The sequence below is a fragment of the Chenopodium quinoa genome, unplaced genomic scaffold (genome assembly GCF_001683475.1).
Source record: "Chenopodium quinoa cultivar QQ74 unplaced genomic scaffold, ASM168347v1, whole genome shotgun sequence".
Lineage (NCBI taxonomy): Eukaryota > Viridiplantae > Streptophyta > Magnoliopsida > Caryophyllales > Amaranthaceae > Chenopodium > Chenopodium quinoa.
In genome coordinates, this window is record NW_018745684.1 from 313,513 (window position 1) to 368,189 (window position 54,677).

Here is a 54,677-nt window from a genome sequence, read left to right on the forward strand (position 1 = left end):
ATCGCAATTAGGTAACAGTTCAAACCAATTTTCTGCCCAGTGCACAAAGGCATGTTGCGCATACCCTTTGAGTTTTTGACGCAATTTGCATATGAAGACACAGTCAGTGTTAATGAGACTGAAATTATAGAAAAATTATTAGAATTAGCCATGTCTATTAGTTTGATCAAGAGAGACGACTCTGAAATCTGAGTCTGGTTGATAAAGGTCCAAATAAGAACTGAACAAAAGCATCGGGCAAGGTGGTCTACATTTTGGACGAAAGGAATTGGGCTGAGCAGGCCTGAAAATGCTTATTATGCCAGAGAACACACCTAAAAATGACCTAATGGAAGCTCAAATTAGGCTAGATCATACACAGGAGAACAAAATCTCAAAACTAAACCTATATTTAACACTGCAGTGTTACATAAATAAGGTGAACTAAACAAGCCCTAAGTGTGTGTTTGCCTTTTATTTTTATTTATTTTCCTCCTGAAAATTTATGTGGGAAATAAAGAGGGGGGTTGGGGGTGGGGGTGCATGTAGGAGTAATATGGACCCGAGTCCACCATATAAGAATTGGTTTGGGTAATGAGAAAATGTATTTTTTAGTTTAAAGTTCGAACTCGATGCGCACTGGCCCGCAAAGTCTGCACTTTTGTTACGGGTTCAAGCATAATATTTTATGTTTAGGCCCTGACCGCCCATTTGATCGTCTCTAGTTCAGTTCTAACTTATCTACACCCTGATCCGATCCGCACCGGTTAGCGAACCTACACTAACCATGTGGCCCATGACCAAACCCGACCCAACCACTCCAAAGTCTCTCTGGACTCTCTCGGCCTGTAAAGAAGCTACCTCGAACCATTACCTTCCTCATAAACCACGCCTACGGCGTTTTTCATTCCACTTTTCTTCTTTCTTCTTCTTCGCCGTTTTTCTTCGACAGAATTTTCTGAAATTCCGACAACTGGGTAATTTCTTCTTCTCTAACTCTACTTAGATATATCACTTCCTTATTCATCGCTTCATCTCATAATCATCTTACACAATTTCTCATTAATTTCTATATATTTTTGTTAAAATCTAAGCTTATTTCGATGAAATTTCATTTTTGTAATTTTTATCATAATTTTTGCATGTTTTGATGATTTAATTCGATTTTTGTATTCTCGAATTCACATAATTGGTACGAATTATATTGATTGAAGAATTTTTGTGTTGATTTTTAGTATGAAGGAAAAAATGCTAGGGATTGCACAGAGAAAAGTTGTTCATAGTGGTGCTTCGGTAACTTCGGAATTTTCTCTTTATTTCGCTTATTTTTTGTCGCATCTTGTATGAGTTTAAGTGAAATTGATGTTGATGATTCGTTGTTTTTGCGAATTAATTTTTTATGTTTTTAGGTGGTAGGGCGACAAATTCAGAGGAATACTGGACCTTGGCTATGCTACAGCTGCAAATAAGAAAACTTATACCATCTCCAACAGTGAGACTTGAAGGAGTTTTTTTTTAGGAGAGAGAGAGAGTATTTTTTGTAAATGATACCAATAAGTTGGTATCTAAACTTAGCAACTCCAAAAGAAAGTTGCTAAGTTTAGATACCCAACTTTGAGTCTCACTTGACAAAAAGTGTGGGCTCCTCATCAATATTATAAAATATTTTGTAATTTATTGAAGTTTTAATTTTTTTTTTTAAAAAAAACTTACAATATGGATATGGTGGACCATAAATGAAAATAACATTAGTATACTTTGGGGAGTTTCACCATTGAGAAATTAGACTTTACATGAGTTGCTAAATTGAGAAGTGGGTTGGGTATCACCATTGGAGGTAAAAAAAACAACTCATTTTGTATTTCAATACTCAAAGTTGAGTCTCAGCAATGGAGATGGTCTTATAATAGAAGTAGATTTTCCATGAAGAAAGCTCGGCTTATGATTTTCTTTTTCTATTTTTCAATAGATGGTCAAGTGAACCTATATAAATTCAATCAGAACATGTTAATATATACTTACAACATCATTTTATCAGCTTATTTTAAGTTGGTCAATCCAACTCCAAAAGCATATATGGTAAATTGGTAATACTGCTAACAACAATGCCCTATATTTTGGAAAAATTGCCGGAAATAATCCAATCTTTCCCTCATCCACCCAAAATAATCCCACTTTTTAATTATTTTTTAATAATTCAACTTTTAATATCAATCCACTTAAAATAATCCCAATTTACCGGTAACCTATTCAATAAGTAATTTTTTTTATTTATTTTAAAGTACACGTGTCACCACGTGATTTATCTAAAATTTATAATTAAAAAAATTGAATTGAAAAAAATAAAGAAATCGGCAGCCCTCAGCCCCAGCCACCGGTCCCCCAGCCCCACTTTTCCTCCAACCTCCTCATCGCTGCTACCCTCCTTCTTCCTTTCCCTGAGGGCGGCGAACCCTAAATCTCTCTTTTTCTCATCCACCACCTCTAATGGAGGCAACATTCACCTCCTCCGAGCCCAAATTCGTCGTCGTCGCTCTCATAGACAAGCTCGATAAGCGTCGCACCTCTTATCATCGCCGTCGAAGAACAAAACTCTTTCGCGGTCAGAATTGAGACGGGGCAGGGGAGGAGGGTCGGCGGTCCAGGGGGAGGTGTTCAGCGCGGCGCTCCGACGTTGGGGGGCAGGAAGGGGGACGGGAAAGGGGAAGGGGTTTTCAAGGGTAGTTCGTTGGGTCAGGGGGAGGGGAGGAGGGTCGGCGGTCCAGGGGAGGAGTTCGGCGCAGTGCTCCGGCGCTTGGGGGCAGGTAGGGGGTCGAGCTAGTGGGTATAGGGCGACCATGAAGGGTTGTCGGGCTGGTGGGGGTGGTTTTTGTATTAGTTAATTATTTTTTTACAAAAAAAAATTAATTTTTTTTATTTAATTTTTATTTTTTTGACCAATTAGATGTCGACACGTGTCATGTAACAAGTTAAATGACCGGTTGTGACCATTTTAAGCAGATTGATATTAAAGGTCGGATTATTAAAAAATAATCGAAAGGTGTGATTATTTTGGGCGGATGAGACAAAGGTCGAATTATTCCTTCCAATTTTTCCTTATATTTTTCAAGTTGATATGCAAATTTTAAATTTATTAGTAAACATATATTATATTTTAAATTTTATAACCAATTCAATTTAATGAATAAAATTTGAAATTTCAATATAGAGAAGACAATTATTTTATCTTGTATGCCGCCATTCGCAATGTCTCCATACTAATTATTTTACTATGATGATATCTCTTGTACTAGGGAGTTTTGTGAATTTTTTGATGTCTCTCATATTCATAGGTCGGAAAATACTGTTGCTCGTTGTTTTGCTAGATTGGGTACTAGAGGCTGTAATGAGTATGTTTGTATTGACTATTTTCCGCAAAGCCTCCTTGCTTTAGCGGATCTTGATTACAATTAATAAAATGTTCTCGACTTGTCATTCAAAAAAAAAAAAACTTGTATAACTGAAAAAAATAAAGTATTAAATTAAAATAGAATAATTTTAGGTGATTTCCCCCTCCCCCGTTCTTCCTTTCAAAAAAAAAAAAACAAAAGAATAATTTTAGGTGATACATTTTTTATGAGAGATTAACATTAAGCAACTATAATTTTTATTTTATCATGATTACTTTGCAGTGCGTTTGGTTTAAGGGTGCAAATGAGACAGAATGTTCGTGAACAACTTGTGAACAAGCTCGGTCAAAGTTCGTTCATAAAATAGATGAACAAACAAGAATTTGGAGCTATTTTACTAAATGAACCAAGCTCGAACAACTATGTGTTTGACTCGTTAAGGCTCGCACAACTCATTTATAACTCATTTTGAGCCCTCGTTTAGTACTCGAAAAAAGGATTATCTACATATACTTAAATATTTAAAACATGGTTTTGTGTTTGCCACCTGTCATCATTTGAAATACCTTCCTTTTTTTTTTTTTTTTTTTTTTTTTTGTCAATCTTTAATATAATCATACATGCTTACTCCTTTTGTCTTCCTTTATTCACTTACAATATTGTTAATCATATTCAATTTCATATATTTTTAAACTTCTTCGATCTTTCTCCACCTCCTTAATTTCTATACATTATTATTCTCCTCGAAAAACATTTATATTAACATACACCATTCTAAAATTGTACCTTTTGATTTTTAACAACATTTATATAAAAATAGCCCGTTTATCGAACGGGTCAAAAATTAGTTATATTTCAAAAGTACTTTATAAAAAATATTTTTTAACTTTTAAAAAAAAAAAATTAAAGTATTATTGTTACTAATCATTGTGTAGTGGTTTATAATAAATATTTGCAAGTTGCTTAATTAATAAGTGTATGTAAATACATGTATTTTTTAGAGAACACGTAATTATAGTTTTATAAAATTTATTTTCATCTTTTTTAATTCATTTTTTCGAAAATTAAAATATAATTAAAATTTAGAAAATAAAAAATTCATCATTGTTCTTCATTCATGATCTTAATTAACCACCCCGAAATCTTGTATTATCTATTTGGAATTCTGACCAAAATTCCGTCTAAAGATCGGATTGATTGCATTGGTTTTCGGATCTGTTTCCATGATTCGTATTCAAATTTCGAATTAGGGTTCAATTAATAATATTGATTTATGCAAAAATCAAGTTGTTTGATGGTTTTGAGGATGAAAATAGCCTTAGTAGCGTGTATTTTGATGATCTAATATACAGATCTTTCAATTTTTTTAACGGGTGAATGGATAAAGAGGGTGTGCTCTGCGATTTAGAGTTCAAATTTTTTTTTTTTTTTTCGCAAACCTGTTTGATCCATAATCAAGGTCTGTGATTATTGTAATCTGTTTGTGGTTGGGTAATTACTTGTATTTAGTTAGGTCATTACCTAAAAAATTTAATTTTAATTTGGAGTTGGAATCTGCTTGTGTATAAGGCATTCATTAGTATTAGTTTTGGTCATTACTTAAAAAATTAAGTTTTATGTTTTAATTGGAATCTGCTCGTGCTCAAGGCACATATGAATTACCTAAAAATTGGTTTTCATTTTTAGTGGAAATCACAAATTTTCACTAATCATATAACAAAAAAAAGATTAATGGAATTCTTATCATATCACTTTAGTAAAAAAGATTTATGGGATTATTATCTTATTATATTTTGAAAAAAAATATTTTTGAATCTTGGGCATATAAATTAATTAGTTCTTATAATTTTGGTATATTCCTAATTAGCTGTTTATATGATTTGTACACAAATATAGCTTTGTTATATATATATATATATATATATATATATATATATATATATATATATATATATATATATATATATATATATATATATACATACATATATATATATATATGATATCAAAATATCTAAGTACATTGTTACGATTAGTGAAGGTTTGACCGAAAAATTTAGTTTTGAAATATTATTATTGATCTTAATATAGTTTAATGGTTTCAATCCTTTTTTTGTAAATTGACATATCCATAATAACATTTGCCCCCCCTTTTTTTAGCAATTTTATAGAGAATATAAATATAAAAAAAAAATAATCAAATTTAAGCATGATTATAGGAACCATATATATATATATATTAGACAATGATAACTTTCTTAAATTACATGCCGTATACATCTACATCCATAATTTTAGGACCCATCTTTTTCATTATCGTTAAGGAACACGTTTTTTGCCATTTTTATATACATCATAAATTTATATTTTTGTTTACATAATTATGCCTACACATATATATGTATTAGATTTTTTGTACCATATATACATATACATATATAGCAAAGTTATTTTTGTATACAAATCAAATAAACAGTTACAAATTCAATGAGGGCTTCAATTCAAAAAAATTCAATTAAAATACCACTTTAAATTTCAAATTTGTAAAAGGGATTTCTTAAAAACAAAACAAAAATGAAGATATTTATTTTTAGAACAAATTTTAATGAGGGGGTTATTAAAAAAATAATAAAAAATTCAAAAACCGCATTAAAGTTTTCAATTTCATGTAATACTATATATTTAGGTTATGACCTATAATGGTAAAGGTTATTACCTTGATATGTAAAACTAAATTATGATTTGTTGAATTTAAAATAATACTTTATTGTCTTTATAGCTAATATATTGAAGTTCATTTTACTTAAAAAAAAAAATTAGGTAATGGTACGAAATGATGAATTGACAATTTGTTTGCAATTGGTGTAGCTTTACGGTTGTTTAACCGTAGGTTTTTACCATTACTATTAAAAGTTAATAATTTGAAATATCAAAATACCTTATTTTTAAAATATGTATATATGAAACTAATTTCAATCATCATCATTAAAAAAAAAATATCAAACTAGTATGTAACTAATTAAAAAAAACGTATGTTACATACAAATCTAATTCGAATATTAGTTTGCCATTGGAGTTGGATTGGAGTAGGGCTAATGTTGATTAATATATGTGATCTATAATATTATTTATTGAACAAGTACGAGTATAAATGAACAGAGCCGATCAATAATCTACTCAGGTTCAAGCTCGGTTGAAGCTTTGTTCATGTTCTCATATGAAATCTCGGATCGTGCATGGATTCGCCTAAGTTAAATGAACATGAACATAATACTCGACTTAGTTCATATACATCTCTATGAATTGAACAAGCATTAAAGTTTAGCCATTACTCCCATCGTTTCATAATACTCGCAAAACTTTCCGTTTCATCCGTTTAATAATAATTGTAATATTTCCTTATTTTGTAATGACCTACAATTACTTTCTATTTCTATCAACCTCACTTACACTACCTTTTATTACTACATTTCTTTCATCTACTAACAATTAAATATATCTCTAGTAACCATACTTTATATAAAATAATTCTCCTTTTGGTCATAACCCTATAATTTTCCAAAAACTTTTAGCTAACCCCACTGTTGCGAGTATTACGAAACATATGGAGTATTTATTTTCTAACAATATACAAGTATATTATAGTATAGTGTGAGAAAGTATATCATAATATAATATTTTGTCACGTCCATAATATTATAAGGATAGTACTAGAATATAAAAAACACTGTTTTTCTATGTAATGACCAAACATAGTTTAAGTCATTACCTAACCCACATACAAGTTCGAAAAAATTAATTACATTTATCGGATCAAACTAGGGGTTGCGGTAGGTAAAAAAATGCGACCACTCATCTTCTACATACAAACTTGATACTCCTTGTTCTTTGACAAATTTACACAATTTGAGTCCATAAAAATCATATTTTCGAAACATTCAAAGCGGAATTTGCACTTTGCAAATACTTATAATTGAGATTGTTGTTGAGGTTTTTTTATGAACAAAAACCTAAAATCAACAAGAGCCTTTCTTATGCTGGTATGGTACAGCTGATCAAATCAGTCCTGTTTGACTCCCCTACTCCGCATGGAGTGGGATATATTCTCTCTATGCGTGTGGGATCGAGCCATCTTTTAGCCAAGACTTATCTAGTTGTCTATGTCCTTGGAATTCTTCCATCTCACAAAACTGCAAAAAACACAATTTGTTTACGAATTTTTATCCCGATTTTAGTCCAGATTTGCCAATTCATCAACAACTAACATTGATTTTGGGAATTGAGGGCTAATCTATGACATGATTGATGAACAATGATGAACGATGTTTGAGCAATATGAACAATGTTGAACAATTATAACTTTGTGATTTTTAATTACAATTATAAATTTGAAAATTACTTAATATTACAAAAAATAGATTTTCATAATTTATAATTATGTATTTCTATAAAAAATTATACATGTATTAAAAAGAATACAAAAATACGATTTTAATACATTGTAGATATTAAAAATAATTTAAAATGAAAATAAAAATACTAAATATAGGCCAATTAAATTTTGCCACATTAGCAATTTGTGGTATTATTTTTAAAGAATGAAATTGTAGATTTTTATAGAACTTCTACCAGTACATTTTTTCAATGTCTTCTTCTTAGCTATGGTCAAACAGCGCTATTTTAGTAGGACCAAGGGAGTATAATCATCATTTGCTTTTGGAGTTACGCAAGCTCCTTTCAATTTAATAAATCATCAAATATGAAATTTATCATTATTGTAAATCTTTTGTTGATCTCTTTTGGCTTTCCTACCAACATCTTAAGGAATATCACACATGCAAAAACTAGGCGAAAAATGAGAGCAAGAGACAATTTTCAATAATGTGTTTCAACTTTCAACTATTATACTTTGTATTTCTCCATGTCCAAATCGGTGCATTAAATTTAATCTTATAATTCTCTAATGATGGACTATTCCAATCAAGAATCTTCACTATGTTTGCTAATGCAATTAATTAAGCACCGTCATTATAAAAGTCTGCGTGATACCACAATCTGATACGGAGTACTCCATAACATAAATTAATCAATAGAATCCCATTAGATTACATCCAATTGCATACTTCATTCTACATTATTGTAAACTTCTATTCCAAAACTCCCCTCCTTTTGCTCCGTTCATAGGTCCAGTTGTCCGATAATACAATAGATGAGTAATCTACTCACCGGATAGATTAAGATTATTCCATCAAAGTGTAACACAACAGTTTACACAACATTATTACAAAGCTTAGAACTATTATTTTTCCCCCTTCTTTTCAACCATACTTATAAAATAATAGTAATACAAGTATTAATACAACTTTTCAGCCAATCCTCAACCAGTAAAATGAGGACCCACACTTACAACAATAATCACACGAAAGAGACTTTACGACAAGAGATAAAAAGAAAAGGACACCGCCTTTCCAAATAAACCATAAGCATGAAACCCCTAATATTTAGTTAATTAAAATAAACACAAAATCATCATAATAATGAAGTACTTAATAATCTTAACCATGAATTAATTAACGGCGGCAGCGAGTAATGCAAGAGCAACCACGAGTGTAAGGATTAGCAGGGCCATGAGCAGCGAAGCAGTTGTGAGTGTAGTAAGACCTACCAGAGCGAGGCGGACAAGGGACACGATTCGCTGAGAGTGCACCGTACGATATATAGTACACCTTCCTTTTCCAGTAAAGAGATCTCCTACTTTCAACATCAAGATCAACTTCGAGATCGAGGTCTTCTCCTCCTGATGAATACATCATTGCCGACGACATTGCGGAAGATGATGATGAAGCCCAGTCGAATCCAATGTCGTGGATCTGAGCTTCTACGGTGGTAGAATGGAGTGTAATGTAGGAGATTATGAAGAGGAGAGAGAATATTGGGAGGAGTTTTGAGGAAGATGACGACATTTTTGGGGTTTTTTGGGGGTTTGGAGGAGAGAGAGAGAGTGAGTGAGTGAGGTTGGAAGAGATAAGTGAGAAGTTATGAAAGGATGAAATGTAAAGAGGGGAGGGAGAGTCACATGGGTAGAGACAGCTGGGAATAATGAATGCCGAGTTGCGGACCCTCTCTTGTTTAATTCTTGCTTCTCCTTAATTACCGCTCTGTTTTTGTTTTACGGACTAACTAGTTTGTGCCTGTGCTAATGTAAGAGTCCGACTGATTACGTTGATTATAGTGTATAGATTATGATGTGTATTTTCAATTCCCTCGTTTAATGTGTATGATATACAGTATTGGTCAAAATTAGTTGATGAATTACTAGGAATTAGGAGTAATAAGCACTTATTATGAGATATAATAATTGTTTGGGTCAACAAGGCAAGTAGAAAGAGGTTGGAGTGGTCTAAATGCGGGAAGAGGGTCGGCGAGGTGTTCAACTGGGTACGCACCAATTTGTGCTTAGGTTTCGAAATTGGCACCAAACTATGGACTTCTATAGTAGTTCTATGGTTGCTAGGTTTGGGGACTGACTTGTAAAATTGGCACCAAGCTAAGGTCTAGGCAATGCATGATCCATATTTGGCCTCAGCTCATGCAAGGTCATGTGCTTAACTTGTAACTTCATGCTTGTTTATGCTTAGAACTCGGATTTGCATTACATATAGCATTCTTTATAGCAATGTACTACTTTGGAGCGTCTACTAAGAACTTCATTCTTTACCGTGTCATACTACTAAGTTATATAGGGAATAGAAAAATAAAAATATTATTAGTTGTAAAATACTGGTAATTGATTATGGTACACTTTACCATCCTTTCCCCCCCTATAAATCAAATGATCTCATTAAGTCCGTGTAATTAGAAAGTTAAACACGAAGTGTCTGAACGTGGGACTCAATCCCACAATCCTTTGATTAGAAATCAAATACCTTATCCATTAAACCACAATTCTATGATTAGAAATCAAATACCTTATTCGTTAAACCACAAACCTTCTATGATAATTGACGTCATATTTATTTACATTACTCTGAAACTAAATAATGGGGGTCAACAACCAATACAAGTTTAATACGGAGTATTATTATTAGTGTTACTAAAATAGCCATTACTGGTAGAACTATTATCATCACTTTTTTTTTACCTACAATATTGTTTACAATATCATGAACAAAAAGGATATTTTATCCATCCCAAAATAATGTTCTTGACTTTTTTGGTCAAACTTTAAAAAAATTGAAAAAAAAAACATTAATACTCATATATACAATATACAAGTAATAAATTCTTCTGATTTAATATATATACTTACGAAGTAATTAAAAATATTGATAGCTAAAATTAAGTCTTCAAGATCGCACAAGTCTATACAAGAACCTCTTTTTGAGACAAAAGGAATACTCCATCGTTTATATCTATTTAACTACATTATGTTTTACAAATATAGATGTGAAATTCTTGTTGGGCAAATTCATTGTAATTTAGGAGGATGTACTTCCTCCGTTTTTTTTTTAGTTGTAACAGTTTGACTTTTATACTATTTATGTGTTTCACTTGAACTAGCTTTGATAATTTATACATAAGCAAAAATATAGTCATGTGGGATTTTGTTAGATTCGTCTCGATCTATAGTATTTAAATATCAAATGTTTATAATTTTTACATATTAGTAATTAAAGATATTAACAATTGAAATCATGCATCGACAAGCGTGAAAAGAGAAGTGTTGCAAGTATAAAAAAAACAGAGGAAGTATTTTTTACACTTTTTTTTTCCCTAACTTAACATAGTACTTCTATGTTTCTTTTCAATTGACACATGTTAATTATGGGCGTTATTCATATAAACTACTTTGACTTCTTTTGATGATGGTATAATCACGTAGTTCTTGTTAGATTTGTCAAATATGCTTAAAAAAAAAATGTGTCAACTGCCAACTAAAATAGTGAAACAAATGAACTACTCAGTATATTTTTGACCGCTTTAAATTGGGTGGGCTTGGATCATCAATATTATACAATGTCAAGATTATTGGGCTTAAGTGCTTAAACCCATAGGTAAAACGGACCATTTTATACGAAGTTTATAGAAAGTAGCACATGTGAAAAACAGCATTGGCATAGAATAATGAAGTAAACAAGTAAGCAAATATTCTAAACTAAGGACTATGCCCTAAGTAACATTTTTCTTAAAGCTCAGTCCTTTCTTTTTTCGTCATGTACGTAAGGTAGCTAAGCATATTATCATACTTGTCATTTTAGGGTTATACATATATGTTCTTTAAATCTCAAATAATATTAGTAGACAGAAGGAAAATATTTTATCCTCTCCCCTATATTCAATTTCTTAAGTAGTTTCCTCGTAAAATTTTTACATTTTATACTTCATTATAATTTTTCTAAGCAGATCATATCATGGAGGACGACAAAGAGAACAAATGCTTCCATATGTTGATGAGAGCTTTCTCTTTCCTGACTCAATTAATTCTTATAATCATCGCAGTTTTAATACAGATGTTTGGGTCAATGTTTGAAAAAATCTTCAATGGCAATATATTTCGAAGTATGCAATTATGTTCACCTTGTTTAGGGTTAATTTTCACAGTACTCTATTTTTTTTTAATCATCAAGGATCAATATGGCTTATCGTTACAAATAAAATGTTTGATATCTATTTTTCTCAATTGCATCAACTACTTGTCATGATGACAATATTTAAGTAACGGCATATTTGAAATATTAGCCACAAAATCCTTCTTTGAACATCCTAAAATTAATTTAGATGAAGGAGTACATGTAATCATATTGTGTGAATTTATATATGTTTTATACGGAGTATATAGAATTCTCATTTACTATATGATTCTTGAAACAGGAAAAAAAGAAAGGTTGATAAATGAAGAAAGCGAAGATTATCTCTCTGTCATTGGACATATTGACACTAGAATGGATCTCAACAAGGATATTAAGCATGGAGATGCGAGATATTATCCCGCACTTTCAATGATGGCAGCTAAAATAGCCTACGAAAATGAACTTTTTATTAAAAAAGTTGTTTCTCGTCATTGGAATGTGAGTATAACGTACGAGTATTAGCTAGATGAAATTATAATTTATTTATATTTATATTATGCTGAATTGTGGCATGATTCTTTTTTATAAATCATGTCCTTAATTTTTTCACGCTCATGCAGATGGAGTTTGTGAAATTCTACAAGTGTTACAATGGTAAGACGATCAATCAATGTTATATATGCAACTTATATTTTACGTAATGAACGCCTTTTTGTAAACTATCTAGAGAAATTGAATATGTAGTAGTTTATTTGTCGATTTACTTGAAAATTGTATGGTAGTCATCCTTAAAATTAAATTAAAACTTGATGCTGACAGAAAATCTAAAGAGAAAAACAACTGAAGCGTTCATAATGCGCGAGGGAACTGCAGAAGATGATAAATTCATTGTAGCATTCAGAGGAACCACAGATGCATATGATTGGAGCACCGACTTCGATTACTCATGGTGCAATATAGATGGAATGGGAAGAACTCATAGGGGTTTCATGATAGCCTTGGGTCTAAGGGAATTTAGTTTATTAGATGAAGATTATAAATGTGATTTTCCTAATAGCCAAATTGAGCAAGACCCTGAAAAACCTATAGCTTATTATGTCATTAGAGATAAATTAAAAGAAATTATGGCAGAAAATAAAAGGGCAAAATTTATTGTTACTGGTCACAGTTTAGGGGGTGCACTTGCAATATTATTTCCAGCAATATTGGCTTATCATGGAGAAGTTGAATTATTAGATAGAATGGAGGCTATTTATACTTTTGGTCAACCAAGAGTTGGAAATGCTGAATTTGGGAAATTTATGAAAAAGAAATTAAGAGAGTTTAATATTAAGTATTATAGGATTGTTTATGGCTATGATATTGTGCCTAAGCTTCCCTTTGATAATGCCTGGATGAAATTCAAGCACTTTGGGACATCCATCCACTTTAACAGCTTCTATTGTGGAAAGGTATGCGTAAGTTTTCTCTCTTAATCTTACTGAGTAGATTTAAAATAAATAAAAAGAAAAAAAAAAAGAAATTGTAGTTGTATGTATGTATGTCAAGGTATAATTGCGATCATTTTTAATTATCTGTATGAATTATAAGGAGTTGGTAAAGTCCATTCAAATAATAAGTTTTATTCCCAGAATTCATATATTATAAGAAGTTGATAAAACTCCAATTATTGGAATTTAAGGAAGCTAGGAAAATAATTTTATAAAAATCTCAAGTCATTGTGATTCATGAACTTTGAAGATCTTAGGACAAAGGTTTTTTGCACATGTAATTTTTTAGTGAATAGTTAATTCCAATTACTCTTGTATATATTAAAAGTTGTAGAAAGTGCCATATCATCCTAAACTCCCTTAATTAAAAATTTCTGAAAAATTAATCATAGACTATGTCCAGTATAAACAAAAGCCTCATTTTACCATCTTTCTAGTCATTCAAAAATAATACTCCAAACTTCCATATATATAACTATTAATTCCGTTGTAGTAGGTTCACATCATCACTCCTATGAATAATACATAATAATGTTGAATAGATAGTTTAATACACATGAAATTTTACATGTCTTGATGCAGATAGTTGAAGAAGAAGCAATCAAGAAAGATGAAAAGGAAGTAAATATTATGATCAAAATACTGAGAAAGCCGAGTGAAATAGTGAAGTCATTCATGGTTTTCATACTAAAAACATTAAATGCAAAGTGGGAGCTGATAAGAGGGTTTATAATTGGAATCACAGCAGGCCCATATTATAAAGAGGGCTGGTTTCTTATTGGGCTCAGGTACGTTGGCATCATATTTCCAGATTTCATCAACCATAATCCTCAAGATTATGTTAATTCTACTATGTTGGGCTCCCAAGATTTGTTCAAATACTACCCTCATTGACTAATTATCTTTTGTGTATTATGTTAATGGGTGTACTTATCTCGTGTATATTTAACATTTGAATGTCAATTAGTCCCAAAAGAGGACAATTCCATAATCTTATAATATGGTCCTAGTTCTGTGTTCTTTGACATACGATTCTTGAAGTAGCTTGAGTTGCGATACCAAAAATGTGGAGACGGGTTGAACTTGTTCACGAAAAGATAACTACTTCGTTCCTTTTTGTCGCCAATCTAGTTGGTCATATGTATTTAAGACTTTGCTTCAAGCCATTGCCTTAATTACATCGTTCTGCAGCAATTCTTTATCAATCAATCATAAAGCATTATAAAACCTTTCACCCGTAGAGTCTTAACAAATTGACCCAAATCGGCAAATCACAGAGGAGCTCAAATTGCAGCAAAGTTGCAGCTTTCAGAACATAGATGGTTTACAAATCAACCCATTCAATATATATGTATTCAGCTAAAGCATATGATAGGGTGACTTCAGAAACCTAATGAACATCTTAATAGAATTGCCATCTAACTACTTGAACCGAACAGAATGCTCTAGAAAAGTCTGTAAGTTCACAAACCAACTCTACTTGCTTGACAAACGGTCGAACCACCTCCCAGAAATCTATCAGCTATCAGGTTTAGGTTGTCTTTAGGACACCACTTTAATATGGTCGGTACCTCCAATCTGCTGCTCTGGAAGGCCTTGAACTGCTCTGGAAGCCATAACCTCCACCCCACTGTGCAGAAGAGAACACATTAGCATATGTACAATATTCTAGGAGCAGAAAAGCTCTCTAAAGTGGCAAGATCACACTTTTGAAGATAACATTCTGCAGTATATGCATTATTATGTAAAAAGACAGAATGCAACACAGCTAAACCACAAAATCCACATATAACTAATGAATTTCACCCACAGTTATAAGAATAAGAGGTTAGCTCCAGGATCATAGATTATATTGGTTGACAGTAAAGTCATACTCACATCATCAAAATCCAGGCTGGAATACATTCTTCCATAACTACTACGAACAGGACCATAACCTCCATATGGTTCAGGATTGTCTATCAGCAGACCTCCACTAGGACCAGCATCGTCAACGGGTGTAGCTGAATCTATGGCAACCTGCAATTTAGAAATCAAGGTTAATATATTATGCTCTAACAAAGTTCTCAGACATTTCTAAACATCAAAATGTCTGGTTACCTTGACACTTTCACTGCTTAAGTGCCAATAATAATCATTTAGGGTAGACAGGGAGAAATAAGACATACAAACAAGTGTAGTGATTTCAAAAGCTAATAAACGTTATAGATTTGATCAATACATACTGAGAGAAATTAATATGGAAATATGTAGCTCAAGAATAAATCTAAGCGTGAGAAGACTAGAGAAGCTATTATATCCAAGTACAAAAAGAATCCAATATTAGGATATTCGATGTCACTGAAACTGTCATCGAGCATTTTGAGGTAGCTAGCAAGGAATGTAATCAGCAGATTATATACAATATAATGCTTAAAATTCCAAGATCCATACTCTGGTATGTACTAAACCCCCCCCCCCCCTTGAACTGACAGTAATCGTCATCCAAACGTCAATGCAAAAGTAGTTAAAGAGTTTCCATTGCTTACCGGCTGCCCTAAAATTTCATGAGACCGTCTAGCCACCCTATCAGCAACACCATCTTCAGCAAAAGTTACAAAGCCGAAACCACGATGCCCAGATCTCTTGGGATCCTACACCAAGAAGTTATTCTTTAGCTCAGCAAAGTTTCCAGAAAACAATGACCACTTCAGTGATGGAAAATTGGAAATGAAGTTTACCTTTGGAATGTAGACATCCAAAATGCGACCAAATCTTCCAAAATATTGGCGAAGATCATCCACAGTTGCTTCCTGGGGAAGCCTTCCAACAAATATCTTTCTCCCAATTCCTCTAATGGGCTCCCCTGTTATTATCATAAAAGTATCATTGTATTAGAATTCACTTAGTAGTTCAAGAACATGCATAAGAATAGTGAAACAGGTAAAGTGGGCCTTACTTCCATAAAGAGAACCTGGATGATCATACAAGGTAGGAGTACCAAGTGCTGCATATCTTGTAGCAGCACTAATGTAATCATTGTATGCGCCATATCCTCCGGGCCCTCCATGACCACCATGGCCTCCACGACCACCGTGACCACCTTGAGGAGGAGCTCTGCTATATGGCCGGAAATCATCATCCTGAAACAATATTAAACAAATTCTAGTCAGTTGAAATGCAGAAGTAATAAAAGATTCCTCTGTTATTTTTTACTTGATCTAGTTTGAATTCTGCACTATTCATACTCTCTTTTGAACCTTTTTTGTGAATTATACATAAGGAAAAGCATAGTCATGTGAGATTTTGTTAGAATTGTCTCAATAAACACTACCATAATATCTATTTATTTATTATTATTATTTTTATACAATGTTTGCATATTGATACTTCAGAATACTGTCTTCCAAAAAAAAAAACTTAGAATACTAGTAGTTAAAAGTTACACATTGGCAAGGGTATTGAACAAAACAGGTCAAATAATTTTTTTATAAACAAAGGGGAGAAGGAATTGCTGTTCCAACATAGGACTCAACAGCCTTATGAGTTAAGAGCATGGTGATAGATAACCAGGCAGGATAGTAAAGAAAGAGAGAAAAGGGTGACAAATAGAGCAAGATCATTCAGTGACTCACAATCATCCTAAAACCATCCCCTTTCTCACTCTAATCCTCCCACCAGTCACCACCCATGGATTATTCATTGATAACCATAATCCAAAGACCAAAGGATCAGAATTAATTTGAAAACTAATAAACAAGTGTATATTACCTTGGGTGTTGCTCGATCAACTACTACTGTTGAACCTCCCAATTCATGAGTATCATTCATCAGGCTGTCAACCGATTCTGCATCAAGCAGAACAATTTAACACAATTTATTATTCGTCCAAAAAACAGCAAATTTTATTCCAAAATTAACAACTTATATTTCCCACACAAACTATAAGATTGATATTTCTTGATTACATCATTTACATGTTACCTTAACTTGCAACAAACAATTCAACACAGATACCTTAAAATTCTAGCAATTCTATAATTTGGTTTCAAAATGCATCATTACAGCAAGATGATATCATTATCATCACTGCTTTAAAGTGATACCAAAAAATATTGACCCTACAACTACATTTGACTCTTCAAGAAGATTCATGTTTCACCCCAAATCATAGCTTATTCCCTTCAAGTACATGTTATTGTCCTAAGTGTAAGTCAACAATTCGACAAATCCAGAAGAATTAACTTGCTAAAACCACTACAAGAAATTTGCTAAATCTAGAAGAATCCAAAAAAATATAAAAGAAATTTAATGTAAAACCACTTCAAAAAATTTGATATACCTTACTAGCACAAAGTTAACTTGAAAAATTAAAATACTACAGTGCCAAACCCACAAAATCTTAATCTAATATAGCATCCTACCAAGATGGTCAAGCCATAATTGCACCCAAAAAAAAAAAAAATTTGTAACAAACGTAATGAACAAATGTATGAGAAGGAACCGTTAAAATTGATATAATTACCTGAACTAGCAAAGGTAATAAACCCAATTCCACGATGGCCTTTTGTGGTGGGATCCTAAACATTTTTTTAAAAAAATTAATAAGTTTAGCATTTCAACATTAAGTGCCTTAGTACATAAGAAGTATTAAAGATTAACTCTACAAACTTACTTTAGGCATGTAAAGATCAGTGATCTCTCCATATTTCTCGAAATGGCTGAAAGGAAGAAAAATAGGGAAAAGAGGTAAAGTTAGAAAACCAATATATATGAGTGAATTGGTTTCATCAATATAAAAAATATAGAAAGCATGAAAATATTCATGAGAAGTGATTCTACTTTCAACTCAGGCTTAATAACATTCACCTCCGGAAAGTAGATTCAGTAACAGATGGTGCAATTCTTGCAACAAATATCCTGGTTATCTTTTTCGAAGATGATCTCATCATTTCTTCCTGCAATTAACTCCATGATCAGTAGAAGGACAACTTGACCAAAGAAAAGGAAGATAAAACAATAAATGCCAAGAAAAAAGCACCTTTGGTGTTGCCACTTTTACTTCCAGCACTCTGTTGCCAAGGTGATGCTCGCTTGATAGTGCTTTCTGAACCCAGAAAAGAGCAGGTCAAATCAGTTATTCTGTACAAAGAGGGGGAAAAAAGTGCTAAAGATGAACCAGATTAAGAATAAAACTCATAAGAATATAAAGGCAGTCTTTTTGCAGAAATCAAGGAATTCTAAGATTATAAAGCTACTCTACCTTAGCATCATCATCAGAAGTGAAAGTGACGTAGCCGAAACCACGTGATCTGCCAGAATTACGCTCCTAAAACAGAAGAGAATGCAAAAGAATCCATTCAGTAGCATGCAAACCAAAAACCAACAAAATTACAGATGTAATTACAATGCATAGGAAGGGTCAGATGCAACACATTCTCTCACCTCTAAATTTTCATACATTAAAAGATAAAAACAGGGGAAGAAATGAGGAATAGTTATAGATTACACAAAGACAGCCTTTAATGTGCCAAGCATTGAAAAGGCAATTGCAAAAATCTAATCAGTCAATTTCAAAAACAAGGATTCCTTAGAAGACAACCAAATTACCAAAATGAAGTCTTTAAAACCAAGGCATTAAAAATCTTCCAGTGGAAAATTAAGAATTCCAACAGTGATCAAGCTCAGTAGTTCACACAGGAAAATAATAATGATTTTGAAGATAGTTATACTCCGTACAGCACAGTGGCCATATTTAACAATTAACTGATGACTAATGGTCAGAATTTATTAGCTAGATATAATAAAATTAAGAAAAACAAGTTACAAAGTCTCTACTCTATAAGTTCATCATCAATTAGTAAATTGACTGCCTGGCATATGCGTTCAGGAAAACCAACAAGTTAATCTGCTTTAGAAGGTTGTAATAAGGCTGTATATGATTAAAAGATAATTACTTCCAGAAATCTGGTTTGTAAAAGGTGTGAAAGTAAATTATTATTGTGAGGAAGTTATGGTACATTTCCCCCCGTCCCTTGCTTACCCTTCTTCTTTTCCTGTCCGGAAACACAACTGAATATGTGCATAATATAAAGAACATTAAGTAGAAGCACAATGCACTTCATATTCTCAAGTTTATAATCTATCAAAGTCACGATCACATCACATATTCCAATCATCCACAACATGCATTTCGAATTATCACTACAGACTAGATGTGTGCATTTTTTTCAAATCAAAATCCCCAATACTTGCAACAACAACATAACAATTTCAGAAAGAGATAAATTTGATACCTTCATAACAATGCAGTCCTCCAATTCTCCAAATTTAATCATGTACTCCTTCAACCCATTGGTGTCAACGTCCCAAGGGATACCGAGAACCTGAGAAAATTGCCCAAATTCGATAAATCAGATAAATTTGATAACCAACACTCTTTGAGCAATATCCCAAGCATGATACATCAACATATAGTCCATTGATAAGCACTTACCACAAGCTTTCTCTCCATGATGACAACGGACCGAAACGCGGCGAATCAAAAACCCTAAACGGCTGGAATGAAGCAAAAAGGAGCGAAGAAACAATCTGGATAATGAAATTATCTTCCTCTCTCTCGAATTCACGCTCAGCTCACGAAGACTCACCTCTCTCTCTCCTCTTCCTCCCCTCTCACACTCGTAGCCTGCACATAATAAACGCACCTCTTTCTCACACACATACATCATCATCGTCGACGTCGTCATCATCAATAATTATCTCAACCCCAAAAAAATCACCCAATTTTTTTCCAGAAATATGTTTGAAGATATTTCAATTTATCACTCAGAATTTATCAAATTAATCAATCAATTGAGGATTAGATCCACAAAAATTAAAATTTTACAAGACGAAAAAATCAGAAACAAGAACATTAGAATAATGAAAAACGCCTAATTGTTACCTTTGGAATAATAGGGATTATTGAAAACCCTAGCGCAGAAATTCTCTCTCTTCCCCTCTCTTCTCCCTCTACTGCTGTCTCTAAACTTAATTCCCCCTTTCCTATCGTTCGTTCGTAAGCTCGCGGCGCTTAGACTGAATGACCCGATTAACACCGGCGAAGTGCGTATCGTAACCCTTTTACGGATAATTACTCGTATTATAGAGCTCTTCCATATAAATAACCATCCTATTTATATGCGTCATATATACGAAGTAATTATACCTAAGATCAACTAGTTTAGTAGGTTAAAGTCTTAGAGGTTGTACTCAAGACCGTACATTATAAATAGTCCAGACTATCTTTGGCTCGACAAATGCCCGATCTTGCCTACTTAAGTTCAATGTGATCAACATGAGCTCGGCCCGTGTAGTTAGGCTCATTTGTCTGATGCTTAAGTCCGGTCTAACTAGAATTGAGTGAATTTCACGTGTTTAAGCATGAATTAAAAATTTTAAGATGAGTTGCGTGGATCTAGCAAAAATCTATAATGAAATGTAAGGCCACAATATTTGGCAAAAATCGAGTCCAATTAAACCATTCATCACCTCTATTTATCTAGACCAAGTTTCATCATGTTTTCGGTCACATTATATATGTATTCATCTTTGTACTATGGGAAAACTTGAAGTTTATTCCACTACGTATTACAAAGTCTTAGGTGTTTTCGATTCCCAATTATTAAGTACAGAGTATATTAGAGTACATTTTCACTAATTTGCTGATATTGACGAACCTTAATGAGTAAAATTTTGATCTTGCAAGTCATGCTAAATACGAAGTCTATAATATATGTTTATGTGCAAATAAATATGCTTAATGTACAAGATCTAAAGCTCTAAGCTACTAGTAGACCACTACAAGCTAAAGCCCGTTTTCAAGTGTAAACATATAGTAGACATATTGAATGGGTAGCATTCAATTTACATAAACTCTAAAACGGGTAACAAGTAGCACAATTTTTAGTTGATGAATTCAATCGAATCATTCTACAGAACGAAGGGATTTTAGAAGTTGTTTTCGAAATAGCTCGACTTTCAGTGTAATCATCATCACTGGGTATTATGTTTCTCATCTTCTCTGCTTTGATTTCAGCTCTTTGTAATTTTCGCATGATTTTATCCATTGATGATGCTCTTTTCTTTTCCAATTTCTCCTGCATTACATATATATTACAATTTAGTTTTGTTCCAAGCTAAGGTTACAACCTACCATTTAAGCAACTAATTTCCCTCTATTGGCTCTCTAAAAATTAGGTCTTACATAAACAGACCCATTATTTTTCTCATTGTTTTTTTCATTTCCAAAAAACCATGTGCGAACAATGTATGTGGTAGCTAAATTGGAATAGAGAATATATAACATTAGAAGAGCAATACATTAAGTCATTTACAAGCAAGCACTCGCTTTAATTTGTTGCACATATTTGATCTATATGATTTTACAAGAACAACGTGTAAACTGGTTGTTAGTGTCCGATTGTTCCCTCGATGAATTTATTTAAATAGAATATTCAAGCAGAAATTACTAATGTACCTCGAGTTTTTGAATGGCTGCCTCAGCTTTGGCTTTTTGTAGGTTTTCCCATGCATTTATTCTAGCTTCCTTTCTCTCGAACCTATACACAATAACCATCAACATAAAAAAAATAATGTTAAAGTACTTACTACTCCCCTATAAATCCTCCGCATTTCTTACATATGATTTTTTCTAATGCTTTTAAAGACTAAAGAGAGTGATGATACAAACTCATTCTCTAAAATACACAGCTAAACGCGAATTTGAGCGATAGATTTTAATTTGATTTGCAAATTAGTATTAATCAACAATGATCAATTCAATTCAATAAGGTTCACAAAAATATAGCCTAAGATACTTGAACCAAAAATTGAGTTTTGAGTGGTATAATATGTATGGTAACACATTGAATTAAACGTGATAGATAGATAAAAGGGAAATTCATACTTGGAAATTTTGTTGTCAACCTCTATGCATGTACTTGAATTCAAGTAATTGTCTCTGTCATGGTAAGATCTTGAAGTACTCGTTTGCTTGTCAACTTGCACATCCCTGACTTCAAAGTCCGGAGTTTGGACATCCCTTTTAGACTCGTTAAGGAGTAATGGACGAGGAGACGTATTTGAAATTGAAGATTTCGGACTCGAAATTGCAGAAGAAGTACTATTGCTGTGACTTCCAGGGAACATTTGAGTTGCCATGTCTCTTCTTGAAATTGCTCGTTCAACTTCAGGTTCACCATTGTCATTTTCTTGTTCAAGTTTATTGTCTAGAGCCTCGTTGTGTTCACCAGTCAAGCCAACTTCGCCTATTTGATCTAATAAACAAATATGTTTTATTGGTTACTCACACATGCAACTTCAACAATGCATTAGCTGTCAATGTCTTTGAAAATAAAAATTGAAATGCATCAATTGAATTTTAAATCGATTGTGTGCTAATTGAAAAGATTGCCTTGAGCTTATAACAATCATTTTTCTAATTGCACATGTTAAAAAAAATAATTGGTATTTATGTGTTATTACAATACAAAAGAACAATTTAGAAGGCTAGGAGTGGTGCAAAAGCAAAAAAAAAAACACACAAATTGATTTGTTTAAGTTTTTGTTCTTGTATAAATATATATATATGATTTACACAAGAAAAAAACACATATCCAAGATATGGTTCTTATGATTGGGGAGGAAAAAAAAAACACTAAACATCATGATAAGTTTAGTCCTAATATTAAAATCCTCTCACAACTCACAAGCCTTATCTAAATAACAATGATTTATTTAAGCCCTAACATGGGTGTTTGGTCATAGGTACCTCTCAAAATCTAAATCAATAAGACTTGATTGCTAGCCTTAATTAACTCTACCCCAAGAGTGTGCCCTATTTCCAATAATATCTTTAGTCACTTTCGCTTTTACTCAGGACTCCCCTAAAACTTTGAAATTGGACAGTGTAGTACAGTAGTGTAGTCCTAACTACGAGTATGCACTGTTTTACATTTACTGATTGCTACAATGCTAGTTGCTAGTTTGCTACAATGCACCTTACTAAAAATTTGATCAATAAAATTGTATTCATACTCGTACATGAATAAGGGATTACCTTGGGTAGGACTAGGCGGCCCGCTCCACGAGTCCAACCAATGAGTACCATGCCCGGGGCAAGATCTCCGGGCTTCTTCACTCACACCCCCGCCTTCGATTGACAATCTTTCTTCAAATCGGGCCGAGGCCAAGCCCGAAGGCTCAATCGTAAGCGAATTCCTCCATCTACCACCATTAATAACTCCTACCCCCAACACAGGGGAGAAGCTATTATACCCACCACCATAGTATTCAGGCCCAATTGGGCCCAACGGGCCACTCTTAGATTTGGCCCGCCTTTGGTGATGTGTAAGATGGACACCCGTCCTAGACCCGGCTCCAGGCCCACCCCCATAATAGCAATAATTACTATTAGTTGAAACATTTCCTAAACTAACAGGACTACAAATCCACCTCTCGGCATCCTCCCATTTGGAAGGCAACGTCCTACCGTTACTAAAAGGCATTAATGCTGCGGCCGCTACGTACTGGCCGTTACGATAGCTGGAGCGCGGAACCCGTTCCGAGCTCCACCCTTTCGGGATCCCGATACTCGGGTCATCATCCTCACCACACGGGGGCGTTTCCGGACTAGGAAACGTCCCCGAATAAGTACGAGAAGACATAAGCTTGCTATTAGCCATTGCTAGTGTGTAGTGTAACAAACTTGCTTTTAGCCTCTCATTGTTGCTAGCTCAATTGCTGAATTTGTTCAATTTTTTTTGTTGGTTAAGGTAGTGTTTAAATTTTGATGTTGTCTTTCTTATATTGTAAGGTTGTATATGTAATTACGATTGGACAGACCGATGGGAGTCGGTCCATGTTTATTTTTGTCTAAATTCAAAGTTACAAGTTGGTGATAGTGAAATAATATTTGGAAATTTCTTAATATGTGAACGAATATATATTAGCAATATAGCTAGCTGTATGTATGTTTTTTGTTTTTATATGAATTATTATAGGGTGTGAACAAAGCAATAATTGAATTTTTCCACATGCTTGGTTGTTCTAAAAATATACACTAGGATTAAGCAGGAATTGCAATATATATTTGTTAGATCGAGTGTGTCTAAATTTCCCCCATATCATTATTATAGACGTTCTCGGATTCCTTTGAGGTACTGCTTATACTAAATGACTATATCCTTAATTTAGAATAATTGTGTTTTTGAAATTCGAAACACTATTGAGACAAATGAGAAGAGCACAATGATAAATTATTAGATGTACATGAAATTATAATTATTTTAATTATTAATTATCAATAATTTAAACTCCAATAATTTACATATCTATTTTGATCTCATAGCTAAATTATAATTAACGATATACACCTACCGAATAGGTTCTTTTTCTGTGTTTTTTCTTTTTGACATCAGTAAAAATTTGTATAAACAAAATTTTACAAAATACTACTTACATACAAAGTAAGCAAGTAAAACAACTATTGTCTTTAAAAGTAATCAGAACCTACTAACCAACAAAATACATAAAGCCTTAAATCATTAGGATATTATGCTCTTCTTGTGTTGGTCCTTGATTGTTGAGCTTGCCTTGTTTATACAAATTCTAGCTCCAACTAAGCTTAGTCAAGCCCAGGTTATTTCAGATGCTCATTTTAAATGGATATAAGGGATGTTTTGTTGGAAAGGGATCGAAATTGATGCTTGATAAAGTATATAAATCGATCATCAGTTTTAACCATATCGTCACAAGAATTGAATAATACAAGAAATTTTACATAAATGATTCAAGTTATATTATCATCCCACAATCTATGTACCGGTCATGTGTTAGTTGACATAGGTAATTAGTCCACTACGTAGTCCGTAATAATTGGAAGTGATACAAAAAATTTGGAGAGCTATAACCGAGGATGTGTGGTCTTAGTCTCTTGAACATAAAGTATTATTTATATTCTCAATAGATGAAGAATTAAGAGAAGGGAATGTATCAGGCAATCAGAGCCTAATGAGCAACATGTAGCATGGTGTTAATTATTAGCTGTGTAACTGTGTTGATAAACTTATACTGTACAGTGTACAGTATTATTTTATACGTGTACAGTTCTAAGAACTACAGTACGTAATAATAATAAATACTCCGTAATCCCAAGGTGTAGGAGAGAGAATCAGAGAATAAAATATGCGCATGATATGATACTGGAAAAATGTTGCAATGCAAACATGCATGTTTCACTTTCAGCTGTGTGAATGGGATTGAACACTATACTTAGGTCAGGTAGGCGAACAGCCCCTTAGATTCCTTTGATTTTAGGGTCTCGTGCTCTACTTTTATTCGAACTATTATGTCTTCAATCTTCTCTAGCAAGTGTAACATGTTAAGTTGTTTACCAAATCACTTGTTAATAAAGCACAATACTAACGATTAATACTTTGCAGGTGTAACATGTTAACTCAGTCACTTGTTAAAGCACAATACTATCGTCTCATAATCTGGAAACTAGTAAGTTAGTCCGTCGGAAACTTGCTTGCGTTGGTCCTTTTTGAAGTTTTGTCACTTAATGTAGTTGTTGTTGTCTTGTGTGTTCTATTGTAATATTGTTTTAGTTATATATGATTTTCTTGTTGTAAAATTAATATTTATAATTATCAATGAACAAATTTTATTTGTAACGTGTAGTAGCTTTATTGATATTTAAACCAGCTAAATTTGTTTTCATTATTGTTTATATTGTTTTTCACGTTTTTAGTACTCTCAATTGTATTGTTTAGGAGTATGAGATGATCTTTGATTACATGGCTTGAGATGGACTGATCAAGGAAAAAAAAAAAAAAAACCGTATCAAGAGAAATAGGTGAAAGGATCACTGGCTCACAAGGTCTTAGGAGTAAATAAATTATCACGAGTTGACATTTTCCCACTGCAACCCCTATTTATATGAGGTAACCTCCATATATCCATGTGTCTGTCTTATAACAAATGTGTGCGTTGTGGTGCAGGTTAGTGTTATTACTAGTTGTTTCCTCAATTTACTTTTTCAGTTTGTTGCGCATATGTAGAAGACTGGCTTGGATTGAGCCTCGAGGATTCAGGTGTCACACAAGCGATTTCCGCTCGTCTCCTTGTGCCAAAATGCTACCTTCTCTTCATCAATCAATTAATGTACTGTTTTGTCCACCTCATTTTCACTTAATTTAGGAAATAAATTTAGATAATATAAATTAGAAAAACTAAGGGTTAGCAAAAACAAATCCTAACTAAAATAAGTTCTAATAAGGTTTAAAAAGTTCAAATTAGATAGATATAAGTTAAAATTAGTGAACATCAAGTGAACAGATTACACCCTACATAAAATTTACTATATTATTATTTTCAAAAGGTCTTATTTAATGTAATCTAAATTTTCTTATCTAATATGATCAATTTTTATTTTATTCGCTTAATTTTCACTAATCTAAACTATTTGCTTCCACATTTATTTCTTATGAAGTGTTACATACAATTTTTTTGACTTCCATTATTATTAGTAATACTCCATATGTTATCCTTAAGTACCCACTTTGTATTTGCCTCAAAAAAAAAGTACCCACTTTGTATTATATTACGATTGATTTTCCTCGAAAAAAAAAGAAGAACATTTCTACACTTTTTCTATTTTTCGCAAACATGTAATACTACATACTTGCCTCTTTATTCACACATTTTTCACTTAGTCTCTTATCTATTTATTTTTTCACCTATCTAGCTACATTTTACTTAACCTCTCATAATTTACATATCCATTTTGTCATTATACACAATCACGTCTCCTAGAAACAAAAGTGTTTAAACTTACATATTGAGACAAACTCAACAATATATTTATCTTATATTTTTTGTATATGTTGATGATAATTATTTTTTGTCAAAGTTATTAAACTTTAATTAAGCATAAAAATTTAAAATAAATACTATATTATGAGACAAAGAGAATATAATTTACTTATATAATGCTTTAAAATTTCAACATAGTACATTTATTTTACTATAACCTGATCACAAAAACCTAATCACCCTTTGAATTTTATAGAGTACTCCCTTCACCCTTCATTTTTTTACGTGACATAATTCATAAATTTATATACGTAGTACTTGTTATAATATAGTCTTCAATGGTGAAGTTTGTGAGTGGACGGTACCAGTGTACCACTGCACAGGGAAAGAAGAAGATAAGTTTGTATAAATTATTATTATTATTATTATTATTATAATATCAATTAACAGTTATCTTAAGGGAACTGTTATTTATACTACCTCCATTTCTGAAAGTTCGACTCGCTTACTATTTATGTGGTCAAAATAAAATAACTTTGACCACATTTTATGAGCTATACAATATAAGTAAATTAGCATGTGAGATCATATTAGATTCCCCTTATTATAAATAATCCAAATATCAACTTTTTACAAATTTCACTTATACACAAACGGAGTTATTCATGGTCAAATATGTTCATTGGAGACTGCCAATTGCAAAATAAGTCGAACTTTCAGGAACGGAGGGAGTATATTAGTTCCAAAGAGGCATATTACGTTCAATTGATCAAAATTCTGTTTTCTTCTTCTTCCCTTGAAAAACTACCAGTAAACACAATTACATTCAATGAGATTAGGATGGATCCTCGGGGTATATTAGTTCCTTAATCCCAATTATAATGGGGGCTATTATTATTCTAAGGACGGAGATAAACTCGTCCTTTTCTAGTTTCAATTAATTTCAGTCATTTGTATTTGATTATTAGTAGAATCTGTTTCAACAATCTTAGAATAAAATTATGGAGTCTGTTCAAAACACTATGAAGATGTTTAGTCAATATATTGTGAAACTAGATCGCTTTGACGGAACCAACTTTTTGCGTTGGAAGGAAAAGATGTCGTTTTTACTCACTGCACTGAAGATATTCTACATCCTGGATCCTAAATTGGAGGCTATTCTAGAACCATCAGACAAAGACACTGAAGAAATGATTGCACAACGCAAGAAGTGCACTGAAGATGAAACATTATGCAGAGGCTACATACTAAATTCTTTATATGATCGTTTGTATGATCTTTACACCCCTATACAATCAGCAAAGGAGATGTGGAAATCTCTTGAGTACAAATACGATGCAGAACGTCAAGGGGCAGATAAATTTGTAACTTTTAAATTCTTTGAATTCACAATGATTGATGGCACTTCTATACTAGATCAAGTGCATGAATTTCTGATTATAATTTCTAAGTTCAAAGATTTGAAAATAGCAATTCCAGAAAAGTTAAATGTCGGAGGGATAATAGCCAAATTGCCAAATTATTGCATACTTCTGAGGAATTCACTTTTGAGCAGATTCAAAAACACTTATGTATTAAAGAGGAAACTAGAAATCTTGAAAAGGATTTGAATGTTGCTTCTAGTTCTAAAGTGAATTATGTTAGTCAGAAGAAACAAAAGGGCAAGAAAAGAAAGGCTAATGACTCTAACAATGATAATTCTGCCAAAAAGGGTAAGAAAGATTTTTCTGATGTTTTGTGCTACAAGTGTGGCATGAAGAGCCATATCAAGCGCTTTTGCAGGAACCCAAAAAAGGGACATAACAACCAGAACCAGAAGAAAAACCAGAAGAATGATGATGAAGTGAGCACTAATGTCATTGAAGAAAAGGAAAATGGAATTATTGCCATGAATTCTAATTTGCACAGTGGTATGATCCAAGAGATGCATATGGCTGCTGTCACATTGAGTGATGATTGGTGGTATGATTCGGGAGCAACCACTCATGTATGCAACAATCGCTCACTCTTCAAGGATTATAAGGAGGCTGAAGAAGGCCATGAAATTCTTCTGGGAGATCATCACACTAATAAGGTTCTTGGTACTGGAAGTATGGAACTCCAATTCTCTTTTGGAAAGAAAATTGTATTAACTAATGTACTTTATGTTCATCAAGTAAGGAAGAATTTAGTTTTTGGTGTTGTGTTATGATAAAGGGACTCAAAGCTGTAATTGAGTCTGACAAAGTTATATTATCTAAGGTTGGTTCCTTTGTAGGCAAAGGATATGTAGCTGATGGCATGTTCAAACTTAGTATTAATAAAATTGAAAATTCTGCTTACTATTGTTTGTCTTCTTTTGATTTCAGTTTCAATGAAGAATGCTCTTCTTTTAATCTTTGGCATAATCGCTTGGACATGTTAATTATCAAACCATGAAACTAATGAGTAAAAATGGCATTATTACTTACAATAATGAACATAAAGAGAAATGTGTGGTTTGCGTGCAAGCGAAAATGAAAAGAAAACCTTTTCTAAAGATTGATAGAGTTTCTGAAATTTTAGAACTTGTGTATTCTGATATTTGTGAGTTCAATGATGTTTTAACTAGAGGTGGAAATAGGTATAGGTACTTTTATAACATTCATTGATGATTGTTCTAAATTTACCTATGTTTACTTAATGAAATCTAAAGATCAGACATTCAATATTTTTAAAGTTTACGAAGCCTTAGTTGAAACACTAAAGGGCAAGTAAATAAAGATCTTGCGAAGTGATAGAGGTGGGGAGTACTTTCCTACTGAATTCGCATCATTTTGTGAGGATAATGGCATCGTACATCAAGTTAGTGCACCTTACAGACCCCAACAAAATGGGGTGGCAGAAAGAAAAATGGAGTCTTAGTTGATATGGTCAATGCCATGATAGTAAACTCTAATTTACCCATAAATTTATGGAGCGAGGCCTTGTTAACAACTTGTCATGTACATAATAGAGTTCCCTCAAAGAAGTTAAAAATATATCCATATGAAAGTTGGAGAGGAAGAAAACCTAACATTAGTTATATTAGAGTTTGGGGTTGTTTAGCCTTTTACAAGGTGTCAGACCTTAAGAAGACTAAGTTAGGAGTACGAGCTTTGAAAAGTGTTTCGTGGGATATGCAGAAAATTCAAAGGCTTATAGACTTTTGGATTTAGACTCAAATGTTATTGTGGAATCACAAGACGTAGAATTTTTTGAAAATAATTTTCAAAGTGATTCCAATATTATCAATGAGTCATTATTGCGAGAACCACGAATAATATTAGTTTCTAATCCTTCTTCTAGCAATGTAAGGACAAGTCCTTATGCAACTAGTGAACCAAGAAAAAGTGTAAGAGCTAGAAAGGAAAAGAATTTTGGTCCAGATTTTATTAATTCTCAAGCAATTTCCTTTCTTGTTGAAGGAAATAAAGAAAGTGTTACTAATAAAATTCCTATAATCTTCAATGTTGAAACTGAAGATGATCCAAAGACCTATCAAGAAGCTATGGCTTTTAGAAATTCTGCTTTTTAGAAAGAAGCAATAAATGACGAGATGGAGTCTTTAACGGCTAATAAGACTTGGGTCTTGTCGGATTTGCCTCCTGGTTCCAAGGCAATTGGATGTAAATGGACTTTTAGAGTAAAACGTAATGTAGATGATGGATCAGTACTGAATTTCAAAGCTAGACTTGTCAGACGAGGATATAGCCAAAGAGAGGGAATAGATTATTTTGATACATATGCTCCAATTGCAAGAATTACATCTATTAGAGTATTGTTGGCTTTAGCTTCCATCTATGATCTATATGTACATCAAATGGATGTAAAGACTGCTTTTCTAAATGGTGATTTAAATGAAGAAGTGTACATGAAGCAACCTGAGGGCTTTGTACTTCCTGGTCAAGAGCAGAAGGTGTGTAAGCTTCTTAAGTCATTATATGGTTTAAAGCAAGCTCCTAAACAATGGCATGAAAATTTTGACTCTGCTATTCTATCTAATGGATTTGTTCATAATTCATTAGATAGATGTATATATACTAAGTTTGCAAAGGATTATGGTGTCATTTTATGTCTTTATGTTGATGATATGTTAATCATTGGGACAAATATGAAAGGCATAAATGAAACCAAGGCTTATTTGAGTTCATGTTTCAATATGAAGGACTTAAATGAGGTTGATACTATTGTGGGTATCAAAGTTAAAAGAAATAGTGGGAGTTTTTCTTTGAGTCAATCACAATATATTGAGAATATGCTTAAGAAATTTGAGCATTTGAAGGTCAAAGAAGTTAACACTCCATATAATACATCGTGTAAACTTAGTAAGAATGATGGGAGAGTTGTTGCTAAACTAGAGTATGCTAGTGTAATAGGTAGTTTGATGTATGCTACTCATTGCACTAGGCCTGGCATTGTATTTGCAATTAGAAAACTTGCAAGGTTTACTAGTAATCCTAGTACAAAGCATTGGGAAGCAATTGGAAGAGTTTTTGGGTATTTGAAAAGAACTAAAACTATGCTTTACATTATAGCAATTTCCCTGCTGTACTTGAGGGATACAAGGATGCTAGTTGGATAACTAGCGATGGAGATAATAAATCCACAAGTGGTTGGATTTTTATGCTTGGTGGTGGTGTTGTTTCTTGGGCCTCAAAGAAACAGACATGTATTACACATTCCACTATGGAAGCTGAATTTTAGCTTTAAGTGTCGCAAGCAAAGAAGTAGAATGGCTGAGAAATATGTTGCTAGATATAAAGTTGTGGCCACAACTGATGTCGGCCATCTCTTTGCATTGTGATAATGAGGGAACTTTGTTTAGAGCTTATGATAAAATTTATAATGGTAAATCTAGACATATAAGTTTAAGACATGCATATGTGAGACAGTTAATATCCGACAAGATTATAGCTGTAACATATGTAAGGTCTTGTAATAACTTGCAAATCCTTTTACCAAAAGTCTTTTGAGGGAAATGGTTTATGGAACAAGCTGAGAAATGGGATTAAGACCCGTTTGATTAGTCAGCAACAATGGAAACCCAACCTTTTCTTTATGAATACCCGTAATTAAAAGGTTCAATGTGGTAATAACAAGTTGTTTATAAGTGACTAGGCCACACTAGTGTTAGAGATTATACTAGTGTATGTTTTAAGGATGAGTGAAATACTCTTGATGAAATTTTTGTGAATAAAGAATTTCACCTATATAGGCATAAGAGGTGGTGCCGCTTCTAACAAAAGTATGGGTCAAACTTTTGTAAATGTCTATGAATCCAGGTAGAGCACATGGCCATAATAGTGCTACCTTGTTATGAATGTATTGTAAACATTTTGTGCGTGTGTTTTTCCTATTCTATCATATGAAATTTTGGCTCAAAAGTTTTTAAATTGCCATAAATTTTCGTTAGGATCTTGAAGAACTTACACTGAGTGAGAGTTCAAATCGAAAGATACTTTCATGTATACACAATTCTGTTTGATTGAAGACTAAGTGGAGGATTGTTATAATATTAGTATTCAATGGTGAAGTTTGTGAGTGGACAGTACCACTGCACAGGGAAAGAAGAAGATAAGTTTGTACAAATTATTATTATTATTATTATTTGGATAATATCAATTGACAATTATCTTAGGGGAACTGTTATTTATATATAAGTTCCAAAGAGGCATATTACATTCAATTGATCAGAATTCTGTTTTCTTCTTCTTCCCTTGAAAAACTTCCAGGAAACACAATTACATTCAATGAGATTAGGATGAATCCTGGGGGTAAATTAGTTCCTTAATCTCAATTATAGTGGGGGCTAATATTATCCTAAGGACAGAGATAACTCATCCTTTTTCTAGTTTCAATTAATTTCAGTCATTTGTATTTGATTAGTAGTAGTATCTATTTCAACAGTACTTAAACTACTTTAAATTATTTTTTCCTGCTTTAGCTCCTGTATCAAATTATTTATCTTCTGTCTAAAAAAAAATTATTTATCTTCTTACATGGTCCCTGCTTGTACATTATCAATAACCATGTACTTCCTCTGTTTCTTTTTAGTTGACACGTTTTTTTAGTTACGTTTACCAATGCACAATTTCAACCATTCATATCTTTAATTACCGATAAGCAAAAATTATGAAAAGTTGATATTTTGAAAATATATATCATGACGAATATAACAAGATTTCACATGACTATATTTTTCATTACGTATAAAGCACAAAACACGGTCAAAGAGAAGTATGTAAATAGTGCTAAAGTCGAAACGTGTAAAAATAAAACGGAGGTAGTATAATATAAGTCTCTTATAGCTATATAATAAATTAATAATTTCAGAGTCATTTTTATAATTTTATATGACAACTCTTCAAACCTTAAATGGAATAATTATATGTATTTCATTACAATTTATTATAAGGAAAATAACTTCCTATAAATATTCAATACATAAGCACCGAGCACGGATTCATTCTAGTCACTTAAAAAAAAAAAAAGTATTTGTAGCTAAGTGGAATCCAATTAAGATATTTTACTTTGCGTTTAGAGATGAACATTCAACCAGACCAACCAACCAATATCGATCACTTATTCCTTTTCTTAATATTTAATAAAAATCGTCTTATTAAGTACTCCTTGTTAAAATTTCAAGTAATCAAGTTACAATTAGCACCACCAACTCCAACTTAATAGACAAATAACGTTAGTGGAGAACCACATAACGCTTGACTCCTTTGTCAATGATTTTTGTCCATGGAACCCTTTGGTGATGACACCTGTCCTCATTCTTGATCTCCCACTTAGTTTTTGATTTTTGTGTACCAAATGAGTGCTTCACATTTGGATCACTTCAAAAAAAAAATTAAAAATATCCATTTACTTATCAACTTCCTTACATAACTAAATACTTTTCCTTTCTCAAAATTTATAATTTTGGTTGAATCTATTTTGACTTCCCAAATATAGTTTTCATCAAAGTTTCAAACTCTACTTAACTTTTTTTTAAAAAAATAAATTCAGTGATTTTGATTTTTTATATACCAGTGAACTGAATTATGGCTTCAACTGTGATTTACAATTCATTAACAACCTCAACAACCGTTTTCTTAAGAACCCACTTACCAACAATAATCACATCTTCAAACGATGAACATCAACCTTCTTCATTGATATGTAACTGTAAATACTTGTTAAAAAAGTCAACTTTTAGTGGGCAAAGAAAGAAAAAAGACAACTATGTCAAGGCCACAGCAGTGGCGGAGTCCTTTAAAACAACCCCGGCAGCCCAAAATGAGGTTGACGGAGGTTTACCGGAGAAAAAGCTCCGGATACTAGTAGCCGGAGGTGGGATCGGAGGGCTGGTGTTTGCGTTGGCGGCGAAGAAGAAGGGATTTGATGTGGTGGTGTTTGAGAAGGATTTGAGTGCAATAAGAGGAGAAGGGCAATACAGGGGACCAATTCAGATACAGAGTAATGCGTTGGCTGCTTTAGAAGCAATTGATATGGATGTTGCTGAGAAAGTTATGGCTGCTGGTTGTGTTACTGGTGATCGGATTAATGGTCTTGTTGATGGGGTTTCTGGTAATTGGTAAGTCCGTCTTTTTTTTTCGCTGAACTTAAATGAAACGAAATATGTAGCACGAAAATAGGTCGGATTTGAGAGAATAAAGTCCAAGTCATTTCTGTGTTTTATTTCCAACTTTTTGTTCTTTTGATGCATGTTTTATTACACACTTTAATGTAATAAATCTAATACTCCTTAACAATAGCAATTTTATTTTATTTATTTATTTATTTATTTATTTTATGCTTCCTTCCGTGAACATTGTTGTAACGAATTGATGGTCTTTAATCTACATGTGACACGTTTTTAATCACCTATATTAAAAAGTCACATAATTGACATTAGCTGAATGAGTAATTTCATTACTCAGTATAACACTATTGTACATTGAATTGTATCTGAAAACTTTTTACGTGTTTACTGCAATAAATTGCTGAGAGATTTTTGGCAGTTATCGCACATATATTATTCGTATATTATATTGATATTAAAGTTGAAAGGTAGCTCAATTGGTTGCTAGTTTCTCTCGCATTAGTTGATAAATGTGGGTAGAACAGAGAAAAAAATGATCCTGGCTGCACTTGAAATGTTACGCTTATTAGACTATTGGCAATTGTTCGAGGAAGGCAGGCCAGTTGCTGTTTACCGGGCAGCCGAGCTCTGCAATGGTGGATTTATGCCTTGTATTGACCGTTAGGCCTTATCGTTATTGATTAATGTCCGGGTAGATGGCCTATTAGAGGGGTAGGTTGAGTGTTGGGCTTGTTAATTTACTAATATGCATTTTTGTTTCTGAATTATGCACATGTTCTTATGTAGAGATATGCATGTTGCCATGTTCTACTAGCTAATGTGCTTTGAGGGATGGTACATGTAAATGATGTACAAGTTTGGTCGATCAGGTACTGCAAATTCGATACCTTCACTCCTGCAGTGGAGCGGGGTCTTCCAGTCACTAGAGTCATAAGCCGTATGACATTGCAACAAATTCTTGCTCAAGCGGTTGGAGAAGAAGTGATTATGAATGAGAGTAATGTGGTGGATTTTAAGGATGATGGAACCAAGGTATTTTAGGAACATAAAAACGTGCCTTTTTTCTATGATTGTGTGTAGGCTTGGACATTTGATAAGCATCGCCATTTTGTCTTCAATTCTTGATCATCTTATTTGTGTAAGTGTAGGTGTATATTTTGATTTCTGAATTTGTTATGCTGAACAGGTTACTGTGACGCTTGACAATGGGAAGAGTTATGAAGGAGATCTCCTAGTTGGAGCTGATGGAATATGGTCAAAGGTAATCCAATCTTGTAAAAATTCCAAAATCTTGTCTCACAAAAGTTGTAAGAATTAGAAATGTTTATGCAGATATCAGTTCTTTTGCTGATTTGAATTGACATATTTCCTTCCCCTATGGGCTAGGTGAGGACAAACTTGTTTGGGCATACAGACGCTGTTTACTCAGGATACACTTGTTACACAGGCATTGCAGATTATGTGCCTGCAGACATTGAATCTGTAGGGTATGTTCTATTGACTGTACTTAAGCTTCTATCTCGTGGCTACTTTATCAAGTATCGCCTCTTCTTTGGTAATATTACTGTAGAAAGGAGAAAGATGTAATCAACCAGTTGCTTCGGCTCCAACATAAGTGTAGTAGCTCAATAGATTTCATTAGGCTAACTCTCTTTTTTTTCCTCACCAGGTATCGAGTATTTCTAGGGCACAAACAGTACTTTGTATCATCAGATGTGGGTGCAGGCAAGATGCAGTGGTATGCATTTTACAAGGAAGATCCTGGAGGTGCTGATGAGCCCAATGGTAACTACGTACATATTCTGTCTGTCTAGCTTATAGTGATTAAACTATCAACATTACACTATAGTACCAATTTGGAGATCCCTAAATAATTTGCACTTTCCTTTACGGTAATCTCTCTTTAATTCAATTCCTCCGACTTTTGCTGTCTCTTTATCTACCTTTTGTCTTTGTACCCACTTTCTCTTACTTCATATGAATATTTTCCTCAAGACCTCAAACTATGTCTTTCTCCACCCACATCTTATAGTTTTTGCTCAGATTTAGCATTGAATTATCATAATATTCTGTGCTAAAGACAGCCATTCTCGTGGAACAGAAGGTTTAATTTCTGTGAGGATCAGTCAATGCCTGAGTAGGTGATGTAGAAACTTTTGCAGTAACCTGCATCACCACAGACCACAGTAGTCTGTGGCAATGTATGTAGTGCAGAATCAACTAGGTACTATTATTCTAAGTATAACCTGTCCTGCAGGTAAAAAACAAAGGTTGTTTAAAATGTTTGAGGGATGGTGTGACAAAGTAATTGATCTTATCGATGCTACTGATGAAGAGGCTATTCTTCGACGTGACATTTACGATAGACCACCAAGTTTTACATGGGGGAAGGGTCGCGTAACTTTATTGGGTGACTCGATACATGCTATGCAGCCCAATTTGGGCCAAGGAGGATGCATGGCCATCGAGGTAAAATTAATTTGTAGCTTGCTGGTCAAAGGAGCCAAATCCATTGGCCAAATTGAACTTGTTTTATTGCAGACTAAAATAAATTTTCTTGGTTGTATATGATTTTTTTTTATACAGGACAGCTATGGGCTGGCTCTTGAGCTGGAGAAAGCATGGCGTAAGAGTGTTGAATCTGGAGCACCAATTGATGTTGTTTCCTCGCTAAAGAGGTAAGGGCATTTATAAAAGAAAAGCAAGCGTAACGCAATTCCAATATTAAAGTTGAAGTCATCTATTGTAGTGTACAGTCAATCCCCCCCTATAATCTTGACTCTCTTGAGAGTAGATTTTTCAATTTTTTCCCCCTATTTTTTTAACTTTCGACGATGGTGAGACCCTCGTTTCAATATGCAATAGATGTTATGTATTACAGTGTCAAAGTGTTAAGCACACTGTTGAATAATCGTGATATGAGAACCTCGTTTCAATGTGCAATAGATGTTATGTATTACAGTGCCAAAGTTGTTAAACACACAGTCGAATAATTGTGATATGACTTATATCTGAATTGAGTTTAACTTAATCTGAAAAAGTCCTGAAATATTGATCAAAATGTATGAAATTGAATTTTGAACAACACAAATTTCTTTTAAGATGTAGGGAGTAATTAAGATTCAGAATTTATGATCTTGGATTATGGTTGGGTATATGTCTAATATGATCTCTACAATACATTTGTTGCTATCCTTTGTCAGTTACGAGGGAGCTCGAAGAATTCGAGTTGGCATAATTCATGGATTGGCTAGAATGGCGGCAATTATGGCAACAACTTACAAGGCATATCTAGGTGTAGGACTTGGTCCTTTGTCGGTAAGAACTCTATTCCCTGAAGTTAGTTAATTCATTTTTGCATTGCCATTTGGTAACTTGATTCCTGCAAATTGCAGTTTTTGACAAAATTCAGGATACCTCACCCAGGAAGGGTTGGTGGTCGTGTTTTCATCACCCCAGCAATGCCTATAATGCTGAATTGGGTTTTAGGTGGTAACAGGTTAGTAATTTTAACTTATCACTAATATGAGAGCCTGTAGCATCATAAGTAGTCTTGCCTCTGAAATCTAGCTTGTTCTTACATTCCTTATGCCTATAATATCCACAATATTGTCAAAGTCCTCAAATTCATCAAATGGAATAAACATGGTTAATTTTCCACCTGTTGGCTAAGTTATTACTATGATCCAGGTGCTTGCTGTTACGTATCCAAACTTCGCCATTTTGTCAGTCATAAACTGATAGACTTTCAGGACCTATGGAACAACTTAATGGATAGGCCTCACTAGTTTATGTAAAATTCCATGGTTTTGGTCTAATTAGAAGTTTGTCCATTAGTTCATACTTTGCACCCTTCTTAGAGTGTCAGGGATCTGACATGAGTACTTGTGGTGAGATAAAGAGTCCGAGTAGCAAAGCCTGTAGGGATGCACAGGTTCTTCTTCTGCTTTTCCTTACTATCATATTAGTAAAAGATAGAAAATCCAAGAGGTCTGGAACAGCTTTCTGGATCCCTGATTGAGCTCCAAGCGTTTTGATTGAAAGCCAGCAAGTAGCACTTTGATTTTTAATTTTTACGTGTATATCAATTGAAAAAATGTACGAGTTTAAGAAAATTTAGCTTTCCTTTTCATCATATAGTTGTTTGTCCTGTGCTTCACACGCGTACGAGTATAGCTTTCCTTTTCATCATATAGTTGTTTGTCCAATGCTTCACACACATATGAGTATAGTTTTCCTTTTCATCATATAGTTGTTTGACCAACTTTTAATCATACTCTCCTACTCCCCTTCTGCAGTGAAAAACTTGAAGGAAGGATACCACATTGCAGATTGTCAGAAAAAGTAAGTATAAAAGAGCACCATAGTCAATAGACTTGTTCCTTGTACTAATTCATTGCAATGTTTCTTTAATTTTTTTATTTTTTCTTTAATTTGTTCCATATACTCAGCACTTACTTATTTATATTGGAAAAAAAAAAATGCAAGGCAAGCGACCAACTACAAAGATGGTTTGAGGATGATGATGCCTTGGAGCGTGCTCTTAATGGAGAGTATGTCGAGTAACCCTGTATTTTTTCTTCTATCTGATTTGTAAGAATATATATTTATAAATAACTAGTAAATTCCCTTGTTCCCCTTGTTTGCAGTTGGATTCTCCTCCCTCAAGGAAATGTTGCTGAATCTTTGGAACCTATTTGTTTGAGTAGAAAGGAAGACGAATCATGTATAATTGGGTATGCTCTTTATCTCTTCTTAGAGATCAATTTACTTCATAGAGGAGAGTTTAGGTTGGATATTTGATTATATTTCATCAGCTTGGCTATGCACATTAAATATGGTTCATAAGGCCCAAACTCTTAACTCTTTGTAAGGACATAATAAAATCCTCTTACCGGCCATTTATTGCTACATACATGGATTCGAAGGCCAAACTAATAATTTGGTAGATAATAATAAAAAGTGGTAATGGTAATGAGATTGTGTGAGATTTTGCACGCAAATTTTGTGCCAAAGTTCATGGTAATACCATTTTATCTTCAAGTATGTGCCTTTCTTCGTATTTCGTTTCCACATCTAAACTAATAATGTGCGGAAATGGAAATTAAAGAAGAAAAACTCATATTTACCCTTGTTGGTACTCATTATGCTGCCTACCAAAAGGGTCAGTAGAGTACTATCTGCATAATATTCATTGCTGTAAGATGGTTATTCTATATTTCTCATATTCATAATTTTCTTTTTCTTTTTTTGATGTTAGGAGAGCATCTCATAAGGATTCCTCCGGTATGTCAGTAGCTGTGTCGTCACCTCAGGTAATAAACGTTCATTCTTTGCTTCAATTCTCTTTTTGAAAATTTCACATTTGGTCTTCTATACAGTGTCTCATTGATCTTGTTCTCATATCTCTCAACTTAGGTTTCAGAAAGACATGCTCAAATCAGCTGCAAGGATGGAGCATATTACTTGACAGATTTGCGTAGCGAACATGGAACATGGATCACAGAGTAAGCTAATTAGAGTGAAAATTTTACAGGTGGCCAGATAATTCTTCCATCTACAGAGTGCATACTGATACTAATGTGTTTTTTTTCTCAGTAATGATGGCCGACGTTATAGAGTACCTCCTAATTTCCCTACAAGATTTCATCCGTCAGACATCATTGAATTTGGATCCGACAAAAAGGTGCTGCGGACATCCCTTCATATGTACTTCAATCTTCTCAATTTTACACAAGAGTCCGTAAAAATTAGTTCAGTCCAAAGATAAAAACACTAATATCAGGAAAAAAGCACAGTTTTGACCATAAAATCTTAAGTTTTATTCAGCCAAATAGTGTTTCAATAAATAAAAATCAGCAAAATGTGAATAACACAATGTCTAAGATTTTGTATTAAGATCTAGCAAAATAGTAAGCTTTCTCTCATCTCTAAGATTAATAAATATCTTTTTTGCGTTCTTCTTCCCTTTAGCAGGCAGTGTATCGTGTTAAAGTGATGAGGACGTCTCCAAAGATGGAACAAAATAAGTCTAATGCAGCAGTACTGCAGACTGTGTGAAAACCTTGTCATGTTTCCTGTGATAATTTGTTGATATGGCCTCAATGTACAGAATTCTTCAGGGAGATTGCCAAAGTGATCTCAGCCGCGCCAAAGCACCCCACACATAATTAGAAGCCAGAATTCTATGTTAGCTGTAATATGATCTTCTAAATTCTTCATGTTGTACAACTGTACGAGTATGCTGCCGTGTTCGCTTCTTAGGTTTTGAAGATAGACTGAAATTATACGAGTGTACATATGATTGAAGTTTTGCTTCATTATTGATATTATTTTTGGTATCCTGCATGTTCCCACCTATTCTCTTTCCCCAGTTCCTCTTCTGCTAATAGGAGAGTTAAGAATGTACTTCATATTAATGCATGCGACATTATGCCTAATATATGTAGAAATCAATTTTTTCATATAGAAATATTTTTGAAGTGCATCATTTTTAGCCCTAAGTGTCTTCAAATTGGTCATCGCTCATCATTCTATGTTTTTTTTTTTTTTTTTTTTTTATCTTACTAATTAACACTTTCATTTGATTATTTTGACAAAATATTCGGACACCTCAACTAACTCAGCAACAGATTTTTGATGTTCTGTTGGCTTTGTGGAGCATATAAGTAACTAATATTACTCGTAAATTATAGTGAGATTCGAAGACTTTCCTTCTAAATTCAGAGGGTTCGTATGACTTTTACTCAACCGTCTAGATCTTTTTAAAATTAAATGCGAGTAAATAACTGGTCGTCTTGTAGTACTTGAAACTTTTACAAAGTAGCAAGTTATGTAAAGCCAACTTTGGTACCTTCATTCATTCATATGATGTGATTCATTATGTCTTTATGTGATAGAGATAATAATTCGAGTACAGGTTGTTTGGCTATATACTTGTATATCATAAAATGATGCAACGTATTGTAAGATAAAAATGAACCGTACTCAAATGTCACATTCACCCATAAATGCCACCGAAAATAATCAAACCATGAATTGTCTCATTTATACTTCATGAGTTTGATTAACATGACTCAAGAATGAAAAGTATAATTCAATTGAGTTGTTAACTCAAAAACCACAATTTCATCTGGTGGGCCCATTTTTCTTAGACTGGGCCTAGTTAAGATGTTAGAGGATAGGAACTGTTTTCCTTACAAGACAATAATGTCTCATAAACTACAGACACCAAATTGATTAATAAATCAAGAAGCCCATACTTTGTATTCATTTTGGGGGCCCATTTACAATTTTTGCACAAAATTCCAAATCTTTGCTTAATTTTCTTTTTATCTTTTAAAGAGAAAAATTAAAATGCTTGTGGAAGTAATTTATGTCTTCATGTGCCACACTGTTAATGTGGTACGTACTAATCACCTATTGTTTCTTTGTTTGAGCACGTGACCAATGCAGAGGAGGACACGTGATGAAGAGAGAATAGCGGTGAAAGTTGCACATGAAGCTTTGCTTACAACGGTCGGTTTAGCCTTATGGCCGGTAATAGGCCGTTGGCATTTATTTCTCACAAGTCATTAATGATGCTTAGATATTGTAGGAGATTTATTTCAAATAAAGCTCATATTATGGGACAAGGATTCGTTGTAAATCTTAGTATGACTTATTTGTGTTTGTATAGGTTTAGCTACGTGGGTCAAAATCATATCTCATAGTAAGAAAATATTGGTCGTCGTGCATATTATCTATCTTGTATAAATGATTAAGTGCGTAATAGTTAGAATTAAAAATATGTATGATTAAGCTATGATTAGATAAACTATTTTCATTATGCCAAACGACTAATATAAAATATCGATATATGAAAGTATGAAATACATAAATTGTACTAATTTTGTGTTTTTCTATCTATTATTGTACAATAACTCGTGCCAAGTGAGATAAATTATAACTTATTCTAATATGAGATTCATAAGGAATTGAATTATTATATTTTAAGATTTTGTTTTAACCCTTTATGAAGGTGGCCTGGTGTTGCTTTGGCAACATTCAGCTTCAATAATTGAAAACATTGAACTCAAAAAAAGTTGGGAGTGAGCGACTGAGCGGTGTAAGAAATAAATTTCTCCCACATGCACATACATATCACAATATCACATATGCATATGCAATTTATGTACAAAAATTGGTGCACGCAATATAATGAGGTTATGATTGATTCAATATCTTGTAGCGGTGTACATACAAAAATCCAATGAGGAATAACCAACTTAATAATTAGCCTTTTCAAATATTGGTGGAACACTATTTTGACAATCGAGGAGGAAAATTAGAGGTTAATCTGTTTATATTACACGTATAATTCTAAATACACTTGATATTACTTATTGTAAAATTTATCCTTCAATAATCCGGGTTGGGAGGACCTGTGAGAAGTTACGGTATGGTAGGACCCTTCTCCTTACCAACCAAAAAAAAAAAAAAAATTATCCTTCAATGAAATACGTGTTCATATTTATATGGTTGATACTATATACTCTTTTCATTATTTTTGTGGAGCAATGCAGCAATGAACTTGTTATTTGATTTTTATTTTTTTTTTCGCGGCATGTAACTCGATGTAAGATTAAATGAGTATGATATTGTCCTAATATGGATGTACCAATAATTTTTGCGACATCAAAAATTTTACGGAGTACTTGTATTGATTTTGGGTTTAGTTCATCATTCTACCTAAACAGAACAAGATCTAACCATTATAGAAAGTTACAAATAAATAATGATCCACATTCATGGTTCTGTGGCAAAATTTGAAATAAACAAATGGTAACTCGTACATCTTATATCTAGTACACTACCTGTCCTGTAGCAAATTTTCACGCTTCAGGAGTCTGCTGGAGTTAAATCTTCAACAATATTCTTTATGTAAGTTAAACACAAAAACATGTCTTTTTTATTTATTTTTCCCTTGTTAAAATTAGCATTGATTTTACTAGAAGGATAAAAAAGACAGATATTTTCATGTCGCATTCATTTACTTATCCCCAACAGTTGAAGCTTGAAGATAAGTCTGGGAAAATAGATTCATAATATAGTAAGCTAAGATATCAACATCGCACCTTCAGGCCACACCCAATCAGGTTCTTAAAGGACTACCAATCTTTACTGCTGTTGCATGGTTGATATTGAAAGGTGTGACCATCTAATTATATTTACCAACCCATGCTAATCAAAATGTTTTTAGGTAAAATGTGATACTCGATTACCCTAATCAATATGGTTGTCAAATTGAAAGTCACAGTTTATCCATGGATCAAGTTACCAAACCAACATTGCTACAACCTCCATTTCTTTAGGTGTCCCATTTTAAATTTGTAATTAATTTTTTTTTTTGGTAAAAAAATTATAAGTTATTAAACTATATACATATTTCAATACGACCAACGTTGTAAAAAATATATATAAACATGTTATATATGCAATATTGTTAGATACATCTCAATAATTAACAATACTCCGTATTATTAATCCAAGCTCTACAATAATAGGAGAGAATATCAAATCATGCCAATACGGAGTAAAAATATGGCATACATTTGATAAGGTCAGGGTAATTGATTTGATGCAATTTCAGCTTAGTGCACCTGATAAAATGTATGGCCCACAGGAGACATGGTCCCCTCACCTGCGACGGCCCACTAATCTCTGACAAGCCCTTTTCATATCACGAGAAGGCCCAAAGCCCACACCAAAAATATCAAAATCCCAATCCCTTTCAAATTTAAAGAGACCTTTGCAGGCATTCAGGGTGTTTCAATTTCTTTAGCTTTAACATCGCCTCGTAGTCTTGTCTTCTAAAAGCCAAACGTTGTTCAATTGTTTTCTGCCTCTCTATTACATTTTGGTTAGGACATCAATCTCCCCTTCAGCTTCACCACAGTTTTCTTTTCCAAATTCCAACGTTTTTTAACCCCACTTTGATGTTTCTCCGTTCCCATTCGCCGTTTCTTTCTCACTTTGAATCCCTTCTTTTACTTTCTAAGCACTGTACGATGCATTGTAGCTCTATTTATAAGAACGTTTTAATTTGTACGGAGTACTTCATAATATATTACTTGCAACTATATCGATGTACACCTAGATATACATTAGTATAATCAAAACCGTTAAGCCGTCGTACACTTGTAGTAAGAGTGAGACACTTGAAAATTAAAGATGTAGCGCTTTCATTTTCAATAATGCTTGTTACGTCATTAAAACGCATCTTGTGATATGCAAATTCCCACGTACAATAATTTAGACACATTATTTACTTATATACAGCTTAAAAGTCGTTTGCTATACATTAAAAAATATATGTACAAAATCTATTAGGTATATGTATACCAGCAACTTAGCTAGGTTGTACAGTCTCCACAAGGGAATTATCCTCGCCCTCTAACAAGGAATTCATAACCTTTATATTGAAGGGGACAACCTCCTAGTTGTCAACGCAGTAAACGGTATTTAGTCGACCCCATGATAAATTGATCATATTATAGAAGATATCAAGATCCTACTTCGCAGATTCCCCCATTGGGAATTTCGACATGTCTATAGAGAAGCAAATAGAGCAGTAGATTGGATTGCAAATGTTGGGCATCTTGTCACCGACAAATTGGATATTTCTTTTTGTACCTCTTCAGCTTTACACCCCATTCTCACCTCAGATGCTTTAGGATCGCCTCTCGTGAGGAGGGGGTCCTAATTATTTCCTTTTTTTCTTACCTTAAAAAAAAAATTAAAAAAAAAAAAAAAAAACCTTAGCTAGGTTGTACAGCTTGTACTCGATCTTATGTCTCAAGAGTCCAAAATTATTTTTTTTAGAAAAAAAACAGCAGACCCTTAATGTCTTCCTAAAGTAATATACTCACAAGTCACAAATAATTTAATATAATTAGGGTCTAATATTGACACAAGTGACATCCCCAATCAAACCCAACCCCATAAAAATCAATCATTCAATGACCAAAACGACAAGATACACACACATAAACACAGCGATACGATGCCGTCGGACAGTCGATTACCCCACATTTCCAATGTCGTCCGTTGGGTTTAAAATCTTGAATTCTTGATGATATAGTGGTTCCTAGAGGTGGCCAGTGGGCCGGGTTGGACCCAGCCCACCCTAACTCGCACGGCTGGTGGGTCACGTGGGTCCGACCCGGTTTCAATCCGGCACAGCCCGGCACAGCTCGGATTTAATCCGGGTTGTGTCGTGGGTCCAAAATTTTCGACACAACCCATTTCAATCCAGCTCAGTTTAACCCGTTTGATTCGACCCAAATCGCACAACCCGTTTTGACTCATTTAATTCGACACACCTAGCCCGTGAACCCACCTAACCCGACCCACCTGGCACAACCCAGCCCGCACGGCCCACCCGCACGAATGACCCACCCAACCCGCACGAGCCAACCCACCTAACCCGCACGCATGACCCACCCAACCCGCACGCATGACCCACCCAACCCGCACGGTCGGCACAACCCGCACGGCCCGCACAGCCCGCACAATTCGCACGACCCGCACGGCCCGCACGGCCTAACATCCATTTTAAAAAAAAAACGGCTAGTTTTTTGTATCTAACGGCTAGTTTTTTAAGTGTATGATCATCCATTCTATTTTTCCTATAAATACCAATTCCATTTCACTCAAATTTCCACACAAATTCAAGCTTTCTTTCTCTCTTACTTAAAAATTCTTATTGTTCTCAAATTCTCAAGTGTTATATAGAGTTATATTTTTGTTAAAAAAAATCTCCTTAATATTATTATTAGTATTCTTAAGATTCTAAAAAAAAAAGTTCTTCTCCATATTATAATTAGTAATCATACAAAAAAAAAATGAGCTCAAGAGGAGGAATGGGAAGGAGTCAAAGTGGTGGTCGAAGTGGTAGCCAAAGGAGTGGTGGTGCAAATTTTTCGTATGAAATTAATACGGAAAATTTAAACCAATTTGTCAATGAATATGGAGATTATGGTTTAGGAGATAGGCAAAATATTCAAACGTCTCCACCACAACATTTCTCCCACGAGTCCCACCAATCATCAAGTTCAACTATGCCACCTCCATCGCAACCAACATCTCAACCTTCATCTCAAGGTAATTTCTAATTAAATTTTTATTGTTATGAATATTTAAAAAAACTATTATTAATGATTATAAAGTTAGTTTAGTTTCCAATTTTCTATGATTTACAATTAGTTAATTACCATGAAAAATGCGTTTAAATAAGTATAATTAAAATATTTAAAATTTAAAAGCTTATTTTCATGAATAGCATTTAAAAATTAATTTTAATAATTTGATTTATGAAAGGTGGTGGCGGTGAAAGTAGAGGTCGAGCACATTTTTCTTGGGTGTGGAAACATTTTGAACGAGTTGAGGTCACACCCCCGGGATGGCAACCTGGTCAACCAAAGAGGTTCACGTGTACATGCCTAGTTTGCAAGGCGCTAGGTGCAAATGTCAAGTCATATAATTGGAAAACGGGAGATGGAACCGGAACCTTGAGTCGGCATTTGCAAAATAAACACGACTTGTTCGAAAATGGCCCCCGTCCTTCGGGGGGTGGCGTCCAAACACAATTGGGTGGATACATGAACCAACCCGGCGGAGGTACACCTTTCATTTATAATAAAGATAGAATGATTGATGAAATGAGTACTTTAGTTATTGCTAATGAATACCCTTTTAGTTACGGTGAAAATGCAAACGTTGAGCATTTTAATAAAGTTGCATTACAACCTGCATTTACTCGTGTCCCCCGAAATACCCTAAGACGTTATACACAAACTTCTTATTATAAGTATAGGAGTGGTTTGATTGAATTATTTCGTACTTTTGATGGTCGTGTTAGTTTTACAAGTGATACATGGACTTCTAGTTTTGGCGAACCTTTTCTTTGCATTACTGCTCATTGGGTGGATGATGATTGGTTTATTCAAAAACGTATACTATGTTTTCAAGCTATGGAAGAAAGGCATACCGGTTTTAACATCAAAGTTCGTATTTTGGATTGTTTAAAAGAATTTCACTTGAATAATAAAGTTTTTTCTTTGTCTCTTGATAATGCAACTGCAAACACAAAGTGTATTGACTATTTGAAAAATGACTCCGAGTTGAATTTGTTGTTGGGTGGTAGTCTCTTGCATGTTAGATGTTGTGCTCATATTTTGAATTTGTCTGTTCAAGAGGGTCTCGCTGAGTTGCAACCATTGCTAAACCCAATTAGAACAGTTATAAAATGGATTAGGATTACTCAGTCAGTTAGAAGAAAGTACATAGCTATGTGTAAAGAGAGAGGTCTTAAGAAAAGACAATGGTCTATTGATACCCCTACCCGTTGGAATTCTACTTTCAAGTTGTTGAGTGATGCTATAAAGTATCGTGATATTTTGACCCAACTTTACAATGAGACTCGTGTTGATCCTACTGAGTTAATAACCGAAAGTCATTGGACTAATGCTTCTTTTGTTCGTGATGTTTTAAATGCTTTTGATAGTGCAACTCAGATTTTCTCTTATATTTATGAGCCTAACGTTCATTTAGTCATAATTGAGTGTGTTAAAGTTGTTCACACCATCGAAGAGCATATGAAGATTGATGGACTTCGTCCCGTTCTTGATAGCATGAAACGTAAGTGGCATACTTATTTTAGTGAATTTCCAATCATTTATGGAATTGCTGCTATTCTTGACCCCGGTGTCAAAGCTGAAGGTTTGGAAAATCTTTTAGAATTTTATTATACAAGTTTAAGTATCGATTATGATGTTAGTGAATATATTAACAAATGCAAATCTGTTTTGGGAGACCTTTATGATCATTATGCATCTATTTATGGTTTTGATTTGGCAACACCAACTACTACTAGCACTTCCGATTCTAGATTTGGTTTTCTTGATAAAGTTATGAAAAAAAAACACAAAGCATCTACATCATTCTCATCATCATCTTCTTCAACACTTGCTATTAATGATTATTTGTCATATCAACATGAGACCAACAACAACTTTCAAATTATAAAATGGTGGCAAGAACATAAAAAAAGTTTTCCTATATTGGCGAGAATTGCAAAAGATATACTTGCAGTTCCCGCTTCATCTGTTGCTTCCGAGTCTGCTTTTAGTGCAGGTAGAAGAGTGTTAGATGAAAAAAGATCTCGCTTAACTCCGGAAAGCATTCAAATTTGTGTTTGTAAGAAAGATTGGGATCAAGCTGAAAGAAGAACTCAAGGTTTAAAGGAAGACGAAGACGATGAAGATGATCCTGTGATGATATTGGAGTCGTCAACGGATGATGCAGCTTCCGGGGATGATGATGCAACAAACATGGGTGGCTAGAAAAGTCTAAATCAGGTACGCTAAGAACTACGTGGGCTTTGATTCTTTCGGGATACGTAGGCAACTTATTTTTCGAAAATTACAATTTAATTGCAAAATTAAATTTTAGTTTTCTAAAGATAGGTCCAAGCCCCCCCCCCCCCCAAATTTCAAAAGAAGTACAATATAAGAACTACGCTGGCTTTGATTCCTTATTTTATAATATAAGGATACGTAGGCATCTTAATTAAGAGCAAGCCATCAAATTGTTAATTTTGTAAAAATTAAAACACCACACAACCCACCCGACCCTAACCCACGAACCCACCCGACCCTAACCCACAAACCCACCCGACCCTAACCCACCTAACCCACAAACCCACCCGACCCTAACCCACTAACCCACCCGACCCTAACCCACCTAACCCACAAACCCACCCGACCCTAACCCACTAACCCACCCTTCGACCCACCCTAACTCACTAACCCACCTTGACCCGTCTAACCCACGAACCTAGCTCGACCCACCCATGACCCGTCTAACCCACAAACCCAGCTCGACCCACCCACGATCCGTCTAACCCACAAACCCAGCTCGACCCACCCACGACTCGTCTAACCCACGAACCTAACCCTGGTGTGTCCAACTTCTCCGACCCAACCCACGACCCGACCCACCCTACCCTACGTGTGTCGTGCCGTGTGTCATGAAACCCCAACCCGCGACCCACCTAACCCTAACCCAGCTCGCACGACTCGCACGGTGGACACCTCTAGTGGTTCCCAACACATAAAAATCTTAATATAACTTCTCATTTTTCATTTTTCATACCACTCTCATCTTTCTTTGGTCCCACTCCCTTAAACGTCTCTTTTTTCCCCAAAGAGGACGCACACGTGCATTCCAATTCAAAGTTTTGAACGTTAAACAACTCACTAATCCATAAATTAACAATCCTAAGTATCTATTACTAGCTGTAAACATTTACATCCCTTCGGTTTTTATATTTGGCAACAAATGTTATTAACACGCACTTTAAAGAAAATATTAGAGACAAGTAAAAATTAAATAGAGTTGTATATTCATTCATTACATTATTATTAAAATAAAAATATTATATCCATTTTTTTTGTATGTTCGCTTTCCTTTCATAGTACAACACCGAGTAAATCTCCACCCTCTTTCTACGCTTCGTTTTTTTTGCCTAAAAAGAGAGAACCTTAATCCCATGGTTCCAAAATGTTGTTTTTTTTTTTTTCTAAAAAAAAAAAAATAATAGTAATAATAATAATAGTAATAATACAGAAATAATAATAATTCTTAAAAAGAAAAGATAATAGAATCTCTATGCGCAGTTACCGGTAACCCCGCCAATTAAGATGCTATTGCTGTTAGACCAATTTTTGATGATGACCGGGATACCGACTCAGCAAGTTTCCCAATCCTTTCAACCAACTCAGGCGACAGATTTTTTACCGGTTTCCTCTCCTTTTCCGGTACTCTAAAATCAAACCCGAACACATCCGTTACTTCCTCGGAGCTCCACCCGGCTTTCCTTAAGGAATCCGAAAAACGATCCGCTTTTAAAAGGAGAGCATCTAATACTGCTTGATTATCCAACAATACCATCTCACCACCTTCGAAGAATCCTGATGCTGACACGTGGACAATCTCTGAGACGTCTGATTCATTCCATCCACCTTCTTTTAAAACCGACCCGATTTGATTTACGTATTCCTGGACCCATTTCGGAGCTTCGGACTTTGGCATGTCGAAGAATCTCTCCGGCGAAGTTGACGAGTTTGAGTTCCTTTTCCGGCGATCAACGGCGGCGTCACTCCAGAACTCCACCCATCGAGGAGTTCTAGAACCTTCGAGAGATCTTCTAGAGAGGTTGGAGTACGTGGAAGATGATGAGGACGACGAAGTTGAAGATCCACTGAAGGATCTCTGTTTATGTAATGAAGTGTTTTCATCGAAGGTACTAGAAGTTGTTAATGATTCTCGTTCGAAGAAGTCGGATAAATCGAGCCCACAACAAAAGATCCGATTCTCGTCGACGTAGAAAACCGGGTTACCCGCTAAACACGGGTTGCAAGGGATGTAACAATGGTTGAAAATGGGAATCAAAAGTGGGGCCCGTTTAAGAGAAGTTCTCGCGATTTGAAGGGCTTTTTCCGGGTCGGAAGGTCGTGGGCCCCATGATTTTGACCAGAGTGAGTTCTTAGCGATCTGGAAAGAGATAGCTGCAATAGGGAGATTGATGAGAGCTTTGAGGTGAAGACGGGCCCCAGGTGAACGCCAATCGGGAAAACCCGGCCCGACAGGAAGGCCCGCTTGGAGGACAGCTTTAAGGTCGGGTGGAAAAACGAACCCGAACTCGGCTTCGGAGCGAGCGAACTCGGAGTCGGTTAACCCGGGTTGGACTTGGATACCGGATGATTTAAGGTGAGAGATGAGTTTGGAAGCGAGAGAAGAGAGAGAAACGCGGGAAGGAAGAGGAGTAGGAGGAGATGGGCCGGACGCGGCACGAGCAGATAGACGACGGAGCCCGGCGATGTGAGCCGGGTTTAGACCGATCATTCTTCGGTCTACATCAACCATTGTTGTTGAAAGAAATGTAGTAAGAAATGAAATGAAATTGGGTTGAGGTTGGTATAATGGTTTCGAGTGGAGAAATGAAAGTGGAAATGGAGGAGAGAAAAAGAGGAGTAGAAATGGAAAAAGAAAAAGGTGGGGGGAGAGAGTGTAGAAGTGGGTATTAATGAAGAAGTGTGTATTGGAGGAAATAAGGGTGGCTTGTATTGGAAGGTATGGCTTTTATAGTTGTAGAGCTTGGAAGGGGTCCACCTGTAGATTTTGGTAATTAAGGGGATTGAGTTGACCTAAATGCCCCTGCTCCTTCATTTTAGTACTTCTTCATTGGTTTTATATTGCTACTTGAGGAGGGGTACACATTTTTGACACGGATTAAGGATATGTCATGTGATTGGAGGTAAAAAATTAAAAAAAGTACTATTTTCGTTTGTATCTTTTATAAGCTAGAGTTTTATTTTTGAAAATCTCTTACAATGTCAAAGCTTTCAAATTACAGCCATAGAAATAGATTAGAAGAGTGTTTTAGTAAATTTCAAATGATGATATTTCATCGTACTGTACTAATATGAAATCGGTTAATTATTAAGTAAAATAAAAGTTTTATCTGTTTTTTCTGTTTCCTAATAAGTATATGTCATTTTTAGCTTGTTTATTACGGAGTAACATTTATCAAGTACTTATACTCCTACAGGCTATACTATACATGTGTTTTTAATGCAAATTCTTAAATCATTCACCTTATATAATCAAAATATGCTGCGGAGTATTGAAGATTTTCAATATTGTAATAAGGAGTTAATAGATAGATAGATTGATTTGGCTAAAAAGATACCTAATACTTCTCTGATTTGGATGGTGTGTTTGATGCCTTGGCATGAAGTAGATGCTTTACTTCTATTTGACAACCGTGTTGTTCATCATCCAACTAAGCTCAGATCCTTTTGGTGTAGAATAACTTTGGTTGGCTTATTATCTAGCTAAGCTCATATCCTTTGGTGTAGAATAACTTTGGTTGAACCATTGTTCATTAGATATTTCGCCCTATGCACTTTCAGACTTGTGTCCCATTAATTAATACAGTTACGACTTGTTTTTCTTTCAGAAAAATAAAAATTAAATAAACATAGTGTGCATGAACCTACATTATCGCTACAAAGTGAGTTGAGCTCTGTGTCAACCAATTAGACAACTTCCCTATTGTATCAATTATTAGGCTTACACTTTTAAGTTTTAACTCTAGCACAATTCAAAAAATTTACATTAACAAACATAAGAAAGTGAAATACTCGTAATTATATTTGATATGGAGAGTGTGGTCCTTCAATTAAAAGATAAAATCATGTATGTTATAAATTTGACACTTCAAAAAGGTGAGATAACATGAGAATTGAAAATCCCATAAAATTGGTGTACGATGCGTTTCGTTGATTGTTTGAGAAATGAGTCATCTCATAAATGTGGTGTACGATGCGTTTGGTTGATTGTTAGAAAAATGAGTAAGAAAGGACCCGCTAGAAGGTAGAGCAACGGCTATATGGTGAGGAATGTTGTCGGAAACTTGGAGTGGCTTCCCATTTATGCATGTGCCGAGGGATTTGCCTGCCAATCACTATTAATTCATTTCTTTGGAATTGTGTGTTTTATTTTTTTGTTAGTTATTGAAAACTAGATGAAGCGATGCACGATGCACGATTTGTTTGTATTTTTTCAAATAAAATATTTTACTAAATATATATATTTATTTGATAAATTTTGTGATATTTATTTGTCTACCACTTGAATTTTTTACCATAAAATGAATTATTAATTTTGTTTTTCATATTTAGATAAAAATTCCTAATATAAAAAGATAATATTTTATTTCACAAGTTTCATATATGACTAGTCACACCGTGTGCCCGGCATTATTTGGTCAGGGGTTACTCGGTCAGTATTTTGGTGTGTTTAAGCCGCCATACGATATGGCCAGCCACACAAAAAACGCGTTGATTTTATTTTTATAATTAATATAGATCTAAAATAAATTGCAATTCTTTTTTTCATTGGCTAAAATATAACATTTTTCTATGTGACCTTTTGATAAATTTTTATTCATTATTATATTCCTACGTAGCGCTTTAAAAAAACTAATCTTACTTGGCATAATCCGATTGTAGCGTTTTAAAAATATTAATCATGCGTGGCACTCTAATAATTTTTAAAAATTAAAATCCTACGTGGTGCTTTAAAAACTCGGGAAAAAACTTTCCTTTATATATATACTAGTTTTGTGCCCGGGCGATGCCTAGATGGATGATAAAATTTTAGAATAAACTTTTTGGCTTGAATGTTCATTAATACGGTAATATAATCCTTTTTGATAATGCAAGATATTTAGACATATGCCCTATCGCTTATAATTATATAATAGTGCACTTTTTGTAGTTTTGTTTGTATATAGATATCTATGTTATTATTGACTTGAAATTATTGTTATTGAACTTAAATTATTTTTACTGAACTAAAAGTATTTTTACCAAACCAATTTTTTATTTATTGATTGAAACTTATTTTTACTAATTCTCTATTTTTTTAACTAAATCTAATATCATATTATATCACTAATAAATAAAGCTGATCTCGCAGTCAGGCCACGAGACAGCGACACTTGGCATTCCAGTTTTTTGCCAAGTGTTGCGCCACGTAGGCGATAATAATAGGTATTATTGTGACACGTATGATGCTAAGTAAGCGATTTACGGATGGATTTTGTAAGATAAATTGTTGTATAGAGTTTTATTATCGATAAATTTCTAATATTTCATATATACAAAATTAATCATAACTTTTTATTATGAATATCCCATAACTCAAATCT

At 33.9% G+C, this 54,677-nt stretch overlaps 6 protein-coding genes and 1 long non-coding RNA gene across 8 annotated transcripts; 3 read left to right on the plus strand and 4 right to left on the minus strand.

Annotated features, from left to right (window-relative positions):
* Positions 1-594: 594 nt before the first annotated feature.
* LOC110718168 lies at positions 595-1,971 on the plus strand. Its single transcript, XR_002510843.1, has 3 exons — positions 595-956; positions 1,215-1,272; positions 1,389-1,971. It is a non-coding gene; the product is annotated as an uncharacterized LOC110718168 (long non-coding RNA).
* Positions 1,972-8,424: 6,453 nt separating this feature from the next.
* Positions 8,425-9,409, minus strand: LOC110718289 (protein RALF-like 34). The gene has a single exon (XM_021897126.1). The coding sequence runs from the start codon at positions 9,329-9,331 to the stop codon at positions 8,939-8,941; it is 393 nt and encodes a 130-aa protein (XP_021752818.1). The 5' UTR covers positions 9,332-9,409; the 3' UTR covers positions 8,425-8,938.
* A 2,230-nt stretch (positions 9,410-11,639) lies between these two features.
* Positions 11,640-14,542, plus strand: LOC110717464. The gene is made up of 5 exons (XM_021896171.1): positions 11,640-11,927; positions 12,240-12,436; positions 12,559-12,592; positions 12,758-13,389; positions 14,011-14,542. Exons 1-5 carry the CDS (start codon positions 11,780-11,782, stop codon positions 14,320-14,322), a joined length of 1,323 nt encoding a protein of 440 aa, XP_021751863.1. The 5' UTR covers positions 11,640-11,779; the 3' UTR covers positions 14,323-14,542.
* Positions 14,543-14,681: 139 nt separating this feature from the next.
* On the minus strand, positions 14,682-20,564 carry LOC110718287 (RNA-binding protein Musashi homolog 2-like). The gene is made up of 14 exons (XM_021897125.1): positions 20,354-20,564; positions 19,904-20,095; positions 19,704-19,793; positions 18,671-18,736; positions 18,449-18,514; positions 18,277-18,365; positions 18,083-18,128; positions 17,933-17,987; positions 17,179-17,255; positions 16,367-16,550; positions 16,149-16,273; positions 15,957-16,061; positions 15,307-15,447; positions 14,682-15,058 (listed from the first exon to the last, which is right to left on the minus strand). Exons 2-14 carry the CDS (start codon positions 19,919-19,921, stop codon positions 14,984-14,986), a joined length of 1,137 nt encoding a protein of 378 aa, XP_021752817.1. The 5' UTR covers positions 19,922-20,095; positions 20,354-20,564; the 3' UTR covers positions 14,682-14,983.
* Positions 20,565-21,150: 586 nt separating this feature from the next.
* LOC110717696 lies at positions 21,151-24,344 on the minus strand. The gene is made up of 4 exons (XM_021896460.1): positions 23,510-24,344; positions 22,358-22,727; positions 21,929-22,010; positions 21,151-21,548 (listed from the first exon to the last, which is right to left on the minus strand). The coding sequence occupies exons 1-4, from the start codon at positions 24,132-24,134 to the stop codon at positions 21,327-21,329; spliced, it is 1,299 nt and encodes a 432-aa protein (XP_021752152.1). The 5' UTR covers positions 24,135-24,344; the 3' UTR covers positions 21,151-21,326.
* A 9,751-nt stretch (positions 24,345-34,095) lies between these two features.
* On the plus strand, positions 34,096-41,332 carry LOC110717340 (zeaxanthin epoxidase, chloroplastic-like). Of its 2 annotated transcripts, none has more exons than XM_021896000.1 (16): positions 34,096-34,849; positions 35,728-35,890; positions 36,045-36,119; positions 36,245-36,345; positions 36,528-36,643; positions 37,116-37,327; positions 37,445-37,536; positions 38,062-38,176; positions 38,254-38,357; positions 39,157-39,202; positions 39,347-39,411; positions 39,508-39,594; positions 40,119-40,173; positions 40,277-40,365; positions 40,457-40,544; positions 40,832-41,332. In XM_021896000.1, exons 1-16 carry the CDS (start codon positions 34,317-34,319, stop codon positions 40,916-40,918), a joined length of 2,028 nt encoding a protein of 675 aa, XP_021751692.1. In that variant the 5' UTR covers positions 34,096-34,316; the 3' UTR covers positions 40,919-41,332. The 2 variants fall into 2 exon arrangements, with proteins under 2 accessions (XP_021751692.1, XP_021751693.1); XM_021896001.1 differs by having other exon boundaries at positions 34,099-34,849; positions 40,835-41,332.
* Positions 41,333-50,282: 8,950 nt separating this feature from the next.
* LOC110717681 lies at positions 50,283-52,127 on the minus strand. The gene has a single exon (XM_021896442.1). The coding sequence runs from the start codon at positions 51,824-51,826 to the stop codon at positions 50,597-50,599; it is 1,230 nt and encodes a 409-aa protein (XP_021752134.1). The 5' UTR covers positions 51,827-52,127; the 3' UTR covers positions 50,283-50,596.
* Between the last annotated feature and the right edge of the window lie 2,550 nt (positions 52,128-54,677).

Excerpts from the sequence above, each read along its gene's own strand:
- LOC110718289 (XM_021897126.1), bottom strand. The coding sequence starts at position 9,331 with ATGTCGTCATCTTCCTCAAAACTCCTCCCAATATTCTCTCTCCTCTTC.
- LOC110717464 (XM_021896171.1), top strand. The coding sequence starts at position 11,780 with ATGGAGGACGACAAAGAGAACAAATGCTTCCATATGTTGATGAGAGCT. Across the intron at positions 12,437-12,558 it reads TTGTTTCTCGTCATTGGAAT|ATGGAGTTTGTGAAATTCTA; the intron begins GTGAGTATAACG and ends ACGCTCATGCAG. Across the intron at positions 13,390-14,010 it reads ACAGCTTCTATTGTGGAAAG|ATAGTTGAAGAAGAAGCAAT; the intron begins GTATGCGTAAGT and ends GTCTTGATGCAG.
- LOC110718287 (XM_021897125.1), bottom strand. Across the intron at positions 18,366-18,448 it reads TAAAAGTGGCAACACCAAAG|GAAGAAATGATGAGATCATC; the intron begins GTGCTTTTTTCT and ends AGTTAATTGCAG. Across the intron at positions 16,274-16,366 it reads TCCAGGTTCTCTTTATGGAA|GGGAGCCCATTAGAGGAATT; the intron begins GTAAGGCCCACT and ends TGATAATAACAG.
- LOC110717696 (XM_021896460.1), bottom strand. The coding sequence starts at position 24,134 with ATGGCTAATAGCAAGCTTATGTCTTCTCGTACTTATTCGGGGACGTTT. Across the intron at positions 22,728-23,509 it reads GCCGCCTAGTCCTACCCAAG|ATCAAATAGGCGAAGTTGGC; the intron begins GTAATCCCTTAT and ends TTTGTTTATTAG. Across the intron at positions 21,549-21,928 it reads CAGCCATTCAAAAACTCGAG|GAGAAATTGGAAAAGAAAAG; the intron begins GTACATTAGTAA and ends TATGTAATGCAG.
- LOC110717340 (XM_021896000.1), top strand. The coding sequence starts at position 34,317 with ATGGCTTCAACTGTGATTTACAATTCATTAACAACCTCAACAACCGTT. Across the intron at positions 37,328-37,444 it reads GAGGATGCATGGCCATCGAG|GACAGCTATGGGCTGGCTCT; the intron begins GTAAAATTAATT and ends TTTTTTATACAG. Across the intron at positions 38,177-38,253 it reads TAGGACTTGGTCCTTTGTCG|TTTTTGACAAAATTCAGGAT; the intron begins GTAAGAACTCTA and ends TGCAAATTGCAG.
- LOC110717681 (XM_021896442.1), bottom strand. The coding sequence starts at position 51,826 with ATGGTTGATGTAGACCGAAGAATGATCGGTCTAAACCCGGCTCACATC.